General features: G+C 52.3%; 2 protein-coding genes and 1 pseudogene across 7 annotated transcripts; 1 reads left to right on the top strand and 2 right to left on the bottom strand.

The window, feature by feature from the left end:
- Positions 1–807: 807 nt before the first annotated feature.
- LOC127690266 (uncharacterized) lies at positions 808–899 on the bottom strand (annotated as a pseudogene).
- A 6,108-nt stretch (positions 900–7,007) lies between these two features.
- Positions 7,008–35,847, top strand: Bcl9l (BCL9 like). Of its 6 annotated transcripts, XM_052188522.1 has the most exons (11): positions 7,008–7,695; positions 10,798–10,861; positions 13,583–13,639; positions 23,664–23,765; positions 24,966–25,351; positions 25,971–26,090; positions 28,972–29,182; positions 29,346–29,430; positions 29,514–31,797; positions 32,106–32,387; positions 32,641–35,847. In XM_052188522.1, exons 2-11 carry the CDS (start codon positions 10,854–10,856, stop codon positions 33,726–33,728), a joined length of 4,623 nt encoding a protein of 1,540 aa, XP_052044482.1. In that variant the 5' UTR covers positions 7,008–7,695; positions 10,798–10,853; the 3' UTR covers positions 33,729–35,847. The 6 variants fall into 6 exon arrangements, with proteins under 6 accessions (XP_052044482.1, XP_052044484.1, XP_052044483.1 ...); XM_052188524.1 differs by lacking the exon at positions 10,798–10,861; XM_052188523.1 differs by lacking the exon at positions 23,664–23,765.
- On the bottom strand, positions 35,715–51,806 carry Cxcr5 (C-X-C motif chemokine receptor 5). Its single transcript, XM_052188528.1, has 2 exons — positions 51,593–51,806; positions 35,715–38,265 (listed from the first exon to the last, which is right to left on the bottom strand). The coding sequence occupies exons 1-2, from the start codon at positions 51,647–51,649 to the stop codon at positions 37,198–37,200; spliced, it is 1,125 nt and encodes a 374-aa protein (XP_052044488.1). The 5' UTR covers positions 51,650–51,806; the 3' UTR covers positions 35,715–37,197.
- Between the last annotated feature and the right edge of the window lie 9,142 nt (positions 51,807–60,948).

The raw sequence follows: 60,948 nt of genomic DNA, 5'->3' as shown, positions 1-60,948 counted from the left end.
CTGAGTTCAATTCCCAGCACCCACATGGTGACTCACAGTCATCTGTAATGGGATCCAATGCCCTCTTCTGGTGTGTCTGAAGACAGCTACAGTGTACTCACATACATTAAATAAATAAATAAATAAATAAATAAATAATAAATGGAAACAGAAAAAAAAAAAAACAGCAACTCTGCAGTCAGGTGTGATGGTGCATGCCAATAACTGCACCACTTTAAGTGCTGAGGTAGAAGGATTGTAGAAAGCTTGAAGCCAGCCTGGGCTCTATAGTGACTACCAGCTCCATTAGGCCTACATAATAACAAGGCCTCTTTCCCCAAAACAACAGATGAAACTATCCAATAGCCAGGTCAACCCAAGCCCATTACTAAATTGTTTTCTTCAGTATGATGAAACACTTATGGACTTGTAGAGATGGCTTAGTGGGCCGTGGGTTTAATTCCTAGCACCCAGGAGGAGGTTTACAATGTAACTCCAGTTCCAGCTGATCTGATGCCCCCTTCTGGTGTCTATGGACACTGCACACAAAGTAGTGTACAGATACATGGAAGCAAAGCACCCATAGGAACAAATATAATCTCAAGATAAATATAAATAATAATAGAGATGCAGAATAGAATTGCAGTTACATTCACCTAATTCTTTTTCTTATTTCTTTAAACGGAATGTCCCAGGCCTATGCCTTTAGTCCCAGCACTCAGACGGTAGAGGCAGGCAAATTTCCAAGTTCAACGACAGCCTGGACTACAAAGTTTCAGGACAGGCAGGCCTATGCAGAAGAACTCTGTCCTGGGGTTTGGGGGAGGGAAATGCTTTAAGAATTTGTCATTCTTTTGCAGGGGCCTTGCTAATCTTCTCTGTAACATTTTTATTTATTCATGGGTAGGCGGGGGTCCTATCTCCCCCCACACACCCCACCTCCGTCTCCACATGCATGTCAGAGAACAGTTTGGGAGGCTTCCCTCCTTCTACCATGCGGGTCCCTGGGATGGAGCTCAGGTGGTCAGGCTTAGCAACTCACACCTTTACCCACTGAGCCATCTCACTGGCCCTCATTTTTTTTTTTTTTTTTTTTAACATTTGAAGAAGCAGGCCTGGGAAGTGATTAGGCCTGGGCCTTTCATGCCAGTCTTTCCTTGGGAGAATTTATTTCCTTGAAGAACATAGGGAGACCTCAGAAATCTCTCTGGTAGAACTCTCCTGCTGTGGTCTCCTTGGGCTTCTAGAAGTTGTGTACTGTCTCCCTGAGGTTCACAGAAGTCTAGATGTCGCTTCCTGGTTATGCCTAGCTTAAGGATCTTTCCCGAGAGCAGCCTGAGCCACCCTCATACTAAACTGTAATTCTCAGCATCCTGTCGGGCCCTAGCTAGACTGTTGGCTGTGTGAAGAGAAAGACCATACCTGTCATATCCCTAACATAAATCTAGTGTCTGGTCCAGTGCTTGGAGCATAGTAGGTCTTCAGTAAATATTTATTGGATGACTAGGAAGGAAAAGTTGGTCAGAAAGGAGTCCTAAAAGACTTAGTTATCAAAACTCACAAGGAGAGCTGGGTATGATGGTGGAGGCCAGAACACAGCTACTTGATAGGCTAAGACAAGAGGATTCCAAGTTCAGGGCCTGCCTGGGCTAGAGTGAGTTCAAGGCTATCTCAGGCAACTTTAGGGAGAATCTGTTTCAATTTTTAGAGAGTAAGAAGAGGGCTAGAGATTTGGTTCAGTGGTAAAGTGTTGCCTAGCACTGAAAGACGCCAGGGCCAGGTTCAGTCCCCAGCAATAAACAACCGGCTCTCAGAATGGTGGGATGGCAGCCCTTGTAGACCCTTGGCTTTGCTGACCCGGGAGGCTTCTGTATAGTCTCAGCCTTGCCAGAAGGCGGAAGTGACAGCGAGCTGCTAGAATCCTTCAAAGTGGAGAGAGCCAGACGACAGACAACTTGGCTAGAGGGAAATGAAGGTGAAGGGAAGCCGAGGAGATTGGAATCTGGTGCTGAATTTGCATTCGATGTAAAGCGAGGGAGGTCAGAAAGAGGAAGCGGCAAAGGGGAAGTTCTTCCTTCAGACCTCGTCTATTAAGTGGAGAGACCTCAGAGGAGAGACCTCCGGGGCTTCTGCTCGGTAGCACTGCACTTGATTCACATCCAGTAAGGTGAATCGTACCATGCAGATCTGGAAGCGGCTGAAACCGAGTGGGGATTGCAGGACAAAGATCGTGGGGACTTCTTTCACATCTCGAGGCGCTCTCTAGCCAGTCTACAACACATCCACCAAGGACACTTTTTTTTTTTTTTTTTTTTTTTTTTTTTTTTTTTTTTTTTTAGCAAGTGGGTGTTAATCCAGATATAACCACTAGGGGACAGTAAAAACAACCCTTAAGGTCAGTATCCTTCCAAGACCCCACCTACTCTCACCTGAGGCCAAGATGGGCGGTGCCTCACCTGGCCCTCACCTAATGCTGTTAACCACTTCCTGCCTAATCTGAAGTATCTCTCTGAGATAGAGTTATTCTTAGTGGAACTGGGGGTCAATTTTAATCGGAGGGAGGGTGTCCAGCCGGGGTTGGGGTGAAGTCAAGGTTTCAGAAACTCAGACCCTTGTCCTTGTCCTAGAGAGGCTTTAGAATGCTTTGCTTCAGATGGGTAGGTCTCTTTTCTAAACAGTGAAAGCCCCGCAGGTCACAAGAGCAAAGTGGGGTGGTCACTGCGCTGGAACCCCTGGGACAAGCTTTAGTGGAGACTGTTCAAGTAGCTTCAAAATTCAGACTTCCTCCTCTCTGCTGCCATTTATCTGTCAAGGGGCTTCAACCAAAGGGAGGGAGGGAGCGAGGGAGGTCGCCCACCGGTGAAGGGAAGACGATAGGATGGGAGCAGGAGGTAGGCAGTTAAGACAGGCTTCGGTAGCGGACGGCTTTCGGCAGCTCTCGGGTACCCGCTTTGCGTGTAGTTCCTCCTGTTACTGGCAGCGGTTCAGGGCTCAGATCTGCCGAAGTTCCGGGATTGCGTTCCGGGCCTTAACGTGTTAAACAGTGGGAGTGGGGTCCGGAGTTCCTTCCTCCCTCCCTCCTTCGCGAATCAAGTGTCACCACCTCCAAGTCCACCAGTCTGGCACGCTAGGAGTTAAGTCTGCCCGCAATCTGCAAGACGGGAGCCGGAGCGGGGGGAGGGGGAAGGGGGAGAGCAAGGAGCTGTGGGGGGGGGGGAGCAGACTGCAGGGAGACAGCGCTTGGAACCCCCTCCCCTGGGACCTGGCCCTGGGCCCCCAGCCCCAAAAGGGGCCCTGCCCTCCCCAGGGTCGCGCTCTCTTCCCCCGCCCTGCCCCCGCCCTCCAGCTTTGTGTCCCCAGGAGGGTGGGCTGCAGGATTTCCAGCCAAGCCTTGGCTGCCTGCTCAGTTTTTCCAAACCCTCTAGTCGGAGAAGGCGGGAGCCTTGTCAGGATAAGAGTCCCTCCCCCTCTGCCCCTGCCGGCCCCCTGGTCCATCTTGGAGTTTCCTGTCCCCGCAGCTTTCCAAACTCCTTTCCCTTTCCGACCCTGGCCCCAGCGCCCCCTAGCCCCACCTCTATTGGTTCCCAAGTTCCAAGTTCAGGTTGGAGGGGGCCAGGTGGACTCCACAGTCTTAGCGAGGCGCTGGTAAAGCCTCGCTCTGCCGGCCAGCCCTGAGACCTGCGGGGCGCCGGCCTGACTCCCAGCCTGGGCCCGCCCCGTTCCAGGACTCGGCCTCTGGCCACCAGGGAAGGTGGCTCTTGGGGTCTACTGCTCCCGGAAGGAGGCGGTGCCGGGGACGTGGGCACAGCCGGGCGGTAAGGTCGGTTCGGCAGATGCCAGGCCCTAAGGCATACTTCGAGGAGGGGCAGTGTTCCCAGCGCTGGCACGGCTCTGTCCGGAGAGTCTATTATATAATAATCACCATCTATCAGGAAGCCAGGCTGCTGGAGAGAGTGGGTAAGCCAGGATGCCCTGATCCGCGCCTCATCCAGGGCCCAGAAAGGTGTCTCCATCAAGATACGCACAGTGTAGGGCAAAGCCCAGTGGTCAAACGACGACGATGGTGATGGTGATGGGAGGGGGGTTCCAGGGGCTAGTGACTGGTGAAGGGCTTTGGGCAATCTCACTGCAGCCTCGAAAACCCCACCCTCAGAACTCTGACAGGCAGTGCCCCGAGCCAATGATTGAAGTTACTGTGGGGCTTGAGGTTAACCCTTTCCTGGGTCTTTATTTGCTTCAGAATATAGAGCCCCTTCTACCTAACGTCACTTGACCGGCGCCCACCTACTCGGGCTAGTGCACTCTAGAGAGGAGTGCCTGCATTATTTGTGCATTCGGATCACTCTAGAAACAGGAAGATGGCTAATCTCTGAAAACAAGCCGTCCCAGTCCTGGGCGCCCTCTCCGCACTGTCCAAAAGTAAATTTTATTACAAGATGCGATGTGGGTACAGCTTCCACGGTTTCGATCAGCGCTGGCACAGCGGCGACGTGTCAGGAACAGGCACCTTCAGACGCTTACGCCCACGCCTCACGTCTACCGGCAAAAGCTGACCTGGACACTCGCCGGCCCACCTGTGACATCCTCCGTGATGCAGAGACACACAGAAACACGACGTCTCTCCTACTTGGCCAGTAGAGGGAGCCGCTCGATCCAGCAAAGGGCCACCCGCTTTCCTTCCCTGCTCTCTGGCTCCGGGGTTCCACCCATAACTCGTAGCTGTCCAAAGCTTGGGCTCTGCATCCAGACCTGGAACCTACGTTGGGGGAATGAGTCACAGCCACACCCAGGGGAGCGCTCCACAGGGCTGCTTTCCGGGACATACCAAACACTCTTGGGTTTTATTCTGTACTACATTAGAAACCCCTGCAACCCAGTCACTCCCACTAGGTTGTGAGCCTAGCCATTTAACGGAGCTGAGCCATCTCTTCAGCCTGACACCGCCATTATACTGATTTCTGGACTTACTATAAACAGGGCTTATGCCAAAAAGAATTAGTAGTACATGCCTTTCATCCTAGCATTCAGGCAAGTGAATCCAGCCTGCCCTACATCTAGAGTTCCAGACCAGCCAGGGCTATATAGTGAGAGCCTGTCACAATGACGCCCAAGTGTCTTGTCATTTGTGAAGGGAGGCTGAGACACATAGAAACTTGGAGTCAATTCGTTTGCTGGCCGTCTGCCTGTGGTGTAACCTAGAGTATACCCCAGAGAGAGAAGAAAATCAAACCCACATTCATGGTCCCACTCTCCAGAGTACGGGGATCCTAGAGATCAGCTTCTCTGGGGTCCGGGCTCTTTTCATTTCAGTGAAGACAGACCTACATCATAGCACGGCAACCTAGCCCGGTGCCTGATACAGTAGTTAGTGCACACTTGCGGATCGTGTGTGAGTGGGTTAAAATGAAGGGCTGGAGAGGCTGGCTCACGGGAAGGAGCACTTGCTGCTCTCTAAGAGGGCCCAGGCCCAGGCCTAGAACCCACATGGCAGCTCACAGCTGTGGACACCAGGCAAACATGGGTGCATAATACACATATGAAGACACACATACATATAAAATAAAGACAAAATAGTTCTATTCAAAACAAAACAAAACATAGTCCCTGGGCATGGCAGTCCATTCCTTTAATCCCAGCACTTGGGAGGCAGAGGCAGGCAGATCTGTGTATTCAAAGCCAGCCTGGTCTACAGAGCGAGTTCTAGGATAGCTGGGGCTACATAGACCCTATCTACAAAGTCAACCCGAAAACATGGTCATCTGGTGATATGAAAGTGCTCTGTAAGTCATATAATCACACACACACACACACACACACACACACAAATTGTAGAGTCATTCTTTCCACTTTCAGGGATTTTGTTTAATATTTATTTTTATTATTTTAGATAGAAACTCATATTTGCCCAGTTTGGGCTCAGGTTCCATATGTAGCTTCTGGGCCTATCCACTTGTTCAGTCAACAATTCACTGAAGCCCTACTGTGAACCTGGCCAATACTTGAGTCACTTGTGTAAGGAACACAGAGACGAATTTATGATCTGAGTCTCCAGGAATCTTATGCCAGCCAGATGTACAGACAGGAGAAACGACAAAAAACGGGAGTCAGTACTCTGGTGGGTGGCACTGATGTGACAGGTGTCGGGGAACAGAAGACACCGTTTGCAGTCAGTGCTAGACACTGGTTGATTTCATTCTAGGTGAGGGGCAGTGGGGTAGGAGGAATGTGTCCTGGGATAAGAAGACTTGAATTCTAGTCCTTAGTTCACAATTCTAGTTGTGCAACTCAGGAATTCCTTAAGTCACACAAGCCTCACCTTTCTCACTTATGTAATGGGGCTATAACCCCTTCCTTGTAAGTCTGTAGCGGTAATCATTGAGATAATATATGCAATGCTTTTAAAAACTGCATAGAATTTTTTTCTTCCATGAGTCTGACATCCCATAGGATGGTGTTTGTGTGTGTGCAGTGAAAGTATGTGTGAAGCCTTTTGAGGTGAGGGAGAGTTTGAGAAGACAAAGGTTTCACTTCCTCAAACATTTTCTTGCCTCCAATTTGCTCTACTTAAGGTTTAATTGAAAAAAATTTAGTTTGTGTCCTCAGTGGGAGGGGAAGGAGTGCTTTTAGTGCAAAATGGATGTAGGTGGGTACAATAAAGAGGGGAGCTAGATGTGTGTGTGTGTGTGTGTGTGTGTGTGTGTCGGTCCCAGTCCAGGCAACTCCCACTCTTTCCAATCCGTGCAGATAGCACGGTAGGTTTGTCAGAGCTCTCCTTAGCCTCTGAAGCTGAGGGTGCTACTCCTCCCTAGTCCTTAGGAAAGGGGGAGGGTGGCTTGAAGGCCCCTTCCCCGCCCAGGGCCAACTGCCTCCTGCTAGCCGGTCGGGCGCCTTACCGAGTCAGACCACTGGGAGGCTGGGGGAGCCGGGTTGGGCGAGGAATCCGGCGAGATGGGGGAGCTCTTATTTTGACAGGGGCCTCTCCCGGCTCTGGTATGAAGGCAGAAGGAGGCAGCCAGAGAGCCCCGATGCTTATTCAGGCTGGGGAGAGGAGCCGAGTGGAGGGGCGAGCGAGGCTCCGGCAGCGCAGGGGATCCCGGGGAGGCGGCGGCGCGCGGCGGAGCCAGTGGCCGGACATGCCCCGGATCCGGGGCCGCTGCAGCACCGCCGCCGCCCGGAGCCAGCCGGCCGGACGCCCGCACGCCTGGGTCCCCTGGCGCCGCGCCGCCCGGGGGCTGCGATCTGGACCCTCGGCATCCGACCAACAATAAGCGCCTAGACAGCCCCCTCCCCGCCCCGCGCCCGCCGTCCCCGCGGGCCTCGGGGAAAGTGAAAGGAGGAGGCGAAGGAAGGAAGGAAGGAAGGAAGGAAGGGAGGAGGAGGAGCAGGAGCGGCAGCAGCCGGAGCCGGGAGGTTTGGGCCGAGACCCCAGCCCGGAGCCCCGGCACGGCTTTGCGCTAGCTTTCCCGCTGCTGCCGGCGCCCAGGACCATGCTTCGCGGTTGGGAGGCAGGAACCCAGGCAACCAGCGCCTCCGGGATACCTGCTCGCGGGCCGGGCTGGTATTAAGATCAAGGCGTCCAGGATCAAAAAGACCACCGCCTGCCCGCCTTCTCCGCGGCTCCACCGTCCTGCTGGAGGATCCCAGTCCACCCAACGACCCTGACCTGGTTATGGCGTCCAGCTCCGGCCTGGCGTGAGGACCCCCGACCAGTCCGAGGTGAGGGTTGGTTTGGGGCAGAGGGCTAAAGTCATGCCAGGCCAGCTGGAGCGCGCCAAGCGAAATCTAGTTTAAATTGGGGAGGGGAAGCTCAGTCTGATTGTCTCTTGCGTTCTAGCTCGCACCCCAAGCTGTTTAGGAAGCGGGGGACTCCTCTAGGGTCATCAGAGGATATTCTTAGGTCCTCAGCCAAGCTGGCACTCTCGGAGCACTACGGGAAGGGCTTAGTGGCAGCCAGGAGACCCTACCACCTTAGCGCAGAGAACAAGGCCGGCCTTGGGCCAGCTGGAGCAGGGAACTCTGCCCTGGGGGCTTCTGGGAGATGTAGTCCCCTTCTCAGACTCACTAACTCTTAGGTCCTAGCACCCCTGCACTCCTCCCCTAATTCGTGGAAGCCTCCTGGGGGAGGAGGGTTGGAACAAGAGTGAGAGGTTGGGTCCTCTGCCCCCAGGCACTGCCTCAGAGCTATAGGAGCCTGAGGAGCCTCCTCTGCCCAGGATTCTGAGTGGTGTGGGCTTGGCTGGGGGTGGGGCAGTCATACAGTTCCTTGGAGGTTTCTCTTCATTGCCAAGGAAAGGTGGCTCCTGTCTTGATATGAAGAAGAGAAGTAAGACTTAGGCCTTCTGCATAGCTGGAGTATGGTCCTACCCCAACGGCTGCTGGTATTTGGTTTCAGAGGATACGGAGGTCCTGTGTGTCCCCCCTCCCCCCCCTTGGAGACAGAGAAATAGAACATCCCTCAAAGTCTGGGAGTCAAGAGTGTCTCTCTGGAGCAATGAAGCAAGGATTAGCTTCTGTCTGTCTGTCCAGCTTCCTTCCTTCCGGGTTTTTCTGACACCACCTTCCTCCCTCCTCCTTCTGTTCTGTCTGCTGCTTGGTGTGTGTGTGTGTGTGTGTGTGTGTGTTCATGTCTTGTCTGGGGGGAACCTCTGCTTTAGGAGAAAGAGTCATTTCTGAGAGAGGAGAGAGCTTGGTGTTTGCCTGAGCCCTAGAAAACGTGTGTGTGTGTGTGTGTGTGTGTGTGTGTGTGTGTGTGTGTCTGCGGCCACCTCTTTCCCTCCCACGGAACTGTGTGGTGTTCAGTTTTCCCTGGGAGTGCTGTCTGTTTCGTAGCTGCTACACCTCCACTAATGCCAATACCTATACTTTCTTCTCCCCTTCTCCTCAGCCTCTCCAGGGGTCTGTCTCTTCCCTAGGACAGTTCCTCTGCTGTTCCTAGCATGGACTTGGCTGCCTTCTCAGGCCAAGATCCTGATCTCCTGCCTCCAAGGGAGGAGTGTGCTCAAAGCCAGCTCACAGGCAGCACTGTTGGGAACCTCGGGATAGGGTGAGAATGGTAGAGGAAGGTGAGAAGCAGGGAGGGAGGCAGTACTCTGGTACCAGGAAGGAAAGCACTTTCAAGTGATCCACCTATCTGGCCTTGAAGGGACCATGGTTTTGGCTGCAGGCATCCCTGCGGGAGTTTCTTTTCTGAGCCATGTCCCTCATGCTTGGGATGGGGTGGAGGGGTTCATGAAGGGAGGAGTGAAGACTAAAGAAGGGCTGGTGGTCACCGAAATCTGGGGTTAAAGCATCTGTGCTAATTGGTGCTTAGTGATCTCTTTTGATCAAAGTACACAGAGCACTCACGACTCTGGTTAGCAGATTCCTGGTACCTGGATTCAACAGAAGCCTTAGACTGGTGGTTTCAGCTTCAATAACCAAGGAGGCCGGGAGGCTGCTGGACAGAGGCCTAGTGGGTGGCAGGGAGGCACCCCCACTCAGCAAGGGCCAGAACGCCTGGCACCTGCTTTAGATGAAAGGAAATGTGTTACAAAGTGGGGGTGGCTGCTTTGGGGGGAGCATCTAGGACGGACTGGGACTGTACTCTACGAAGTCTTAGAGTGAGGTGGGGGTGCAGGCGCCACCAGAATTGCAGGCAGTATAAGCTCTGGTGTAAGTAAGTAAGGGGAGTCAAAAGTCACCCTGCAGCCTCTCTCCTCCAGGGAACCTTAGATGAGTTGCTGAGGGCACCCTCACCCTGCCTCTGGCGCTGCCTCAGGCTGAGGTTTTGTCCCAGAGCCCTGGGGCAGCTCTAGGGAGCCAGAGTGTCTGTGTCCAGTCTTCCCGGGATCAAAGGAAGCCGGTAGGAGGTGGGGGTAGGGGACTGATGGAGCTAGCCCCCGTGCAGTGCATGCAATGTTTACTTTCTCTGAGCTTCTCCAATGCTGATAGCGAGGTACCAGAAGAGCTCAGGCACCCAAGGATAACAGGGAAGTGGCATCCCTTGCTTCCTTGTACCAAAGCCCTGGGCACTGCCCGGGTGCTGACCTGGTGGGGGGAGGGGATAGAGGGGGATGGCACCGTGGGAAAGTGGGCAGACGTGGGAGCAAAGCGGTACAGGCTGGGTGCCCCAGGCAGGGAGCCTTTGCCAGGCCCGCTCTCCCTGGGGTGGGGCTGGCTGTTCCAGGGACTGGCTCAACCTGTTGAACGCCTGGCTGCCGTAGCTTGGCATCTGTGCCCCTGCTTGCCAGCCCCAGCAGCTGCCCACCCATAGCCACACTGTGTATACTGCCCCCAGGGATCTGAGGAAAGAGACTCGGAATAGTTCAAGGAGCTTAGTGAGTGCTCCGTCCAGGACTGGGCATCTCTTCCAGGGATTGCTACATTTCCCCAAGTCTGGACCTCTGAGTTCCAGAGCTGGGGCCGGGAGGGCTGGGTGGCCAGCACCAGGAGCTGAGGGGGAGAGATGGAGATGGCCATAGTCAGCTACTCACAGCGTGTCACTTGGAGGGTGGCCCTGAAGGCAGCCTGGAGTTACAGCCTGGAATTTCCTGCCGGGTGCCAGGGCCAGGCCTCGGCCTCCAGAGCCCCACCCCCAGCCTGGCCTGACCTCCCCTCCCTCCCTCCTTCCCCTCCCTCCTCCCTCTGTCTACTTTCCCTGGAGGTTGGAGGAGGGGCAGTGAGAACATTCTGGCTACCCTGGAAAGGTGACTTCCTGGGTGTCAGGGTACTCAGGGGAAACTGAGGTGATTTCTCATGAAGACTTCTAGGGGAAATGTTCTCTTAGCCAGTCCTGAATGTGGGGACATTTGTCTCTCTCTGTCTCTTGACTCTTCCTAGGTAGGGAAACAGAGCCAAGGCAGTCTTCTGGAGAAAAGGGATTCTCACTTCATTCTATGTGTAGGTAAGGGGTGTGGTGGCTTCTAACTTTTGGTCTTGAAGGGGAATGGAGGCTCCCTTTGCCTCCCCATTTCTCCTCTCAGTGGCAAGAGCCACTGGAGGCCTTCCCTTTGCCCTGCGTCCAGCAGGCAGGGCCCTCCCTTCTTGGTTCTAGGCCAGGTGCTGCTCCTAACTTGGTAGCCCTTTCCGGGCTCCCTTCTCCACTGCCTGAACCACCTCTGTCTGGCCCTTTACTCCTCCTTGTCCTGGTAGCTCCAAATTGGTTTGTGTCCCCACCCCCCACCCCCCAGCTTCAGGAATGGCCCTGAACCTAGCATTTCCAGCATTTCGAAACCAGGATTGTTTTGAAATCCCGAGTGTTCCCCCGCCGTCCCCTTCTGCCTCCCCTCCCCACTCGTGGCTTACTGTCTTTGAATCTGACTTTTCGCTGGGCTGCACTTGAGGTTCTCCATCTGAGTTTGTGTGCTTGCACATGGATACAAACTGTACTACTCTGTATGCGGTGGCTCTGCATGAGTCCTGGAGTGGGTGTGTCTGTGTCAGTATTCTGTGTGACTGGCTGATTCCTGAGCCAATTCTTTGGTTGCCTCTGAATTTGCCACTCTCCCGGGTCTGCAGGAGAGTTCGGGCTATTTTAGGAGGTACCTTGGAAGCGTGTCTGCTTGTCTCTCACTTGTGTGTGTCTAGGGGTGTCCGCGGAGCGCGCTGGGGGTGTGTCTCTCTGATGTGTGCTTCTGCCTGCTTTGCATCTGTTCCGCCTCCTCCTCCACCCTGGGAACAAGTCTGGGGGGTGTAGTCACAGGTCTGCAGCTCCCTGGGACGTGGAGTCCTCTGCCCTTTGATAGGGAGGTTTCCTGGAGTGAGGCCCAAGCTTCTGCCAGCTCTGAGGCCTTGGAGAAAGAGTGGTGGAGTTGGGGAGCCGCCTGGATAAGCTGTTGCCAGGGCCTGGTCCTCTCTTTCTCTGGCCTTGTGTGCTCAGCAGCACCAGGCAACCCCGTGTCCTGAGAGTTTAGTGATGGCTGATAGAAGGAGCCCAGGGACTAAAGGGACTTGTTCCTTTCACCTCTGCAGTCGCCTCCTTCATTGGAGACTGGGAACAGTCCAGTCACAATTCACAGTCTTCTTAGGAGTTTGGTAGTAAGGTTCAGTCAGTTTCAGAAAACTTGACTTTTCCACTTACAGTTAGTTGCTTAACCAAACAAGCTCAAAATTTAATCCCAAGCAAAAGGCAGAGGGGCCTGGACTGCAGACATTTGGGGTGGACCATGGCAGGCCTGGTCCGGGGAAGTCTTACTGATGTCTCTCTCATTTCCTTCCTACTGCTAGTGAGGTTATACATGGGGGCTGGGGGGGGGCAGCTGTGAGTGTTTTAGTTTTTGTTTCTTCTGGCTAAAGCCTGAGCACTGGCAGGCACCTTGCTAGGACTCAGTTTCCTATTTTAGGAGCTTAGGCAGCAACTGAATGCTTTTCTGCAAGTCCGGGCAGAGGTCAGTGAGGAGGAGGATGGGCAGGGGGTGTTTCCGGGAGCGGAGGGCCTGTGGAGACCTTCTTCCCTCAGGAGGTGGGCACAGGCCAAGCTTCTTTCCCTGAAGTGTCCTTTGGTCCCTAGTACAGTGGGAAGAAGGGAATCGTAGAGGCCCATTGGTACAGGGCTCAGCGCCCCAGCACGAGGGGGGCAAGGAATTTTCAGTTTGTTTTTCAATCTCAGTCTCTGAGACATGCACACGGGCACGTCACTGCAGACACCTCTGGGGAGTTGAGTCTCCCAGACTCAACTAGAAAAGTCACCTAGATGGTGGTAAGGCAGGGCTGTGCAGATGGAACCATGGGGAGGCAGCCTCGTTCTGGTGGGCACACTGTGTTTTCTGACTCCTGTCTCTTGAAGCTGGGTGCAGTCAGGGCCCCCTTCTCACAGCCCCATCTTGAGCTAAGAGCAACACAGGCTGCAGAGGGTTAAGTCTGGTTGGCAGGGACACCCCCCCCCCCAACCCCAGTGCAGCAAGAGAGAGGGAGGAGGGGTGGTTAGCAGCTTGCTCTAGTTGGCGTCTCTCCCAGAATTCTTCGGAAAAGAACTCCCCTTTGACCCCCAGTACAAACTGAGCCCAGCCACCAGCCTCCCTCCCTCCTGCTGTGGGAGCTTCACCCAGTGCTGCTAAACTGCTAAACCTTCCTTGCCCCAGGCCCTGGTACACAGACCAGGTGCCCAGGACTCTTTGTCTTTAGGGGACCAGGGTTATAGGCAAGGAGACCACGTGGGTACACAGAACGTAAACCCTTACCCCTGCCTGCCCCAAGTTAACCTGGGAACGACTGGTTCTGGAGGCCGGGTCCTTGGGCTTCAGCCACCCCTCCCCCCAGGTCCTCAGGCCAGGTCGTGGGAGTCCTCCACCCTCCCTCTCTCTGTGGGGCCAGCTCTCAGGGAACTAAGTCTGAGGTCTTCCAGTGCCTCTCCTTCCTGCTTCCAGGACAGGGAGGGGGAGTGGTGTGGTGGGCAGCTGGGTCAGGCCTGGCTCCTGGCCAGTCCACAGAAGTCCGTGGCGGGGGTGGGGTGGGGGTGGGGGTGGAGGGGACGGTGTCTGAGCAACTCTGAGACTTCCTGGGGCTGTAGGTTCTCTGTAAGTTATACACGTTTGTGGCTGGGGAGGGGGCTGGGGTTGGGGTTCTGGGAGGATCAGGGGCATAGATTGCTGGCCAGGGACTTTTAGCTGTGACCATTTCTCCACAGGGAGCCCCCATCCCAGACCACACCCCTGAACCTGAACCTGACACACATTCCTCAGAGGTGAGCGGGTCCATGTGTTTTGTGCTGCTTTTTTGGCCTTCCCATCTTGTCTGCAGTGGCCGCATCTTCTGGCTTAGCCTCCTGCTTGGCTCTTTCTGTCAGCTCCCTCCTCCTGGCTTTCTGCCCCACTTGCATTCTCTCCTCTGGGTGGGCAATACTGCTGGCCGTGTGTGTGTGTGTGTGTGTGTGTGTGTGTGTGTGTGTGTGGTGTGGTATGGTGTGTGTGTGTGCACAAGCACGCGCACTTGTGCCCTGGACAGGAAAGGGTTAAAGCTGGGTGCCACCGAAACTTCTAAGCTTTTCTCTTGGTGGGAGGTGGGAGACTCAGAACTGTGTCCACCTGGAGGGCAAGGTAGATTTTATGCCTGTCCCAATTATTTGTCCTTCCTCCTTGGCTTTGGCTGCTAGAGGTTGAGTCAAATCCAGGGTGCCCACTGGCCGGCCCACTGGCTACCAGCCACCACTGTAAGTTTGGTTTCTGCTGCCCTGGTTCCATAGGTGTACACACACACACACACACACACACACACACCCCACAGAGGCAAGCACACAGCTTCCCTCCTCCCTCTCTCCTTACTTAGCAACAACTCTACATTCACAACAAACACTCCTGTAGGCTCCTGTCTGACTAGGGCAAGCCTGAGGAAGGGAAGCAGGGGGTGGGGGAGGTGCTTCTCTTTCCTGGATGGTCCTCTGGAGGGATAGAGAACTTCTAGCTCCTTCACCTAATCCCCCCACCCTCCCCAACTTTCCCTGGTGGAGGCCATTATCTTCCCAGAGGAAGCTGGCCTGCTTCTGACTCCAGGGGAAAAGTGGAAGGGAAGAGGAGGGACAGGTGGGTGGGCAGCAGGGCTAGGACTCCTGCCTTCTCTGGAAAGTCTCACTTGACCTTTGACTCCCACCTGGGGCTTGGAGGGAGGGCAGCAGGTCTTCTCTTACCCTGGGCATCTCAGCAGGGGCCTGTGCTAGAACACTGGAAACCGTGTCCAGGGACCATGCTGACTTGTTAGGGACCTGGATAGGGGAGGAGGTAACGGACTGGGGGTGGGTGGAGCTAGGGAGGCCCTAGAACTTTGCTCTTTGAGATCTCAGGCCTGGCCCAGCAGGGCACCTGTAAAGGGGCCACAGGGTTCAGGGCTCTCTTTGATCGCTTCCCAGGCTGGAACTGTGTGGCCTTTGGTGCAGGGCCTGGTACCCATCAGGCCTAGAAGGAGGGTGGAAAGGGGTGTGGGAGAAAGGCCAGGCCTGAACGCCGTGAGGGCTGACACCATGCTGCACCTGCACAAGGCAGTGGCTAAGAACCCAGTACTGGAGTGTTGAGCCTCCAACCCTGATCATATGGTTGGTGGGCTATATGTATTTTGGGCAAGCTACTTAACTCTTCCTACTTGCAAAGAGGGAGTAATAAAAGGACTTTCTAGGCCAGGCATGGCAATTCTAGCAACTGAGAAGTAGAGGCAGGAGGATCACTTCAAGTTTGAGGCCATTCTGGATTACAGAGTAATATCCAGTCTCAAATAGACAAACAAACCAGCAAACCCCAAACACCCCTAGAATATAAAAATAAAGTCTTTTCTAAGACTGGCTGTGGTGGCAGGAGCCTGCCTATAGTAGTTCCAACTATTTTAGTGGCCCTGTCCTCAGGAGTTCAAGGCCAGCTTAAGTAACACGGCAAGACCTTATCTCAAAAAATAATACTGAAAGGCTATCCTCAGGCTGTAGTTCAGTTGATAGGATGCTTGCGCTCATGCACAAAACTCCACGTTCAAGCCTAGGATGACATAAGCTGGGCGGAAACCAGGCGTGGAGGGACGTGCCTGGAACCCCAGCTCTCTGAAGGTAGAAACAGGAAGAGCGTGGGTCCAAGGCCATTCTTAGCTGCACAGTAAACTGGAAGACCAGCCTGAGATATAGGAGGCCCTGAAAAAAAGCTGAGGACCTTGGTGCTTACCTAGACTGCTGCACATTTGAGGCCAGTCTTCACAGTGAGAGCCTGTCTCAGGCAGAAAACTTTTTAAGATAGTGATGTCGTTTGCCTAGCAGACTCAAGGCCCTGGGTTCCATCCAGGGGTAGGGGGGTAGAGATGGGGGTGGGAGACACCCCAACTTATTACAGAATTGTTCTGAAAGTTAGATTAGGTAAAACATATGAGTTTGCAGATGTTTGTTAGACATTAGAGGTGCTTGACTTTCTTATTGATCGGAGCTCCTTGCAGGAGCCTTATCCTGGGGCCTCAGGGAGAGAGAGAAAGTTTAGGGCTTAGAGGAAGAACCCGCCCAGGTCTTTAGACTCTAATGCCCTTCCACAACCACCTTGTTTTTGTATTTTGAGGCAAGATCTCACTATGCAGACCAGGTTGGCCTTGAACTCACAGAACTCTGCTTGCCTCTGTGTTTTGGGATTAAAGTCGTGAGGTACCACAGCTGGCAAGACAAACCTTGTTGCCTCAGTTTCCCCACTGTTGGTGCTGGCTGATACTGTGATTTCAAGTTTTGTAGTTGACTTGAGTTTTCAAGAACCCACAGCCCCACCCAATTCCTTTGTCCTTACTCTCCATTTCTGGACCCAGCCTTACTACACACACACACACACACACACACACACACACACACACACGGCCTGCTTGCTTGCTTTAGTTTTGGAGCCTACCTACCATCTGACTCCCACTGCTCTGTTCTGTCACCAGACTGGAGGACATACTCTGTCCTCCAATGACTCCAATGGCCTCCTTCTTTCCTTACTGGTCTAAGAGTCAGGGACCTTCTTTTGGGAAAAAATAAGGCAGTGTGGAGCGGTGAGGTGGATGGGTATGGTTACCTGCCCCCGGTTGTTGGGTACCATCTTGAACACCTTCTGAATATGGAGGGGCGGTGCCCGAGAGATGAGTCAAGCATGCCCAGCATCTTGCAAAGGCGGGGGGGGGGGGGGGGGGGGAGGGGCTTTCAAGTCTACAAGGAGAGCAGGGGTGTGTCAGCACCCCTGGTACCCAGAAGAGTACCCCTGAGATCCTTCCCTAAGAGCATTGAAGAAAATCCGGTGTGTCTCAGGGCAGGTGTGGGGGAGGATGTGAATTCCGGTGGGCAACCAGAACTCACAAAGGTCCTGAGCTAGGACTGGGATGGTCAGGATGGAGCTTGGGGACTTGTGGGTGGGGACCCATGGAGGAGATGGCAGGGCTGGGTTGCCCACAGGACAAAGACTCTATGTCGACAGGTGGTTAGGATCTTCTGTGGATTAAGGAATAACAGGGTTGCTGGGTCTGAGGCCTGGGCTCGGCTACCAGGTACCTTCCATGGTCTTGGACCAGGAGGGACAAACTACAGCCCCATGCTGTGCTGCCCACCACCTGCTGCTGGGACAGATGGAAGAGAACTTCCCCTTTTCTATGGGCTCAGGAGGTAAGACTCATCTGCCTGCACTGCAGTGCTGGACTGTTGAGCTGGCCGGGCCTCCTGTACCCGGCCTCTGGGCTGCCTGTGCCCAGCCCTGGGCCTGTTCCTTGGGCAGGCTGGGGCTATTTTTGGGATTGGGCTGGGGCTCTGGGGCCGGTTTCAGATGTTCCAACGTGAACAGAAGAAAGCGGGGACAGATGGCTGGAGGGTTCTGATCAGTGGGTCCTGCTGGGAACAGGTTTATTTTTAGGACCTTGTTAACCCTTTGGGGGCTTTGTGGGGCCACCCTGAGAGGTATTGCCCTTTCTGGTTGAGAAGAGAATGAGCTTCTTCCTTGGGCCGCCTGTCCTCTAGGACTGCTTATCAGCTGCCCATTCTGTCTAAGACCTTCTCTTTAGAGAAAACCATGGCTCCATATTGCATGTATTTTCCAAAGGGGTCAGATTGGGGGGGCTGCAGATCACTGGAAGAGAAGTCTCCTTCACTTACCCACACCCCATCCCACCCCACCCCCAGGTAAGACCTGAGGCTGAGGGAGCTTTGGATGGTTGTTCTCTACATTCACATTCTGGGTTGGAGAAAGTCAGAGAACTTTGATCAGGGATGCCTGTTGGTAGAGTGAACAAGCTTCTTCACAGAGTACAGAGAAAGCCACGCCTTTGTGTAACACAGTATGATATCCATGGGCCCTGCTTGCCTGAATACTCACAAGGCAACTATCTGTAGATGGTTCTTTCTCGTTACAAATGTACCTTCGTGACATGCCACATTCTTGGGTCCTGTGTTAGGAGAGAGAGAGTGCCCGAGTGACTCGGCTGAGGGCTGATGTGTCGTAGACATTTTTAGGTAGTTTCTGGTAATGACCTCACTCTGTGATTTTTGCCTGTGAGTAAACTGAGGGTCAGAGTGATGAAGAGATGGACAGGGGTCTGCAGTTTAGAAGAGGCACGATGGGATTGGCATCTACCTGCCCAAGTATACGTACTTCTGTTGTAACTGTGGCAGGATGCATGGTCAAGGCTACAGTAGACACTGAAACGTGTCTTGTGTTTATGGTGTGCTTGTGAGAAAGGAGGCCTTAGGTCAGAGGACCCTGCCTGTCACTGCTTTCACGGTGCTGGTCCTCTAAGCCCTTCTTGCCTGAGGGTGCCAGGACTGACACTAGAAACCCAGTTTGGCCTTCCTGTCTGCCCTGCTGGAGATCACAGGCACACATCCTGTCTCGTCACCCCACCCCCACTAGCCCAGGCCCACAAGCCCCTGCTTCCTGGAGGGTCATAGCTGTCAGCATGTCAACGTAGACAGAGCTACATGGCTACTCAGGTGTTGCTGGTGCCAAGAGCTTGGGCCAGGCAGGCCAGGCAAGGGATGGAAGATGTGTCCTCTCCGCCTCTGGCAGTACCTGAGGAAGAGAGCAGAGTGCCGCAGGCCTGCCGGCTCTGGCTCTGGGCGAGGTCCCGCCCATGCCCGCGGTGTGCTGGCTGTGCCAGTAGCCTGCCCGCACTCTGCTCCTCCCACAATGGCCCCATTGTTTCTAGTAGCCAGGCAGTTTGGAGGACGTTCCTCGGTCACCCATACCCTCCTAAATAGGGGCCAGATTAACCCCTTGGGAGACTCGGACCAGGTGAAGACTCCCAGGAAGCTACCTGGCTCAGGTTTTTTCCCTTCCTGTTTTAGGAGTGCAGCTTGAGAAGTCACTCGTCACCCACATGCATAGAGCAACAGGCCACCCCTGATATGGGGTCTTCTATCAGGTAGAGGTAGCACCTTGACCCTCCCCCGCCCCCACTCTGGTACAGGTGCCAGGGGGCAGGAAGTGCCAGTAGGGTGGCAGTGGAGTCCAGATATATTTGGGCGGTGGGGCTAATTCCAGCCACCACCGTCTCGGCTTTGCTGGCTCCTGTACTCCTTTCCTTCCTGTGAAACCAGAGCTGGGTTGGGCCTAGCTCAGGATTTCGGTGGATTTAAAGAGGCAGCCCATCTCTGCCAGCCTAGCTTCCTCTCCCCCTCCTCAGGTGGGGTCTGAGGCCGAGAGAGGCCTGGAGGCCTTTGAGCACCTCCTTTGCCCTGGGCTAACCCCTGGCCCGGGCCTCAGTCTGGGTACTAGGCACTCCTCTCTCCCAGAGCCTTGGGCGGGTGGGGTGGGCGGGGGTGGGCTGTGGTTTCCTGTGTTGGCTGTTTGTGCCTGGCCCAGAGTGCCCGCTGCCTGCCTGGGCTTCCTGCCCTGTCTTGTTTCCTAGTGCTCTCCCCCCCTCTACCCATCTCCCTAGGGGGAGGGAGTAACTAGGGATTGGGCATCAGTCTTTTGGGGGCACCCTACTGCCAGGACATGATTGCCTCCTGAGGTCTGGACTCACTGGTAATGGCTGAAAGAGCCAAAAGAAGAGAGGTGAACTTAGGCCTGTCCTGACAAGGCCATTTGTCCCCGTGGGCTCCACCGGGACAGTGGTCCAGCAAGAGTAGAACTAATCTCCCACAGGCATTCTGTTTAAAGATCCCGCATTGCAAAGATCTAGAATCTGCAGACTTCGCTGGTCCTGCAGGCTTAGGATTGTATGACCTTACCCTGGGGCTATAGGTGGGGCAAGCTGGAAACTCCCAGGTGAAGCCTCCCAAGCAAAACTGGTTTATTTGCATGGACTCCTGGGAGGGGAGTCGTTGCTAGGAACCAGGGCAGGAGGGGACCCCACACCCCAAGCTTGGAAGTCCCCACCTAGAGGGTCCCTACTAAAATAACACCTTGGGTCCTTGAGAAGATCTCTTTGAGCTAGGTTCTGAAACCCAGACCTCCTAGCTGAGTCACCACCTCAGGGAAACAATTTGAGTACTACAAGGGACCAGGGGACACCAGGAGAAAGTGGAATTGGGACATTATCTTGGGAACTGAATCTCCCTCGGCCACAGGCCAAGGACCCTGTCCCTATGCACCAAACATTTTTTTCCCAGAAGTCTCTGTCCACTGCATGTGGGAGACATGGCCTCTATAAGCATTTCTCACTGTTCTGGGTTTCCTTGGTCTGGCTGAGATTGTACATAGGTCCTCTGATGAAGTATTTGGTTTCCTGATGATGTCATTGGCCCTGAAGTGCAATGTACTTTGGTTGTTGTCGTCATCATAGTTGTTGTATGTGCGCATCTGCATGTGCGTGCGTGTGTGCTATAGCATCTCACTACATAGCCCTAGATGGCCTGGGATCTGGTAGATAGTCTGGGATAGCCTTCAAATCAGAAAGCCAGCCTATTTCTACCTCCCGAGTTGATGGGACTGAAGGTCTAAGGCACCACACCTAAGTAAAAGCATTCGTTTTGTAGAAAGTCTTCTGGAACCCACTGTGTAGCTTGTGCTGATCTTGAATCCACAGAAATCTTCCTGTCTCAGCTTCCCGAGTGCTGGCACTCTAGACCTGAGCCACAGTTCCCTGCTCTAGACCCGAGCCACAGCTCCCAGCTTCCCTGAGACAGTTGTGAGACTAGAGAGCTGGCTGGTCTTGGTCGCGCAGACTCCCAGCTTGGAAACAGGAAGATTGCATGGATATATGGATCCTTGCCCAACTGAGGAGTCGTTGTGTTGAACAGGACTGACACAGACCGCCTGGAGGCTGTGGTCATGGAGCCTTCCTTGTCTCCCTCCTCCCACAGGGACCATTCTCACTAACCCTTAACCTGTGGCCTCTCCTTATTTTACACAGTGGAGGCCAGCACCCACCCCCTCCACACACACACACACACTTCAGGCTTCTTGTTTCAAAAGCTCATTAAGTACCCCAAAGCTGTCCTGGGTCCTGTCTCAGCCTCCCAAGTGCTGGGGTCGCAGACCTGTGCCCACGAGGCCTGGCTCTGGCCTCTTTGTCTCCTTCCTCTCAGCTCCTTTGCTCCAGGCACATTCTCCTGGGTTTGCTCCTGGCCTTTCTCTCACTCAGGTGACTTGCACCTGCTCCCTATTTGTGAGCACATGTCACCCTTCCCCAGTCGAAGAGCAGAGCGTGGAGTTCCCAAAGCCCAGCCTCCCCTGACAAGCTAGATCTCCAGGGGCTTCCAGTGCTAGGGAGGCGCCTTACTCAGTCAGTGCCTAAGCATTTCACTGCCAACCATTGGTCTCTCAAGGCTTCACATTTCAGGTGTCGTCTGGGACTGAGCATGGGAGGAAGAGGGGTCTCTGGGAGCTGGGGCCAGTCGGGGAGATGCTAGACAGGATAGCCCTGACACACCCGCACTTACCTCTGCTCACCTTGCAGCTGGGTGAGAGGAGGAGGCAGCGTCCTGGGGTGGGGTGGGGGGCACTTTTCAGAATCACTGGAACTGCTGAAGAGGACCAGTTTCTTAACAGCCCTTCCCTGGGTTATTACAGTTGTGGCCCGTCCCCTCTCACCCATAGCTTTTTCAGGGAAGGTTTTGAGACAAAATCTTGTTATAGGTGGTTTAGGCTGTTCTGGAACTCACAGGTTGGGCTTGAATTTGTGATCGATCTCCTGCTTTAACCTCCCAAGGGCTAGGATTACAGCCATGAGTCACTATGCCAAGACTAGGTCTCCAGTTTTTGAGACCCCCCCCTCCCTTAACAGAAAGTACTAGATGGCCCATCCCCAATCCCCTGTAACAGGTGATAAGTTCTGGGGGCTCAAATGTGAAAAGCCCACTGATTTGATTTAGACTGACTGCGATGAATAGTCAGGGTCCCAAGGTACCTGGAATGGGGGTCCTGGGTAGCCCATGCTGTCATGTGACCCAAGAGCACACAGCTTTTCCCACACCTCAGTTCCTCCTTGTGAAATTGGGGAGATGGCTTTGAGAATCAACCAGGGCCAGGCGGTGGTGGCGCACGCCTGTGATCCCAGCACTCTGGGAGGCAGAGGCAGGTGGATTTCTGAGTTAGAGGCCAGCCTGGTCTACAGAGTGAGTTCCAGGACAGCCAGGGCTACACAGAGAAACCTGTCTCGACAAAACCAAATCCAAAAAAAAAAAAAAAAGAGAGAGAGAGAGAGAATCAACCAGAGATGGAGGTGAGAACTCAAATATGATGTCCTCCATTGACCAGGGTGATTTCCCCAGGAGTCCTCAGTGACTTCTGCCTCACTGTTCTTCCCTGGTTGTGTTTTGTGGGGGGTGTGGGGGGTGGTGGAGGGGGCAGGTGCTGCAAACTAGGTCCTGGACTTTGGAACCTTTTTCAGAGACAGAGTTGCAACAGGGAAGCCCAGGATTCTACAGGGGTTAAGGGTTAGATGCCCACAAACTACCTGGTAGCGCCCCGCTTACTTGGCGGTCCCAGCCCAGCTTCCAGCAGCTGAGCAGGGAACAGGAGTGTGTACGGGTGTGTCTAGCTGGACCTGTCACGGGAAGAGGCTCCAGGACTCAAGACTCCTCCCCTTCCCTCCCCCACCTTTTACCGGGATCTCTGCTGGGGGCCGGTAAAGGGGACAGAGCAGGGGGCGGTTGCGTGAGGTGTCTGTTTGTGTAAGCCAGCTTGTTGGTGTATGGCCCTCTGTGTATTCTTTGTGACTGTCGGGCTCAACTTTCTATGGCTCCCTTGTGTCTGGGTCTCAGTCTTCACATCTGTTTAATGAGTCCGCCGGCTATCCCTCCGCTGGGTGGCGGGAATGTCTGTGTGCCCCGGGCTGCCTGGAGGCTCCGGATGGTTCGTGCTGCCCAGTCCCTCGGGCACACCTCCGCTGGCTGGCCGTGAGCGTCTCTAGTTTCCTGGGCTCCGTGCGTGTCTTTGTCTCCCTGTCCACGTGTGAGCTGTAAGTGTGCGTGTGAGTCAGAGTTCTGGTGCTTGTGGGTCTCTCAAGTCCCAGCTCTGTGCTCCCAGTCTGCCCGCCCGGCTAGCGCCCAGGCAGTCCCTGGAGGACTTGTCCATCTGTCTGTCTGCGCGCCCTCCAGTGGACCCAGGAGATCCACGCTGCAGCCCTGTCTGCCTCCCTCGACCTCGCTCGCTGCCTCCCCGCTCTCTGACTCCTAGCTCGCTCTGTCTCCGCACTCGGGCTTTGCCGAAGGGGGCGGGGTAGGGGGGTGTGAGGGAGGGGGGAGGGGAGGCTCCTGCATTCTTGCGGTCGGGGAGGAATCTGAGCCAGCGTTACTGGTCTCCAAAAGAGCCCAGCTGCAGCCCCGGGGCCCCGCCAGGCCTCTCGCTGCCCGCCCGGGCCTGCCGGGATGGGCACGGGCTAGGCCTGGAGCTGGGGGCGGGGCAGGGCAGTGCGCCCACCCCGGCCCCTGGAAGGCTGCAGCGCCCGGGGACAGGGCGCAGTGCTGGGGCGGGGCATGAGGGATTCCCGAATCCTGGGTGAGGGGTGTGTCTCGGAGCGGGAGTCCCCCCAGTGGGCCAGAGCAGTCCTCGCAGCCGCCCCACGCGTCACTTTTGCGACCAAGCCTATTAGTGAATTCTGACTCTACAGTCCTTGGAGGGGGGGGTTCTAGGGTGGGGGGCTTGCTCGATACTGCAAGCTCCCTGAGGACAAGGTGTGGAAGGGATGGCGACTGGATTGGTCTTTAGGATTGAGAAGTCCCCTCTTTGCAATCCTACCCTACCTATCCTATCCAGTCCCTTAGTCCCGGGGCTTTGGGTCCTCCCCTTCCCTCCCCTTCAGACACCCCCTTCCTAAGTCACAAGTTTTCTCTTTGGGGCTTGTTGCTGCAGTCCCTGCTCCAGTACCGAGTACCTGGCTGGGCCCCGAGCACGCACAGGGGTCGTAGCCCCACTGTGTGTGGGAGCCATGAGGATCCTGGCTAACAAGACAAGGTGTGTGGGTGTCACGGAGGGTGGGATATGGGCCCATAGTGATGGGGCCAAGCTATAGAGATGTGCTGCTTTGGAAAGGAGCCCCTCGGGCACCTGGCTTCCTGGCCACCAGTGGGTTGGAAGTAGAGTGGTGAAGTCTGGCCCCAGGCAGGAGCTGGCAGCCAGCCTTAGCGCCTGGGCCCAGGGGCAGAGGAGACTGGCAGCTAGCTTTGCCTGCCTCTGGTCCCTTCTTCCCTCCTTAAACCGTTAGAACAGACCCCCATCCTACCCTAGTGTTGGGGGTGTGATGGGTAGCCCTCCAGCCTCAGTTTAGTGGGGGGGGGGAAGTAGGAGCTGGAGTGGGGGTGGTGCCTGCCTCCCTCCTCCCCAGGAGAAGCGGGCAGACAGGGCCAGGCGGCAGCAGCAGGACAGCAGGGCTGAAATAAATCTGAGCTGGTGTGGAATGAGGGGGGATAAATATCCTCTCCCGTGATGTGATCTTTCCAGCGGCTATTAATAGGTCTCCGGGGAGGGGGAGGCGGTGGGGGGAGCGGGCTGGAGCTTAAAGGGCCCGCAGCCTAGGCTGCAGGAATCCTTGGCTTCAAGCTGTACTCTTGTCTGTTTGACATACTGCTGCCCCCCCACCCCATCCCTGCCTGCTGCCAGGGCCTACTGGCCCACCCTCTCAGGCCTTCCCCTTTGGGCTCTGGGGAGTCTTCTGGACCTGTGGGTACCACTCTCGGTTGTGTTTTCCCTAGTCCCCTCGGGAATAGGTCTCGGGCTTGAGCAGTGACTCACAGGTCCTGTGGCCCTTCTCAGCTAGTTGTTAGGGCACAGCATAGTTGAGGTCTGGGGCATTGGAATGGAGTCTCAAACCCTAGAAGGTGCTAAGAATTCATCAAATGCTAGGGAGAAAGGGCTGCTAGGAATCTGGGAGATCCTGGGCCTGAAGGTAGAGAGATTCTGCCAGGTCAGAGCCCTTGGTTTCCATTTGAATTGAGCCTAGAAGATAAAGAAGGAACTCTGCTACATCTCCACTCCCCTGGGTGGACAGAGCCCTGCTCTTATCTGAGGAACCACACAGAGGTAGGGAGTAGCAGGTGGTCTCAAGATAGCACCTAACCACCCCTTGCATTGTTAGGTGAGGCTAGAGAGCTAAAGTCCAGGCATGCCTAATTCCTCGCAGGATTAATCTTTCCTGTTTCTCCTCCTTTTCCCCAGGCTACCCCACCCCAGGAGGAGAGAGGCTCCAGGGAGTCCACCGCTGTCCCCTCGAGGCCACTGCCCCCCTGCCCCAGCCAAGCCAATGCACCCAGAAAATAAATTGACCAATCATGGCAAGACAGGGAACGGAGGGGCCCAATCTCAGCACCAGAATGTGAACCAAGGACCCACCTGCAACCTGGGCTCCAAGGGCGTGGGGGCGGGGAGCCATGGGGCCAAAGCCAACCAGATCTCACCTGGCAACTCAAGTCTGAAGAACCCCCAGGCAGGAGTGTCTCCTTTCAGCTCACTCAAGGGCAAGGTGAAGCGGGAGCGGAGTGTGTCTGTGGACTCTGGAGAGCAGCGGGAGGCAGGAACTCCATCCCTTGATTCAGAGGCCAAAGGTACTGTATTCCCTCACCCTCAGACTTCATCATCTACAGCCTGAGACCCGAACTGGTCGGAGGCCATCCTTTCCGTAGTTCTCAACCTGTTGTGCCGTCCAACATGTATTGTTTGTAGTAACTTTCTCTGACCTCTACCCATCAGTCAACCATTCATTCCAGAGTGGGGCTGGTTAGGGTACCAGAGCGATAGTACTTCTATAGCCCCCACTATAGAGGGAGGTGTCGGGTGAAGACCAACCCCCCATCCCATCACCCCTGAAGTCTCCTGATGTCCTGGCTGGTGGGAGCCTTTTGGGAACAGGCACTGGGGCCTGGAAGAGTCACAGTGGCTCCTCCCTGCACCCCCCCAAGCCCTAATTAGAACCAGTTGTGGTTGGGATTATGCTGTACTGGGTGGGGGGAAGGGGAGACAGGCATCCAGGGTTGGAGAAAGAAATCAGAAACAAATGGTGGTGTGGTGGGGGCCAGGGACTGGCAACGTGCCCACCGTGGTCTGGGCAGTGCCCTTTAGGGTGGGGCACTCTGGAGAATGGTCCGGGAGGGCCTTTGTATGTGGAAGGACTGGGCCTCGCTGCCACACTTTTTTACTCTTCCTGCCTGTATCCTGCCTGGGCAGAGGTGGCACCCCGGAGTAAACGGAGGTGTGTGCTGGAAAGGAAGCAGCCGTACAGTGGGGACGAATGGTGCTCTGGACCAGACAGCGAGGAGGAGGACAAGCCCATTGGGGCCGCCCACAGTGAGTGCCCATTGATTCTGTGCCTTTCCCTGGTGTGTGTGTGTGTGTGTGTGTGTGTGTGTGTCCTAAGGGAGCATCCTTTCCTAGGGCTCTAGGGGATTGTTCAAGAAATGGCAAGGACCAGGAGCCCAGGCTCTCCTTCAGCCCTGCTTTTGACTTTTTCCTTATCTATGGTGTGTGTACAGCTCAGGTTCTCACCCTCCCTCCCTCCCTCTTTCCCTCCCCCTCTCCCTCCCTCTCTCTAAGGTCTCAGGTAATCCCTTTTCTGGACAACTCACCTACTTGTCTAACAGATTTCACGGCCTATGCTGCCACCTACCGGTCAGTGGAGGATGGGCAGGAAAGGCCCAGCTTCTCTGGGAATCTGGCTTGGCTTTGCAAAGCCTCACTAAGCCTAGGTGTGAACTGGCACTTAATTGTGTCCCTGGTTCCTTTCTCCAGTCTCTAAATGACACTCAGAAAATGCTCGTGATGCAGTTCTAGGAGGGGATGTGAGTGTCGGTTAATGGGCGTCCCTTTCATTCTTCTCCATCCTTCTGAGCCTGAGACCTGAGACGTCCTTGGTGCTTCCAAGTTATGCACACAAGGAACTTGCCAGAGGAGCTTAAATTGTGGACTGTTGTTGTTGTCATTGGAGACAGTATCTCACTGTGTAGCCCTGGAAAGTCTGGAACTCACTCTGTAGACCAGGCTAGCCTTGCAGCTCAGAGGTCCATTTGCCTCTGCTTCTCCGGTGCTAGGGTTAAAGATGTCTGCCATTGTGTCTGGTTAAATTGTGTGCTGCTTACAGGCAGGAATTAAAGAAAGGAGAAAGAAAAGTACACTCACTACTGAGTTTAGTCCTCCCAGCTGCTCATGAAGAATGTGTAATGATGATTGCCACAGCGGAGGGGACAGCCAGTGAGTAGGGGGGATGAGTGGACCCCGCTGAGCAGTGTCCACAACTGCCTGGGGCCAAGGCCCCATGTGGCGAACTACTGCTGTCTGAGCTATGTTCAGTTTCTATGGATGCTCGAGCAGTAGAATCTGTCACTGCTTCCTGAGACAGGCACCCTACAGTCTCCCCGAGTTGAAGCAAGTGACGTGCTTTGACAGTGTTAGCTTGCATTGCTGTTATGGTACTAAAAAGCGCCTTCTCGTGATAAACTCCGCTTCCCTCTCTGTAGCGTGTAGGAACCTGCTGTGTGTTCTGATTTATACTCTAGGCCTCTGGTGCCTGTCGCCTTGGCCAAGTCCTTGTGATTTCTGAAGTTTCTGAAACTTGTGGTTTGTAGTGGGGAGGCTTTAGCTTGTTTTTCTCTGTTCGAGCGTGGATTTCCGCATCACCTACTGGATGACCAGTCGTGGATCTTATCTATGTGAGAATGGAGTGCCAGGCTTGTGAGCATGGAAGGAGTTTTGTCTTGCTGCTGAGGAATGTTCTGGGAATGTTCTGAGTATGTCAGTCTGTGATATGTGAAATATATTTTCGGTCTTCTCTTGTTTCTTGGCCTACTATTCTAAAACCCTAGGAATCTCCAAAGGGATATGTGTTTTGTTGTTGTTGTTGTTGTTGTTGTTCTGTTTTGTTTAATGCTATATTGACTGGTGTATGTGGCAGCCCTGAGGTGGCTTCTAGATGGAGCATGGCGACTGGGAAGATCAAAGCAGAACAGAGGTTTGGGGCTTTCAGTCCCACACGCCAACCTCGTCAGGGGGGAGGGGCTGAAAGTTGAATTGATCACCTGAAGCCAATGGTTTAATTAAATATGACTAATGATTAATCTATAAAATCCAAAAAAGGGGGCTGTATACGTGGCTCAGTTGGGGGAAAACTTGCCTTGCAAGATTTCAGATTCCCAGAAGCCACACAGGAAGCTGGGTCCAGTGGTATCTGCCTATAGTAAGCTCAGCAACAAGAACACTCAAGGTGGAACAGGCGGGTCCCATGGAAGCTCACTGCCAGCTAACATGGTGTGCATGATAAAGTCTGAGGGCCAGCACTCAGTGTTTCTGTTGACCTCCATGTGTGCCCTGTGCCCTTAAAGTGTGTGTGTGTGTGTGTGTGTGTGTGTGTGTGTGTGTATGCTTGCCCTTCCCCTGCAAAATCCAAAAGGACGGTTTCGTGCTCAGAGAGGACACAGAAGCAAATGCCCTTTCTCACATGCCCTGCAAACTGTGTTCATCTCACCTGTATCCATCTGTGTGTATGCGTGTCGTTGATGGGGACACCTCCATACGATGCTTGCAGATCAGTGGTGACCAAAGTCTTGTGCTGATCATTTGCTGAAAGCCTTTCTGACCCTTCCTGAGACTGGTGCTTTGCTTTGTGGCATAGTAACCATGTTTGTTTGTTTTTTTAAGACTTGTCCTCAGGCAGGGCACATGGGAGCTGAGTAGTGTTTGTAGGTGAAGAAACTGAGGCTTAGACAAATGCTATGTTTTGTAAAATCACAGTTAGTGAATTGTGGGGTAGGATGAAAATCTGTCTGTGGTTTGAATCATCAATCACTACTCACTACTCCGTCCTCCCTGGCTTCTCCTTGGCTGGCTCATTAGATTCTATATTCACACACACACACACACACACACACACACATGCACGCGCGAGCACATAGTAGGACTGCGGGAGTAATCTAGAGAAGAGCAGGGCTTTGGAGTCTCTGCCACATTTTCTCTCTCCTCTCTACATGGTCATCATTCTGCATTCCGGCCATCTTGGGCAAAGGTTAGTATAGGGCAAGTGACCTGGAGAGCCAGGCTGGTAAACACACAGCTGTGGGGACAAATGACCCTCGGGGCCTGGGCTTGAGGCAGTGAGCCTCCCAGGCTGGCACACCAGCTGGTTCTCCTTCCCACGCAGGGGCTGCTCACCTGCTCTTCTTGCTCTCTCCTCTTGCAGATTGTAATGTAGCAGACCCAGCCATGGTGGCCCCACAGCTGGGTCCTGGCCAAACTGCCCAACTACCCCTCAGTGAGAGCAGTGCACCAGGCCCCCAACATGGCCCCCAGACAGGCCTTCGGCCAGACGTCCCTGGGGGTGGGGGTGGGGGCGTCCCAGGAAAGCCTCCGTCACAGTTCGTCTATGTCTTCACCACCCATCTGGCCAACACGTAAGTCTTTGGGAGAGATGAGGGATGAGGGGTTTTGTCTACCCACGCCCAGCCTGAGCACATGGGGGGTGGGACGCACATATGGGAGGCGGCGCAAGGTTGGCGGGGAGGGCGGGCTTGCTTCTGCCCCTCTCTGAGCTGCCTGTGACTGCTCCCCCTGCAGGGCGGCAGAGGCAGTGCTGCAGGGCCGGGCAGAGTCCATCCTCGCCTACCATCAGCAGAATGTGCCCCGCGCCAAGCTGGATCAGGTGAGTGTGGTGGCCTGCCTGGCTCTAAGATACTTTAGGGTGTCCCCTCGTCTGTCTTATTCTTTACCTTTGTCCTCCCGCAGGCCCCTAAAGTGCCACCCACCCCAGAACCACTACCCCTGAATACGCCATCAGCAGGTACACCACAGTCCCAGCCACCTCCGTTGCCACCGCCACCCCCAGCCCCTGGCAGTGCCCCTCCTGCTCTGCCCCCGGAGGGGCCTCCTGAAGACACCAGTCAGGACCTGGCCCCCAACTCAGTGGGAGCTGCCAGCACAGGTGGTGGGACTGGGGGCACCCACCCTAACACCCCAACGGCTGCCACTGCTAACAACCCCCTGCCTCCTGGAGGAGACCCTGGCAATGCTCCTGGCTCCGCCCTGCTGGGGGAGGCCACGCCCACAGGAAACGGGCAGAGGAACCTGGTGGGCTCAGAGGGCCTGTCCAAAGAGCAGCTGGAGCACCGCGAGCGCTCCCTCCAGACGCTGCGAGACATCGAGAGGCTGCTGCTCCGCAGTGGGGAGACTGAACCCTTCCTCAAGGGCCCCACTGGGGGAGCTGGTGAGGGAGGCCCACCGGCACAAGCGCCCGCCGCTGCCCAGCCCCCTCCCTCCGCCCCTCCTGGGGGCCTGAAGAAGTACGAGGAGCCTCTGCAGTCAATGATTTCACAGACACAGAGCCTGGGAGGCCCCCCACTGGAGCATGACGTGCCGGGGCACCCTCAGGGTGGAGACATGGGACAGCAAATGAACATGATGATGCAGAGGCTGGGCCAGGACAGTCTGACACCTGAGCAGGTGGCCTGGCGCAAACTGCAGGAAGAGTACTATGAGGAGAAGCGCCGGAAAGAGGAGCAGATTGGATTGCACGGAGGCCGCCCTCTGCAGGACATGGTGGGAATGGGGGGCATGATGGGGAGGGGGCCCCCACCTCCTTACCACAGCAAACCTGGAGATCAGTGGCCACCTGGAATGGGTGCACAACTCCGAGGACCTATGGATGTCCAGGATCCCATGCAGCTCCGACCTGGACCTCCCTTCCCCGGCCCCCGTTTCCCAGGCAACCAGATGCAAAGGGTACCTGGATTTGGAGGTATGCAGAGTATGCCCATGGAAGTACCCATGAATGCCATGCAGAGACCTGTAAGGCCCGGCATGGCTTGGAACGAAGACTTGCCCCCTATCGGGGGACCCAGCAATTTTGCCCAGAATGCCGTGCCCTACCCCGGTGGGCAGGGTGAGGCAGAGCGCTTCATGACGCCCCGTGTCCGGGAGGAACTGCTGAGGCACCAGCTGCTGGAGAAGCGGTCAATGGGCATGCAGCGTCCCCTGGGCATGGCAGGCGGTGGCATGGGACAGAGCATGGAGATGGAACGGATGATACAGGCGCACCGACAGATGGACCCTGCCATGTTCTCGGGACAGATGACCGGAGGAGATGGTCTGGCCGGCACTCCCATGGGCATAGAGTTTGGTGGAGGCCGGGGCCTGCTGAGCCCTCCGATGGGACAGTCTGGGCTGAGGGAGGTGGACCCACCGATGGGGCCAGGCAACCTCAACATGAACATGAATGTGAACATGAACATGAACATGAACCTGAATGTGCAGATGACGCCACAGCAGCAGATGCTGATGTCACAGAAGATGCGAGGCCCCGGAGACATGATGGGTCCTCAGGGCCTCAGTCCTGAAGAGATGGCTCGGGTTCGGGCCCAGAACAGTAGTGGCATGATGGGGGGTCCGCAGAAGATGCTCATGCCTTCACAGTTTCCCAACCAGGGCCAGCAGGGGTTCTCTGGGGGCCAGGGACCCTACCAAGCCATGCCCCAGGACATGGGCAACACTCCAGACATGTTCAGCCCTGACCAGAGCTCCGTGCCCATGGGCACTGTGGGCACTGCCCGGCTCAGCCATATGCCTCTGCCCCCTGCCTCCAATCCACCCGGGTCTGTGCACTCTGCCAACAGGGGGCTGGGCAGGCGGCCTTCAGATCTCACCATCAGTATTAATCAGATGGGCTCACCAGGCATGGGGCATCTGAAGTCACCCACCCTTAGCCAGGTGCACTCGCCCCTGGTCACCTCACCCTCTGCCAACCTCAAGTCACCCCAGACTCCCTCCCAGATGGTACCCTTGCCTTCTGCCAACCCACCAGGACCTCTCAAGTCACCCCAGGTTCTCAGCTCTTCCCTCAGTGTGCGTTCACCCACTGGCTCACCCAGCAGGCTCAAGTCTCCCTCCATGGCGGTGCCTTCTCCAGGCTGGGTCGCCTCTCCCAAGACAGCTATGCCTAGTCCTGGGGTCTCCCAGAATAAGCAGCCGCCTCTCAACATAAACTCTTCCTCTTCCCTGGGCAACATGGAACAGGGTGAGTGATCTGGGTGGGCTTGGGTGGGGTCCTCGGTGGCGGGTAGGTTCCTGCAGGGGCGTGGTGGCAGCTATGCTGGACGGAGCCTCTTAAACAGAGCTCCAGGTACATCTAGGCATCTTGAAGGGTGCCACTTGGAATTTGGACTTTCCCCGCTGCAGAAGCTGCTTGGAGATGCTATGGGCCGTAGGGACCACAGGGAGCCTGTGGTCAGTGGGCTATGGGGGTGTCTGGAGTGAGGTGGAGATTTGAGAGACGTTAACCTCACCAGTGACCACTGCTCTCTTTCTGTCTCTCCACTTCTGTAGGTGCGCTCCCACCCAGTGGCCCCCGGAACAGCTCCTCAGCTCCTCCCGCCAACCCTTCCAGCGGCCTCATGAACCCCAGCCTACCATTCACATCCTCCCCAGACCCCACACCTTCCCAGAACCCTCTGTCGCTGATGATGTCTCAGATGTCCAAGTATGCCATGCCCAGCTCTACCCCGCTCTACCACAATGCCATCAAGACCATCGCCACCTCAGACGACGAGCTGCTGCCGGACCGGCCCCTGCTGCCCCCACCCCCACCACCACAGGGCTCTGGGCCAGGTGCGAGGGGGGCACAGCTCTCTCTGGGAGTGGCAACAGCAGGTTGGAACTGCCCCTGCGGACGCGCTGGCTTCTTCTGCGTGCTTCTGCAGCCTCTGGTCATGGGGGTGGTGTGAGCTCTGAGACCCTGTTTGAATTTCTACCATCGCCTAGTGAAACCTAGCCCAGGGCTCTTTAGTGGGCTGGGGGAAGGGCTGGGAGGCTAAATTGGAGTGGGCATAGCCTCTAGTAACCCCGTTCTTTCCCCCCACAGGTATCAGCAATAACCAGTCCAACCAGATGCACATGAACCCCGCTGCTGCCCAGAGCCCCATGGGCATGAACATGCCAGGCCAGCAGCCCCTGTCCCATGAGCCTCCCCCTACTATGTTGCCCTCCCCCACCCCTCTGGGGTCCAACATTCCATTGCACCCCAATGCACAGGGGACTGGGGGCCCTTCTCAAAACTCAATGATGATGGCCCCAGGAGGCCCAGACTCCCTAAATACCCCCTGTGGGCCTGTGCCCAGCTCCTCCCAGATGATGTCCTTTCCTCCTCGTCTGCAGCAACCCCATGGTACCATGGCCCCCGCCGGGGGTGGGGGGCCTGGCCTGCAGCAGCACTACCCTTCGGGCATGGCCCTGCCTCCTGAGGACCTGCCCAATCAGCCACCTGGTCCCATACCTCCCCAGCAGCACCTCATGGGCAAAGGCATGGCTGGCCGCATGGGCGACGCGTATCCACCCGGGGTGCTCCCCGGGGTGGCATCGGTACTGAATGACCCAGAGCTGAGTGAGGTGATCCGGCCCACCCCTACCGGCATTCCTGAGTTCGACTTGTCCAGGATCATCCCCTCTGAGAAACCAAGCAGCACCCTCCAGTACTTCCCCAAGAGCGAGAACCAGCCCCCCAAGGCCCAACCCCCCAATCTGCATCTCATGAACCTGCAGAACATGATGGCGGAGCAGACCCCGTCTCGGCCCCCGAACCTCCCAGGCCAACAGGGGGTCCAGCGGGGGCTCAGCATGTCCATGTGCCACCCTGGACAGATGTCCTTGCTGGGCAGGACAGGTGTGCCCCCACAACAGGGCATGGTGCCCCATGGCCTGCACCAGGGGGTCATGTCCCCTCCACAAGGCCTCATGACCCAGCAGAATTTTATGCTGATGAAGCAGAGGGGTGTGGGGGGTGAGGTCTACACCCAGCCTCCCCACATGCTCTCCCCACAGGGCTCCCTCATGGGCCCCCCACCCCAGCAGAACCTCATGGTGTCCCACCCTCTGCGGCAGCGCAGTGTGTCTCTGGACAGCCCAATGGGCTACCTCCCGACGCCGGGCAGCATGGCCAATCTGCCCTTCTAGCAGGCCCCTCGGCCCGGGGCTGGGGATACTGAAAATATGTTAACTTTAAAACGTTTTGTTTTTTCCTCCAGTGTTGGGATGGATGGCCTGGGTCCAGGGTAGGGTGGAGGGGTGGGAAAGGGCTTGTGTGGGGAGTGGTGTTTGTGGAAACCTGATGTGCTGGCAGCTTAGGGGGAAGCAAGTGTTGGGCGAGGAGTTGGGGTTTGCCCCATTTCTGCCACCAGGACTGCTCCTCCCCGCCCCCACCCCCTCCCCGGCTTCCTACGGAGCTTCTATTTTCCCTTGTCTTTGCCCTTCTTCGCTTTCAGCTATGTTTTGGGCGTCCTTGGGGAGAGAGGTCTTCCATCCTCAGACCCGGTGTGGACTGTCTCCTCGCCCATGCTTCAGGTCCGCTTCTCCCCTCCCGGTCGTCTCTCTGCTTTTACCCTGTTTTTCTTCTGCCTCATTTCCTCTCCCGACTGACGTGGCCGACCTCCTCTCCCACGCCCCCTGCAGGCAACTGGCCAGGTGGGCAGGTGCCAGCCGGGCTGTAAATAGAGCTGGCCTTCGTGCCGGTTTGTGCGTGTGCCGTATTTGTGTGTTTTGATAGAAGTCACACACAAGAAAAAAAAAAAAGATTGAGAAAAGAAAAAAAAAAACTTCCCCCTTTCAAATGATCACACCCTCCATTCCCCTGGACCCAGAGACATACAGTCCTCCGCATCCCCATTCGCCCCACCTATAAAATGAGGTCAGACCGTCTAGGCTTCTATTCGGTGAGCCCCCGAGGACTGGGAATCACCCCCTTCCCTCTACGGTGGCCGCCTGTCTGCTGCTGAGTGATTTCCGGAGAGCAGGTGTGCGCACAAGCATGTGTTTACCCACACCAGTGACATAGGCCCCAGCCTGGGTGCCTCTGCTGCTACATCTTAGCCAGAACTTGAAGCCCTTCGTCCCCGTTCTAGGATAAGGGAGAGAAGGAAGGGGCAGTGCTCCCCTTGGAATGGAGCTATGAAGGGGTTAGGATGCCGGGACCCTGGCTGCAGTAGCCTCGGGCCAGGAAACCCCTCAGGGCATGGACCCTTCTAGAAACCACCACTCGCTTCTCACCAAAGAAGGAAGGAACAGAGTTGGCCCTCCAGCCTCCACCTCTAGTGGAGTGAGGGAAGGCAGTGTGGGGGAGAACGCCCTGCTGCCTCCCCCGCCTGCCTACTCTCTGGCAAGGTCCTTCTGTCCAGGGCTCAGGGCCATGTACCAGATCTGTCTATGCCCACCAGGCACAGCCACTGCCTCCCTCTGACTTCCCAGGAGAGCCCCTCACCCGCCGCTGGTCAGACTGAAGCCATACAAGAATGGGTGTTTTGTCTCCTTTGGCCCCAGGAGTAAACTACTTCTGCTTTTCTCACGTCCTTGCCTGCCTTGTAAGGTGGCGGGCAGCTCCCTGGCTAAGGCCTTTCCTGTCCTGCCTCCAGGGCCAAGGGCCATTCTAGACAGGGTGTCTTTTACCAGGGCCCTGTCCCCAGCCTTTCTGACCTGCAGGGCCTGGTTTTGCCTTGGCAGCTGTAATACAAAGGGAATTCGTGGCCACTTCTCCCAGTCTGGTGCTGCCCACCATCAGTCAGGTCAGGCACCAAGCCCCTCCAGAGCTGGCTGCAGGCCCCTGGCTTCCCCTGCCCCTCCCAGGGACCATAGCCAATGTCTCTTGTGTTGAGAGGTGGCTGGAAGCCTGTCCTTCCTGCCAGACACTGCCCTCCCTGCTTCCATCTGGGCCTTGTGCCCCGCCCACATCCCCACCCTGCCCAAACTGTCTAGCCTGCCCTGCTCCAAGGCTCAGGCCATGAAGGGCCCAATGGCCCCTTCTGGTGCCCTTGTCTCCCACCTCCCACCTAGCTTCCCAAGGTGATCTCCACAGGCCAGCCTTCTCCCCTCCATCCATGGCCATACCCCAGCCATTTTGTACCATTATATAAATATATATATAAAATATAAATATATAAATACAATATGTGAAGACATCTTCCTGGTTTTTATTTTGAAACACTTTTTAGGCTTGTTCCGGGGGGGTCTCTGTGCTGCCTGTACTGTATTGACCTGTTTTATAGGTGCCTTTTTATTAAAAAGAGAAAATTCAAAAATGCCATCTCTTGCATTTTTTTATTTCTGTATCTGGTTTGCTTCTTCCCAGCTGGCTGTCGGATGTCGGGAGCAGAAAAGGGGACTCCCAGGTGTCCCCACCATTCTGCAATGAGGATACAGTCTCTGAAGCTATAGCATTGGTTTCCCCGGTGGGGTCCCCCAGGGAGCTTTGTATGGTTGGCCGGAGTGGTCCCGGGCAACTCTGCTCAGCGCCCGCCCCCGCCCCCCATCAGTGGCTGGGAGGAGGCGGAGCTCAGGCTTCCCCTAAGCACAGGCATGGAGCAGTTTCCTCTGGTTCCGGTCCCATCTGAGTAGTACCTCCCAGGGGAAAGGCACTGCCTGCCTGGGGCTTGGGGACTTGCCTGCCCAGGTTGGCTTCTCACATTGTCTCTACCTAATGAAGACAGGGACCTCTGTCTTCATTCTCTTAGTAGGTGTCCCCTCTCCTGAGGCTAGGACCATTTTGCTCTCTTACTTTTCCCCAGGCAAGTTGGCTTCCCTCCCTGTCAGTGCCCAGAATCCACTAGCACCCTGGATCTCTTTTCCCTGCCTGTCGGGAAGCTTTGGTCCATGGGTGGAGAAGAGGGCTGGGTTTGATTCGTACTTGTTCTTCTTTGGAGCCTGGAAAAGGTGTCTTTCCATTTTTCCACTGGGCCTCTTTCCTGCTGGCTTGCCCTTTACTCTTCTTAGGATACTGGCTAACTTCCAGGACCTTCTGGAACTTGCCCTCGGTCTGTAATCCAAGATCCAGTAACATGGGGCTGACCCAGCGCTGGTTTGGTTGGAGCCAGACAGCTACCTAAAGTAGATCAGGTTCAGCTTTCTGCTTGGTTAAGAGAAAGGTGCGGTTGAGGGTCTGGCACGAAGTCTGTATTTAGGAGACAGGCACATTAAGGCCATAGTATGCGGCCAGCTGGCTAGTCCTCGGTGGAATAGGCGTGGTGCGTAGCCTTGAAGACGATGAATACATTCTGGGAGGAGAGTCTGGGCTCATAATCAGGAGGAAGATGAGACTGTGGGCCACAGGCAGAGGTGGTTTTCCCTATGGCCAGGAAGAAATGAAGCTGAGTCTTAGCTTTAGCTCGTTAGGGTGGGAGGCATGTGGAATTCTCTCCGTCTAAGGTGACACAGGCGGTCTGGAGACTGCTCGCTTTGCCTTTGGGCTGCTTTCTCCTCCTGGGGCTCTAATCTAGCCCGAGGGCTGGCAGAAGAGTTTTAGGGACATTCTAGAGAGATTCCGTCTAGCTGTCCCATCTGGGGACACTGGCCCCAGCTCGTGTCGGCCAGGTTTCCACTACCACTTTATCCTCCCAAGGAAACCGGAAACAGAGGTGGGTGCTGAGACTTCCGGGACCTAGAAGGTGGTGAGTGAAGTAGCGTTCTCCGACTCGGAGAGACTACTCTTACGCCAGCTGGGGAAAAGTTGGCAAAGGGAGGCCGGGCCAGCACAGCCCAGCTTGGTCAGAAGCCGAGACAGGTCGCTGCGGAACTTTACGCCTGCGAAGGTGTAGAGCATGGGATTGAGACAGCAGTGGGCCAGGCCCAGGAATTCACATAAGGTGATGGCCACAGAGAGATAGCCACTCAGCTCGCAGCTGCTGTGCACGGCCTTCAGCCTCTCCAGCGTATCCAGGAAGATGACGATGTGGTAGGGCGACCAGCAGAGAAAGAAAATGCTTGTCACTAGGATGGCCACCCTGACTGCCTTCTGCCGCTGAGGGCGCCGCTGGGCTTGCAGTAGCCTGTGTACCACCCCCACGTAACACCAGCCCATGACGAGCATTGGCAGTAGGAAGCCCCCGATGTGGTAGAGGAAACGGGAGGTGAACCAGGCCCTAGCTTCTGTTTCGTTTTCCTGGGAGAAGGTGCACTGTGGTAAGGAGTCATTGTTACGAGGCTGGCCAACCTTGGCAAAGAGGAGTTCCGGCAAGGCGAACAGGAAGCCGGCCAGCCAAATGGCGGTGCAGGTGACATGGATGGAGAGGAGGCGGCGGCGGCGGTAGGCGTGGACGGCATGGACGATGGCCAGGTAACGGTCTACGGCTATGCAGGCCAGCAGCAGGCTGCTGCAGTAGAAATTGATCTTGTGCAGAGCGATCACAGTTTTGCAGAGGAAGGTCCCTAGGACCCAACCCACGGAGCCCTCAGCCACTGCAAATGGCAGGATGAAGACTAAGAGAAGGTCGGCCACAGCCAGGTGGAACAGGAAAGTCTCAGTTGAGCTCCGAGTGTGCCGGTGCCTCTCCAGGATCACCAGCACCAGGATGTTTCCCATCATACCCAGGAGGAAGATGAGGCTGTAGGCCACAGGCATGAACACCGCCTTAAAGGAAGCCAGTAGGGGTCCCTCTTCCGTAGAGCAGAAGTTACTATCCTGTCCCGGGATCTCCGTGCTGTTACTGTAGAAGGCCAGTTCCTTGAACTGCAAGGACAAAAAGAAAGAAAAATGATAACAATAGCCACATCTTTTTTTTTTTCTCTGAAAGGAAGCTGCCTGTGAGATTTCCAGTTGGTTTCCTGTTGGGAGACCAACAGTTAGCTTCCAGGCTGTTGGTCTGCAGTATTGTTTCCTCCTGGCCTGTCCTTAAAGCATGTCATCTTTCCTTCCTTCCTTCCTTCCTTCCTTCCTTCCTTCCTTCCTTCCTTCCTTCCTTCCTTCTACATATTTACTTTAGACAGGATCTCCCTCTATAGCCCTGGCTAGCCTGGAATTTAATATGTAGACCAGGTTGACCTCAGATTTGGGTGGTCTGTGCTTGCTGGGTGCTGGGATTAAAGGCATATGCCCTCATGCCCTGTTTCTTTTCTTTTTCTTTTTTTTTGGATTTGGTTTTTTTCCCCGAGACAGGGTTTCTCTGTATAGCCCTGGCTGTCCTGGAGCTCATGCTGTAGACCAGGCTGACCTTGAACTCAGAAATCTGCCTCTGCCTTCCAGAGTGCTGGGATTACAGGCGTGCACCACCACCACCCGGCTTCATGCCCTGTTTAAATTTCATTTTTTATTCTAAATTTTGGTAGTCCTGAGCAGAGTCACATCCCTGGCCTGAAACGTCAGTTTTTTTTTTTTTGTTTTGTTTTGTTTTTTTTTTGTTTTTTTTGGTTTTGTTTGTTTGTATGTAACTGGACCAGTTTACAGTGACCAGTAGTCACTGACAAAGCTGTAGGGTGTTCTTAGAGGTGGAAGGCTGCGGGCTTAGGGACTGCAGTCGGTACTGACATTTGGAGTAGGACCTGATCGTAACAAGAAGTCAATATTCCAGTTCTGTAAGGATAGTGAGTAGTGGGGCTAGAGAGATGGCTCAGCGGTTAAGAGCACCGACTGCTCTTCCGAAGGTCCTGAGTTCAAGTCCCAGAAACCACGTGGTGGCTCACAGCCATCCGTAATGAGATCTGATGCCCTCTTCTGGGGTGTCTGAAGACAGCTTCCGTGTACTTAAATAAATAAATCTTAAAAATCCGGCTGGGGTGGGCATGATTGGGTGCTGGTGTGGCTTACTTCTTAATTTCTCCCCTTCTTCCTGCCTTGATTATTGCTGAAACGGAGGAAATGGCCTCCTATTTGGTTTACTCCACACAAGCTTGAGGCATGTAATCGTACTTATTTTACAGACGTGCCTTGCTCAAAGAGGAGGTTTGCTTAAAGTCACGTTTGCCTGTCCTCAGAGTCAATCAATAACTCTATATTGAGAGTGGCTTGGAACTCCCCTCCAAAGGCTGCTGGGAAAGGGGAGGAGCCTAAGTTTCCAGCTACTTCCCAAGCAGAGAGTAAACTCCCTGGGCACAGGAACCCCAGGGCAGAGGCAAATATGAGTCACGCCCAGGAAGACCAGGCTCAGGGAAGGGAGGAAGCGCGTTCTAAGTGGAAAAGAAGGGGCGTGTCTGTCATATCTCCGGAAGTTCCTACCTCCGCACCCTCCTCCCCCTCTGTCACTGCCCTCCATCACCCCAGCTCTCAGGTTGTTTGCCTGCTAACCACAGAGGAAGGCAGGGTGCCTGTTTTCATACCTTTCACTCACAGCTGCCCTGCACCTGCGTTTCCTCAGCTCCCAACTCTGTTCTTCCTGCCCTGCCCTGGTCAACCTTCCTGGGCAATACAAAACCAATTATACCCAACCGACTATGGGTTCGAAAGACAGTGATATAAATGGTGGGCCCCAGAGAGGTGAGAGAGAGCGGGGTGTTCTGTCCTCTCAGCTCTGGCGATCTAGTCTCTGTGCTGATCCTCTTTGAGGAGAGTAAGGGTCTCCTACCAGCAGAGGTTGGTTAACTGGTTACCTTAAATCTTTCTTGCCACCAGGCACACTGGTTGTAGATGACACACTCACTTCCCCTGATGGGTAAACTGATTCCCCATCTCGGTCTTTTTTTTTTTTAAAGATTTATTTATTTATGTATGAGTGTTCAATTTGCATGTATGCCTGCATGACAGAAGAGGGCATCAAATCTCATCACAGGTGCTTGTGAACCACCGTGTAGTTGCTGGAAATTGAATTCAGGACCTCTGAAAGAGCAGCCAAGTGCTCTTAACCGCTGAGCCATCTCTCCAGCCCAAAGATTTAGTTATTTATTTCATGTATGTGGGTACACTGCTGCTATCTTCAGACACACCAGAAGAGGGCATTGGATCCCCATTACAGATGGCTATGAGCCACCATGTGGTTGCTGGGAATTGAACTCAGCACTTCTGGAAGAGCAGTCAGTGCTCTTAACCGCTGAGCCATCTCTGCAGCCCCCCTCCCCCCATCTTGGTCTTTTGGTCCCTAGAGCAGGTGTCTCTTTCAGAGGGGATGGGGACACTGGTATAATGGCAGCATTATCTACCACCTCTCCAGTGTTCCTTCTGATGCCACCTCATCCTGTCCCTCATCTTGTCTCTCTCTCTGCCTTTTTCTGCCTCCACTATCCTCTTAACTCCCCTCCCCATGCCCTAAATAAACTCTATACTAAAAAAATTTAGACTTTAAAATGTTTTATTTTGAGTGTTTTGCCTGCATGTGTATGTGTGCATGTGGTCGCCTAGTGCCATGGGGGTCAGAAAAAGACTCCGGATCCCTTGGAACTGAAGTTACAGATGGTGCAAGTCACCATGGGGGGCTAGGATCTGAACCCCAGTCCTCTGCAAGAGTAGCAAGTGCTCTTAACTGCGGAGCCTTCACCTTAACCTTATGGGTCCTTTATTTACTATCTTTTCTGTTCTTTTCTGCTTCCTACCCAGTGGACAGGGTGAGTTTCCTCATACTCAGATCCAGCCCCGCACTTCTCAGAAGTATGAGGGAGGAGGATGGCATAAGCCCACGATTTGAGTTCCATTGTCACTATAGCCAGACCCTGTCACGAAAACAAACAAACCAAATCTACACCTACACAGGTCAAATAACCATAACTACACAGGTCCTATAGATCTAGTGTCCTGCTTAGAGTACTTTAATAGTTCCCCATCACCTGTAAGAAATAGGTGTCTTTTGTTTTTCTGATATCATATACAATAGTAAAACTATTTATGAAAAGCCATTTTTGATGATAATGCCCACCAGCAGAAAAATGGGTCTAGTCAAATTTCACACATCCTTGGAAGGAAATGAAGTTTATGGTGTCTGTCCTCTCAGGGAAAGACATTTAAGTCATACAGCTTGATTTCAGAACCAACAGCAGGGTGTTCATACAACATAAAGGCCCAAGGTGTAGGCAAGAGTTGCTATGAAATATAATGGGGGTAGGTGTGTACCTGCTGGGCCCAGGCCAAGGTGTCCCCTGAGAAATCACACCATGCAACAGATCTGGTATGAAGGGGGTTTAGTGGTAGAAGGGAGGGGAGTGAGTGTCAGGAGGAAGGGTAGAGGCAGGCAGACAGGAGCAGAGCCATGAGGGGAGGGCAGAGAAGGACAGAAAAGGGGGGAGAGAGAGGGAGGTCAGCTGGAACAGGAGGGAACAGAGAAAGAGAGCCAACTGGGGTGGCACCAATCCTTTTATATGCCGCCCACACCCTGGTGGCAGGCAATGGCAGCAGCAGATGGTGTAAGCCGTTGCCGGGTCCTGGGGTTGAGCCAAGTCGAGCTAACAGGAGTCCCTAAGTTAGAGCTCGCAGCTCCTCTTCTTGCCTTTAAACTAGGGTTCTTCACTTTCGATAATATGGTAAAAACAAACAAACAAGCAAGCTAGCAAACAAGCAAACGCAGGTATGGGTAGGCATGGTGGCTCAGGCTGCTATCCTAGCCCTGGAGAGAAGGGCCAGACAATCAAGGGATCAAAGACAGTTTCATCTACGTGAGTTCCAGGCTGGCCTGTGCTGCTTGGGTCTCTGTAACAAACAAATGAAAAAAAGGGGGCTGTACATTTTTGGGGTGGAGCCCTTGCCTAGTGTGTACAAAAACAGAACCTGTGTGTGAAAGAACGGCCCTACAACTCGTTTGAAAATAATAGACCTGTTGGATAGGGGTCTCAATGCCCCAGATAGAAGGCCTTTACATTTTCTCTAAAGTAGGGCTGGAGGTGCATCTCAGCAGATAGATGCTTGTCTGGCATATACAGGGCCCAGAGTTTGAGCCTCAGCCCTGCAAAAATAAAAAGAAATAAATTTCTCCTAAGTGCACACTCCTTTGTGTGTCAGACCCCACCTATGACTTCATTGCACCAGACATGATATGCCTCAGGTAAGCACGCTACCAGCCACCTGTCGCCAGCAACCCAGGCAACTTCCTGTCACCTTTGCTCAAGCTCTTCCTTTATTAAAGTCCGTGTCTCTAGACTCCTGCCTTCCTTCAAGTCCCCCAAGTCAACTCCATCTTCCTGTATCCTACTTAGCTCCTTCTGCTTGGAATTCCGTGCCATCTGGGGATCGGCAGGGATTACAACTTTGCCTCTGTCTGTAAATTCTGCCCCTGGGGCCTAACTTGGATTCTCTAGCCCTTTAGGGAGTTGTTCCCAGTAGAAGTGAGTAGAGCTATTTGACTCTGACTCTGTAGTAGGAGGTAGAGGGGAAGCTGTGGGGTGAACTGTCCTTGTGCAGAGCAGAGGCGTCAAACAGATGGTGGAGATGTGATGACTCACCTTGGTAACAGTTGAACTGGTCCAAGGTAGCATGTGAGTCTAGCCAGCCCTTCATGATAACTAATGGCTCAAGTTTTTATCCTACAAAGAATCTAGGCCGACAGGCTTCTTTTCCATTTCAAATTCAATCAGGGTGACATTCCCAAATTTCAATCAATGCAACATTCCCACGGGGATAGGTAAGGGGGTGAGGGTCTGTCTCTTCTTCCATGCCAACAGGTATTGTTTTGGCAAAGTCCTCCGAGGAGGGGAAGATGGGAGGAAGCTAGTCTGGTATGTATCAACAGAAGGTGTCAAACAAACATTTTTTGGAGCTCAGCAGTGTTAAAGCCACTTCCCATATGCAGGAGCTTGGGTACCCCTCTCCATCAAGCCATAGAGAGAAGCCTTAGGTAAGGTTGGCTCCAGCCTGGTGCAAAGATGCATTCAAAGGGAGCTGGCCTAGCTACTGCACTGGGAAAAGTGCATCGTCAGTAACGGGATGGATGGCCCACTCCTCGGCTATAAAGGACAGCAGAAGCCCTCATGTGTGCCCCCACTGGGGGTGGGCAACACACATCCTATATAGACATCGACACGCATCCAGATGAGACCACACTGCCATGCTGCACAGACATGGGCACTCAAACAGCACAGACAGCTTATAAGCAAGCTATAGGGATACATGGCCCATGGGAAAGTGTGCTGCCCGAAACGATGCCAGACATGAGCTAGGAATGTATTTAGAAAGCGCTGTGAGCTCTGGGGCAGGAGGGTAGGACGCTGATCCTGCTATTGGAGGTAGGCGGGGAGAAGAGGTAACCGATGCAAGGTGCTCTTGCTATGATGGGATCCACACTGGCTCCTCTTCATTCTACACAAGACTGGGGTTTCTGCCTGGACAGGTGAAGTCTCTAACCCCATGGGTTTTTTCCCCCTTCTAAGTAACGAAGCTGCTTTGTTGCCCCGAACTGTCTAGCGGGCAGTCTGCTAGGGTTTGCCGACTGGATTTCTCTGGGAGCAGGCTGGGGAGCATTCCTCAAGGATGCAGTCAGGATTTCCTTCTAGCACTCATGCTGCTTTGGATGGAGTGCGGCTGGGGAACACTAACAATGCAGAGTTCTCCATAAGCAGAGACCAGGGCCCCAAATTCATCAAGTAGAATTATTGCAGGGGGCAAGTTAGAGAGAGCTGGGTTGGGGTGTAGCCGGTGGTCTCCGTCAGCAGGGAAGCTGAGTTGGACTAGTCATTTGAGCCCATGAGTTTGAAACCAGCCTAGGTAGCATACGTAGACCCTGACTCCTCAAACACCACACACATACACAGAGCCACGGCAGACAGACAGACAGACACACGCACACACACACACACACACACACACACACACACACACACATTTTGGGCGTTCAGGCTGTCATTGTCTTTTTCTAGACGAGGTGAACTAGTTAGCAGATCTGTCAGCTCTGTTGAACGGTTTAGAAAATCCTGCCCTGGACAGGTATTTCCAGGTACTATGAATGTAGCAAATAGGAAAAAGAAGCGTGAAGCCCATGGGAACAGTGTTCAAGGGTTGGGAAGGGCCTTTGGTTAGGAGGAGACAGCTGGACTCTGATGTCAGCCTCAGGTATAGACCAGGAGAAATGGGCAGAAGCTACCAAGTGACTCCAGTCGATGGAAGGACAACTTTCTAACAGGCGTGGCTGTCCAGCAGTGGGACATCTTTGAGCTGAAGTGCAAGGGAAGAGTTCCTGTTTCGGGAAAGCTGACCCTGCCTCCCGATTCTGCTGTTCACTGATGTCCTGGTTGTCTGTCATGCCCTGTGTGTACAGGTTTGAGCTGCTTCCTAGCATAGTCTTGTTTCCCTGCCACAGCAGTCTTGGCTTCTCTAGCCCGCAGGCCCAGCCTAATCCCCTGCCCCGCGGAGCCTACAGGATTTCTTGCCCAGTGCGTGTTCTCTCAGGCTCCTCCCCGTAGAGCCATATTGTGAGCTGGACAAGTGCTCTTCACTGAGCTACTGTGATTGTGTGATGAGTGTGTGTGTGTGTGTGTGTGTGTGTGTGTTTATGGAGGCCAGAGGTAGATATCGGGTGTCTTCTCCCATTGTTCTCCACCTTGTCCTTTGAGACAAGCTCATGGAACCTTACGCTCACTGATTATTTAGGCTTGCTGTCCAGTAAGTGCTAGTACCCACCCCCTTTAAAAGAACTTCTTTATTTTATTATCACGTTATGTGTACAGGTGTTTTGCCTGCATATGTGTTTGTGCCCACATGCATAAGCCTGCACATTCCAGAAGGGAGTGTTGGACCCCATGGAACTGGAGTTATATAAGGTCGTGCCATGTGGGTGCTAGGAGTTGAACTCAGGACCTCCGGAAGAGCATCCAGTGCTCTTAATCACTGAGCCATTCCTCCAGCCCTCCTGGGATCCTCCTGTATCTGAACTTGAATCTTTATACTTTTGGGGTTTTTTTGTTTGTTTGTTTGTTTTTGGATTTTGGTTTTTTTCGAGACAGGGTTTCTCTGTATAGCCCTGGCTGTCCTGGAACTCACTCTGTAGACCAGGCTGGCCTTGAACTCAGAGATCCACCTGCCTCTTCCTCCCTGAGTGCTGAGACTACAGGCGTGCGCCACCACTGCCCAGCTTATCTTTATACTTTCGTAGCAAGAAAAAAAAAGCGTAACTACTTATTTAGTTTTGTTTTGTGGATTCTTAAAATAGATGTAGAATTTTTTAAAAAAATTATTTATTTTATGCATATGAGTACACTGTCACTGTCTTCAGACACACCAAACCACCATGTGGTATCTGGGAATTGAACTCAGGAGCACTGGAAGTGCAGCAAGTGCTCTTAACAGCTGAGCCATCTCTCCAGGCCTTATTTTGTGTTTTCAAGATAGAGTTTTTCCATGTATCCCTAGCTGTCCTGAAACTCACTCTGTAGACCAGCCTGGCCTGGAACTCAGAGATCTGCCTGCCTCTGCCTCTTAAGTGCTGGAATTAAAGGTGTGCACAGGCACCACCTGGCCCTTACTCATTGTTTTAAGACAATGCCATGTCACTAAGTTGCCCAGACTGCCTTTGAACTAACTCTGTAGGCAATGCCTTGGATTCTCAACCCTCCTGTCTTAGCCTCCTGAGTGGCTGGGACCCCAGGCTTGTGCTTCCAGCCCCTGCTGAGCTTATGTCTCTTCTTATGTGAGACACAACCCTGTGTGCGTATTTCCACACACCAGTTGGGATCTGGGAGTAGTGTGCAGTGTTTCTCTTATTTGAGTCTTCAGTAGATTGCAGGACACAGTCTACAAGAATGAGGCTGGGATATGGGTGTGTAGATCTGTTCTTCTCAACACACCCTTCCTTCAGAATTCCCCAATGACAATTGAGGACTCTGGTTTGTCATGTGCCTTGTGTCCTTCTTTTCCCCCAAAGGAGTGAGCCTATGGGATCCTCTTCCATCTCTGCCTGAGGGTTTTGTCCATTAGGAATATGTAGTGCTTTTGATTTTTTAGTATTTTTTTCAAAAGATTTCTTTTTATTTTACTTATGTTTTTGTGTGCATATATTGTGCATGTGAGCATGTGTGTGAGCATATGTGTGTGTGTCTGCCATATATATGTGTGTGTGTTCTTGGGGGATAGAAGAGAACATCAGACTAGATGTGGGTGTTAGAAACCGAGCCATCTCTCCAGTTCCAGTGTTTAGTTTTTTAAAACAGGATATCACTGTGTAGCCCAGGGTAGCCTTGAGCTCAAGCTACCCCTGAACATTATACTCTTCCCTGTTTCAATCTCTTAAATGCTTAGGTTATTGCTGGCTCTGGGGGAAACGTGGAAGAACTACTACCTCTTTGCCACATCTTTAGGTTTAAAGTGAGTTCAGCATGAGAACAAATGTCTGTCTAGACTGTGAACATGGTGGGGTTATATAGTCAGGGTACGTGCACACGCATCTCCCAGTAACCTCTTAAAACTGCCTCCTGAGATAATATTTGCTTTAAATAAAAAAGAAGCATATTTATCTCTGTGTGCAGATTTAAAAAGGTCGGTGGACAGCTTTGGAGTTGGTTCTCTCTTTTCACCATATGAGGTGCAAGATTGAACTCAGTTTCGTCAGGCTTGGCAACAAGCACCTTTGCCCACTGGACTGTCTGGCTGGACCTTCTGGATAGTGTAGATTTGAAATACTTTGCATTCCATTCCCAAAAGAAACTCATTCCTGTACTCTGACTTTGTATCCCAAATACCTGTTGCTTTTTATGTGTCTGTCAAAGGAATGGGACCAGGCACAATAATAAAGTCTTATTATGTTCCTAATGCAGCCTGTGGGATCTGACTGAGAGATTCCCCGAAATGCAGCCCCTGAAGGTTGGCTTCAGGTTTCCCCTCATTTCGGGTCCTTCTAGTCACCCTCAGTTGAGGCTTCCTCTACCGGGGCTTCTGTGGGGACTTTTCACGTGGTTAGAACGGGAGGACCCTCCGCTTCACCCAGGTAAAGCCCAGAAACAGCTTGAGCGAGTTTTAGTTCCTCTTTTTCACCCCCTTGCTGAACGGAGACAGTTGTTGTGTGGACAGACTGTGGCCTGTGATGCTCTGGTCATGCTGAATTCGTGGCTTCTAGTGATCATCTGTGAGAAAGGGTCTGGGAAGCTGTTCTGTGGCAGCTCACCTCCTGAGGACTGGAGATTTACTTCAGACCTAGCCTGCGTGGGTTCTAGACATGCCCCGATGGGGACCTCTGATTTGAGGTGTGACATGAAACAACTCATGATGCTTCTCCTGGGCAGGATCTCCTCTAGGTCCACCCACACCGCGCCAGAGTGGAGTGCCTTCTGGGCATACCTACTCTAGGCACCAGGGTTCCTCTTCCTGGCTCCTAGCCATTGAGAAGTTTTGTTCAGATCTTGTACTCATAAGGATTAGCTGCCCACTGTAAGCCAGCAGGTGTGCGAGAGGTCAAAGGTGATCGTTGAGTTCAAGGGACAAAAAGGGCCTCTGTGGGGAAAGGTGCTCTTTATACAAGCCTGACAACTGACGACCTGAGCTTGTTCCTTGGAAACCATGGTAGAAGGAGAGAAGGAATTCTCAACCCTTGTTCTCTGACCTCCACACAAAGGTCTTAGGACATGAACACATACAAATAATAGTAACAATTAAAAATTCACTGATAAAAATGATGGGCAGGGTATAGTAGAGCATACCTTTAATCTCGGCATTTGAGAATCAGAGGCAGACAGATCTCTATGAGTTCAAGGCTAGCCTGATATACATAGAAAGCTCCTGGACAGGCAGGACTACTCAGAAAGATCCTGTCTCAGATGGCAGTGGTGGTGCACACCATTAATCCCAGCACTTGGGAGGTAGAGGCAGGTGGATCTCTTAAGTTTCAGGCCAAACTAGTCTACAGAGTGAGTTCCAGGACAGCCAGGGCTATACAGAGAAACCCTGTCTCGAAAAAAGCAAAGGGGAAAAAAAAATCCTGTCTCAAAATTAATTAATTCATTAAAAGTAATAAAAATAGTAGCTGGTGAGGCACTTAATGGGCACCTGCCATCAAGCCTAAAAACCTGAGTTTAGACCCTGGAACACACATGCTGGAAAGAAAGAACTGAACCCCACAAGTTATCCTCTGTTGACTATAAACAAACAAATGTAAAAAAAAATCATTAAAATGAGAACAAAGGGATGGTTGAGTTATCAAGACCATTGTTTCAGAACTCAAAAGTTGGGAGTGTTAAACCGATTGATCTGGAGAAGTGGGCCAGTAATCAGCGGGGTCAAAGACAAGGGATGAGGGGCAGGAGATAAAGTCAACGGGAGAAGCTCAGCAGTCTCCTAAGAAAAATGTCAAGCCAAGACCTCAGAGATTTATAATGCCAGGACCCAAAAGGCTCAGGCAAGACGACTATGAGTTCAAAGCAGATTTAGGCTACATAGAAACTCTTGTTTCGAACAAACAAGCCTACGAGCAACCCCACCCCCCATTTTTTCCAAGACATCAACAGAAAGCATTGAGCCAAGCCTGCAGTCCTACTAAGTGTCTTCCACAAGGCAGGAAGTGCTCCTTGGGAGAGCTGGGGATACAGGAGGCCTTGGTTTCCAATTCCAGTATGACAGACAGACAGACAGACAGACCAAAACAGAAACCCATGATTTTATTGAGAAGCCACTAAATGCTAAACTTTTCTGTCAGTTCTGTCTTCCCAGGACATGTTCACTGTGACAGAATAGGGCAGCGTGCTAACGTCAGTCACAGCCTTTTGGAAGTGAGCAGAGCCAAAGAGGAGGATCTGTGTTTCAGAGTGACAACCACCCTTGAAGAGCGTGGGAGGTAGGTGAAGGAAGAGCCTGATTGAAGGACTCCAGGGACAGGGTTGTCTTAGAACCCCACCTCGACTCCTAGCTAGATCCTAACTGATGTCTGGGCACATAGCTCGGGGCCTTGGGTTTGATATGTGTCATGAAAGAAGTTACCATGCTTCTCTCCTTGGAATGTAGGTTTGCTTCATGTCATGAGGACGCTCCACTGTCCCTCTGGCCCCCACTACCACCTGTCTCTAGTAGGTCACACCATGATGTGAGACGTGCAGTTAGAGGAAACTCTTGAGGTTTCTCAGAAGCCAGGAACAGCCAGGTCTCCAGGTGGTTACAAAGGCATCCAAGTGGGTCAGAGCTGATGGTCAGCTTGAGGGCAGAAGATGCCACCTAACCATATCAGGGGCAGCCGGGGTAGGGCTGAGGGCAAGCGTGGAGCACACTCCCTTGTTAGGTTTTAAAGGGGTCTGGTCTAGATCTTCATCAGGTTCAGATGGCCATCATGGGATGCCACCTGGGCAGTCACGGGGATTCTGCACTTAAAAGGACCTCAGGTTTGTTTCAATGCTTTCTATTGTTGTCTTGAAAAAAATTTGGGGGGCTTTGTTTGTTGGCTTGTTTGTTTAAAACAGAGCCTCTATGTAGCCTAAATCTACTTCAAACTCATAGTCCTATTGCCTGAGTCTTTTGGGTACTGGCATTATAAATCTCTGAGATTTAAAAAATTTTTTCAATATGAGGTCCTAACTTTTGATCTTGCTTTGGACCTGCAAACAACAGCAGGAGTCCTGGAGTTAGACCGTGGAGGCTGCACCTGCTGTGATGAGCCCCGGCTCTGCAGGCCACAGACACTTCTCAGTTTGAGACCCGGAGAAAGGAGTTTCTCTCAGCAAGCCCAGAGACGAAGTGGAAAGCATTATAAAGCAGAGCACGGATGCTGGCGAGCTGAGGGAGCTGGGGAACACCTCAAGGCGTGCTTAGGACAGGAGAGCTGATAGGGCCAGGGCTTGGAGCGTTCGTGACCTAGCCCAGAAAGCAACTCATAGAGAATAAGGCCATGATGAAGGTTCCGAGTCCTCCGCTGCCCATAACCCACAGCCCTGGGGTTTCCCCTTGAACTGCTCCTGACAACATCCTTTGGTAGTTCAATAGCAACCGAGTCTAATGAACCACTTTGTTACACTGGAAGGCAGGTGGCAGAGAGGGTGCCGGGCACCGCTTCCTTTCTTTTCTTTTTTAGCTCCCACCTAAAAAATTCTTCCAAGAATACCTTATCTCTAGAGATGACAGTCCCTTCCAGGATAAAACAGCATGCTCCATGATATTCGTAGGAGTAAAACAGTTTGGCCCTCCCCGCTGCATGACTTTGGCCACTGGGATCTTCTTCCTTGTAGCCCATCTGGGCTCATACTTTGTTCATCTATACCAAATCACTGTTTAAATGCTTCTAACCAGGGTTCCCTCGTGTCTAGACCATCAGCTATTTGAGGGCAAAGATTAGATTCTCAGTCTCTCCATCCAACACAGATGGACGTTGTGTTGTGCCTTAATGATGAAGTCATACAACAAGATGAACTAATTATGTATACTTTTTTGAGACAAGATCAATGTGTTCTAGGCGACCTGAGAATGAGCCTGAACTCCTGGGTCTCTTGCTCCCACCTCTCTCACGCCAGGATTATAGGCATGTACCACCATACTGAGTGTGTGTGCTGAGGGTGATCCTGCTGTCATGCACATTAGGCAAGCACTGAGTACTGAGTACTGAGCACTCTACCAATTCCCCCTCTCCCAGCTCACACCTACATACACTGACTGACTGACTAGCATCACCAGCAAACTGACTTGAAGAAAACTTCCAGCCAGGCAGTGGTGGTGGTGGTGACGGCACACACGTTTAATCTTAGCACTTGGCAGGTAGAAGCAGGTAAACTGGAGGCCAGCCTGGTCTACAGAGTTCTAAGACAGCCAAGGCTTCACAGAGAAACCCAGTCTCAAACAAACAAACAAACAAACAAAAAACAAAAAACAAAAACAACCCCCCCAAAAAAAAACTCCCAGGAAACAAACAGACAAACATACAAAAAACCCCTTCCAAAAGGCTTGCCGTTCTAACTCAAGGACACAAAGAATCTTCTCTATTAAAGAACCAGGAGGCAGAGCTGTGTACCCAGTCACACAACAGGGGATGCAAAACCTGATCCTATGTCTCCCACCATCTCCCTTTGGCCTCTATTAAAGGCAACAGATATGGTAGACAATAAGAGTCTAATAGTGCAGGGCCCATGTACTGGCCTATAGTCTATAATCCTTGTGGCGGGATTCCCAAGCTGTCCCCTCTTCCCTGACATAGTATATTTAAAACTCCAAGCAGGACCCAGGCAACAGGGAGCCACACGACTCTACTCACCAGATCATCCATGTTATAGGTGATAGAATCCATGTCCAAGGTTAGAGGGTAGTTCATAGCGGCAGTTCTGCGTCACCAGGCTGGTCACTGTCTGATGCTGAGAAGGTCTGTGCCGGTACCTATGGAGAGGTGGCGGGTGTCAGCTGCGAGCTTAAACAAATGAGGCATGTGCGGTCTCCTGGGGCCAGGGAGGGCTTGCTGCTTGACACTCGCCTCTCAACTCATCTCTCTCTCTTTTTTTTTCCACTAGGTCTCTTCTGGTATGTGTGTGTGTGTGTGTGTGTGTGTGTATGTGTGTGTGTGTTTGCGCGCGCGCACGGGTGTGTTTTCCCCTTTCTTTTCTTTTTTTTTTTAAAGAAAAAGGGAAACTCCCCCCCACAGAATCAGTACTAGTCAAGCATTTCAGCATCTTTCCTGGCACTCATGGTCTGAACTGGGACAGAGGTCTGCTGTGAAGGGGGCCCCTTCCTTCTGCTCACTGGATCTCTATGAGGGATGCATACAGACTTAGGAAACTCTTCATAGAAAGGGATAAGAAAAGAGTACTTCCCAGCCTCCTCTAAATACTCACTTTCCTCATCACTAGGGTGACCAACCATCCCAGTTTGCCCAGAAAGAAAGTCCCCTGCCCTGGGAAACCCCTCTGTCCCGGGTGAGCCAGGGCACTTGATCACCCTGTGACTGCCACCCTTTTGTCCAGCCAGGGAGGGGGAACCCTGTCCCCTTCCTCTTTTCTGCTCAAGTTTGAAAGAGTTAAGCTAGAATTTTTCAAAGGGTACAACCCTAAGATAATACTAGAAGAAAAAAAAAACGTGAAATGAAATTACCAGACAAGAGCGCAATATAAACACCACCACAGAATCATCTCTGACTCAGAAAAAAAGGTGTTCTACCACAAATAAACTTGCAGACATCTGGCTTGAAAGGACATGGGTGGCCACCTAGGCCTGCCCTCCCACCTCCAATTTTACACAAGAGGATCCCAAAGACCTGAGACTGACTTATCCAGGATTCTGTAACGCACCGATAGCAGCTACCTTGCACCCAAGGGTCCTGGCTCCACGTTTGTCATCCTCTGCTCCCAAGCTGCTCTGCAAGCTCTCCGCCCCTGCTCTCCTCCGCCCCTGCTCTGTGCCGTCCTGAGAGCCGCTTCTTTCATGGAGACCCGTGGTGGACATTGATCCATTTTCCCTCCAAGTCTTGTTCTGGTAGGTTTTCTTCCGTGGGAGGGCATTTTCTGACTTAGTCCACAAGAGTGTAAGATTGTGCCCAAAGACACGACATATAGTGCACTGTGTGTGTGTGTGTGTGTGTGTGTGTGAGAGAGAGAGAGAGAGAGAGAGAGAGAGACAGAGAGAGACAGAGACAGAGACAGAGAGAAAAGAGAGAGGAGAGAGACAGACAGACAGAGAGACAGAGAGACAGAGAGAGACAGAAAAAGCACTCCAATGGAGGTCAGAGAACATCTTGTGGGAATTGGTTCTCTCCCTCTACAATGTGGGAATGTGGGGTCTGGGGATCAAACTCAGATGGTCAGGCTTAGTGGTGAGTGTCTCTCCTTGTTGAGCCATCTTGCTGGCCCCCAAAACTGCTCTTAAGGAGGAAGAAGGCCAGGGCAAGGGGTTGGAGCCCCTCTCTAGCTCTCCTAGTCCTGTACTGCTCAGGGATACGCTGCCTTGGCTTCCGGGGTCTGCGGCTGACTGAGCCCTGTTCATCCTTCCAAGCCTATGCCACGTGGTCCTGCCCCTCCTGCCCAGCAACAGACACAAGTCAACTTTTGCCGCTCTGAGTACACTGCTCAGAAAAGACAAAGTATGAGAATCTCCTAGGAATGGAAAGGGACTTTGAAAGACAACCAGCCACGCCTCACTCTGCCCACACCTCCTCCCCAGGGAAAGTAAGAAAAGAGACCAGAGCATCCTCATCAAGCAGCCTCTCAAGGGGGAAAAAGTTGCCTCATGAAATCATGTTTCCTTCAGATGTGAGAGTGAATGTCTGTCACCCAAGCACTTGGGAGGGTGACTGGGGAAGATTCTGAGTTTAAGGCTAAAGAGGTCTACATGATGAGATGCAGCCATGAAATAAAATGCAAAGGGGAAGGGTAGGTCATGTTTCAGAGTAGGGTGATTTAGTGTTTAGAATTAGAAACTGAGTCAAAAGGTATCTTCTCTGATATCCCCAGCAGTCCCAGCTGGGCCTCAGACCCATGTAGCATGTCTCCCAAGTGACCTCTGGGCACAGACATCATGTGCCTGTGAGTCTTGTGTGTCCCAACCCACCTCCTAATGTCTTCAACTATTTTTCAAAGAACTGGTTTCTCGGTACTTCATCAGCCTGTGCTTTGACCTTGGGTGATTTCCTGTCAGTGGTCCAGAAAGCCTGTGACAAGGACACACCATGGGAAAGTGAGTTACCTTGTTGGGGACTCCAGACACATTTAGTTGCAGTCAGCGTGACCTTTCCTGGGGACGCCTTCTACTCTTGGCAGCACACATAATGGATGTCATGTTGATGGTTCTAACCCACTGCTGGATTTTATGAAGGGAAACTTGTCATCTGTGGATGTGATGACAACCTGAAAAAGCCATCCCTAGGTCTAGCCAAGTCTTGATAGGACAACTCTTGGCAGGATAAAATCAAAACCAACACCTTACTTCATATAGCTAGACACTTCACAGGTCGGGGGAGACTTCGTGGAAGTGGGACCTAAACTTGGCACTGGGCATTAGGGAGGTGTGTGATGGTGGTGGTGGTGGTGGTGGTGGTGGTGGTGGTGTGTGTGTGTGAGAGAGAGAGAGAGAGAGAGGAGGAGGAGGATGGAGGCAGCATTGGGTGTGGTGATGCTGATGGCAATGGGAGGTGGGTGGGGCCTGGAATTGATCTGGGGCTGTCTCCTCCTTGATTCTCAATCACTGTACTTTGATCAGGTTATGTTGTAGACTCAGAGCTCCCCTCCCCTCCCTTCTCCTCCCCTCCCCCCTCTCCCTTTCCTTACTCTCCCTTCTCTTCCCTTCCCTCCCTTCCCTCCTCTCCCTTCCCTCCCTTCCCTTTCCTTCCCTTCCCCTTCTTTCTGCCTCAGGAAACACATGGTAGGAGAGAGCCAACTCCCATAAATTGTCCTCTGACATCCATATAAGTGCTGTTTCACACACACACACACACACACACACACACACACACACACACACTGAATGTAATTGTGATAACTAATCTTGGTTGTCAACTTGACAGAACTTGGAAGAAAGAACCTCAGTTGAATTATCTCCATCAGATGGACCTGTAAGCAAGTCTGTGGATCTTTCTTTCTTTCTTTCTTTCTTTCTTTCTTTCTTTCTTTCTTTCTTTCTTTCTTTCTTTCTTTCTTTCTCCTTCCTTCCTTCTTTTCTTCCCTCCTTTCCTTTTGTCTTTTCTTTCTTTCTTTTTTTCAGATTTATTTTTATTATTTTATGTGTATGAGTGCTTTGCCTAAATGTTAGTCTGTGCACCACGCATGTGCCTGATGCCCGAAGAAGTGGGTAGTGAGCCTGCATGTGGGTGTTTGGGAAGCAAACCTAGGTTGTTTGCAAGAAAAAGTGCTTTTTAAAAATATTTATTTATTTATTTATTTATGAATTTGGTTTTTTTGAGACAGGGTTTCTCTGTATAGCCCTGGCTGTCCTGGAACTCACTCTGTAGACCAGGCTAGCCTCGAACTCAGAAATCCGCCTGCCTCTGCCTCCCAGAGTGCTGGGATTACAGGTGTGCGCCACCACCGCCTGGCTTAAACTTTTTATTTTATTTTTTATTTTTTAAAGATTTTATTTATTTCTTTTATGAGTACACTGTATGTAGCTGTCTTCAGACACACCAGAAGAGGGCATCAGATCCCATTACAGATGATTGTGAGCCACCATGTGGTTGCTGGGAATTGAACTCAGGACCTCCGGAAGAGCAGTCAATGCTCTTAACCTCTGAGCCATCTCTCCAGCCCTTCTATCTGTAATCTTAACACAGATAATAGAGTACTGAGGCAGGAGGATTTCTGTGAGTTTAGGGCCATCTTGGATGACCTGAATATTCAGGGCAAGACACTGCCTCAGAAGCCCAACTCCCAAAACAAAAGCAGAAGTGGAGCAGGGGGAAGTTTAGGCTACAGTGACCCCCTCTCCAAGCACCCACACCATCACACAGATGGCCTCCTCTGCCACATGGTTCTGCCATAAACTGCTACCACAGGCCCAAAGCAGTGGCGTTGGCTGGTGATGAACTGATACCTCAAAAAACATGAGCCAAAATAGGCTTTTGCAAGCTGATGATTGCAGACAGTTGCCATGGTAACTGACGTCTTCAAACCCATAGAACCAGGGTAAGCTTCTCCAGGATGGAGAAGGTGATGCCTGTGCTGTGGTCCCTGACTTTCAAGATGTGAAGGCAGAGGTTTCAACTACATGTTATAGTCAACCAGGGTGCTTCTAGGTAAGACAGCCAAGATTACATTTCAACTTGCAGTTTGTGTGTGATTCCCAATTTCTGCCCCACGGACAGCTTTCCTTAGGCTGAATTACTCTACTCCAGGTCACTGAAATGACCAGTGGTGGCTTTGCCAGAGCTGGATTTGTGTCTGACTTAGGTGCAGTTGGGTGCTTAAGGCCCAGCTCAGGTGGATTTTTCTCAGTAATTATGCCTTGCTGTTAATAGGTTATATTAAATTTTCATTTGTTCCAGCTGCTAGATATAATCACTTGTATCCACAGAAAAATTAACTTGTTCCACAGAGGCTTAGAGTGTTGCTGGAGGGAATGGGTCCCCTCTGCCTCTGCCATTTACTAACAGGGAGTGTTCTCCTCTGTTCCTGGGTAGAGTCCTCTTGTTTGTCCTTTGGATCTCTTTCAATGGTGAGCAGTAACACTTCACAGCTCATTAGCCTCAGAAAGAGCAGGGTCCCCTCTAAGTCCTTGCAAAAAAAAAAATCAATGTAAGATTTTTACAGCATTCGACAGTTACACAGCCCTGTGGCTCTCAAATTTAGCTTCTCCCAATCTTTATACTTCACTGAATCTTTCTGTCTTTCTTCTTTATTTTCATTTTTGTTTTCCAGATAGGCCCTCATTACATAAAGGAGACTGGTTTTGAACTCACAGAGATCCACCTGCCTCTGACTCTGAAGTGCTGGAATAATAGGTATGTGCCACCGTACCCAATTCACTCTTTTCCCCCCTAGTACTGGGGGAGGGGAGTCAAACCAAGCACCTCCCATAGCTAGGCCAGTACATGGGCGGATGCCTGAGCCTTTAACATTCACTCTTCATACAAAACTGTCAAAACATCTGTGTAGAAGTTGTTGGCATGGTCCCTGCCATATTTAGGGGCTGGAATGTAGAGAAACAATCCCTTTTCTTCCTCCTCCTTCTCTTCCTTTTCCTCCAATGCCTCTTCTTCTTCTCATGATTATAGTGAGAAAGGTTTAGAGGGCCGGAGTCTAAAGGCAGTTCCAAAGGCATCAAACCTGACTCAGCACAAGTTCACACAATGGGAGGTTTTGCAAAGGAATTGTACTTTCCTGACTGTCTCAGGGGGAAACTATGGCTGACCGCTCCAGGGGCTGTTTCTTAGTGCTGTGTTCCATGCATGGAGCTAAATTCTTCACACTCTCGCTTCCTTTCATCCTCTGAACAGCCTTTAGGTGTAATAATGATATCACCACATTACAGACATGGAAACTGAGCTTCAGACAGCAGTAGGAAGCAGTGTGAAGGTTAGCAGCTCACTCAGGCACCAGGACCCAAGAGTACATTACAGTCAACACAGGAAGTGGGTGGTAAAGGTTGTCATTGCTGGGAGCCAACTCCCACACACACAGCTCCTCTGCCTTTAGGTACCAGTAGTAAGCAGTCTGCAGGGAGGAAACAGGTCCAGGGGTTGGGTAGGCACACCAAGGTTACCGTAAGGTTACAGAGACTATGTGTGTATCCAAGCACCTCAGCTCAGAGCGGAGTCAGACACCTGGATCAGGTGTTTATCTGATAAGTACCAAAATGAGTGCTGGCTAGGGAAGAGACAACACTGGGAAAATATGTCTAACAGGGAGAACAGAACAGACATGTAGACGCATTTGTATATGTCTCTATACATGTGTTGAGAATGTTTTCAAAGGTACCATGTTAAAGTAACATGGCTAAGTGGAGCAGGGTAGACGGTGCTTGGGATGAAGGCCCAAGCAGCCATCTCTCACAGGAGAGCTGGGTGTGAACGCGCTGTATAAGGCTGAGAGACTGAGGGGAAGATTGTAGGTAGAGCACCTAAAGGCCCAGATGGAGGTCCCAGCACTTCTGCTTTTCATAAAAGATCAGGCTTTGCCCAATGTTCTAAGATGCTCTAAACACCAGACAGATATCCCTCAGACAGAGGTTCTTGAACTTGATACAGTGGCCTGAAGGACTTGGTAAACATGATGTCTGGGCCCATGCTGAGTGTCTGCCTCTGGCCTTAGAATCACGGGTCTAGCATATGTCCAACTGATCTGTTGTCCTGGAACACTCGGAAAGCCGATGCTCTAGACCACAAGGATCTCTTTACTTAGATACACCAGTCGGTCTCCTGTTCCAACACAGCTAGTTGGAACTCGCAACTAGAGCTCGCAGCCTGTTCGCACAAAGAGCACCTTATATAATGGAGACCTTTCTGGAACAAGGACAGCACCTCCTTTCCCCAGGGCCCCCTCTGGAACAGCTGAGATTTCCACCATGCCTCGCAAACTTGGCTGCCTCTGCCTCTGATACTTTACTTCAACAACCACTCTATTTTGTGATTGTTGCCATATGAATGCATGTATGTATATGCGCATGTATGTGTATGTGTATATATGCGTATACATATATATGTGTGTATGCATGCATGTATGTGTATGTGTATATATGCGTATGCATATATATGTGTGTATGCATGCACGTAGTATGCATGTATATGTGTATATGCATGCATATAGTATGTATGTATATTTGTTTGCATGCATGTATTTGTGTGTGCATATATGAGCTTGTGCATGCTGCATACATGTGTGAAGGTCAGAGGACAACTTGCAGGAGTCAGTTCTTTCCTTCCTTATGTGGGTCCTGAGGATTGAACTTGGGTCCTCAGGCTTGGCAGGGAGTTACCTGTCAAGCCATCTCCCTGCCTTGTCTAGTGATTCTGGTTTGTTTGACAAGATCTCATGCTGGCCTGTTACCTGGGCTGGCCTCAAACGCACGGCATCCCTCCTGCCTCCGCTTTCTGCATGCTGAGGTTACAAGTGTCTGCCACCATCATCAGCTTCAGCCGCTGCCCTAATTGAGGGTTTAGTCCCTGCTAGACACACCATGCATCCTGTCGCTTTGACTGTGGCCCACAGTGAGGAATGCTTTCGAGGTTTGGCAGGCATACACTTATGTCTTAGTTAGGGTCACCATTGCTGTGGTGAAGTGCCATCAGCAAAAGCAGTGTGAGCAGGAAAGGCTTTGTTCAGCTTACATATCCTGAGTCCTAGTCTACTGAGAGAAGCCAAGGCGGGGACTCAAACCAGGCAGGAGCACGAATGGGTGCTGCTTACTGGCTTAATCCTCATGGCTTCTTCAGCCTGCCTTGCTGTAGAACTACTAGCCCAGAGGTGCCTCCCCCATCATTAAATAAGAAAATGCCCTACAAGGCTGTCTACAGCCCAGTCCTATGGAAATATTTTCTAAATTGAGGTTCCCTTTTCTCAAATGAGTCTAGATTGTGTCATCAACATGAAACTATCCAGCACAACATATAATAAACATTGTAAAGAATACTTAGTGCTTGGTTTATTTTTTAAAGATTATTTATTTATTTATTTAATATATATGAGTGCTCTGTCTGGAATACTTAGTAAATATATACCACTTGTATTTTCTTCCTTCTTACTCCCCCATCTCACTCTTTTGCTGTCTGTCTGTCTGTCTGTCTTAAGTCAGAGTTTTACTATGTAGCCTGGAACTCACTTGTAGATAAACTGGCCTCAGACTCACAGGATCTCCCTGCCTCTGCTTCCTAAGTGATAGGACTAAAGGCACATCCTCACTGAAACCATACCTTTCCAAAACTGATGGCCACTCAGATCAATTCCTTTTATGGATTCACATATAAGATACATTGGGGTTAAAAATGAGAAATACGAATTCTCTAGCTCTTGTTTGTAGTAGATGATGGTTGATTTGGAGACCTCATGCTGGTGGAAGTGTCCCTAAAGGAAACGCCAGCATCACCAGCATCATCCACCACCTCCAAGACTCAGGGAACGTCTCAGAAGAAAGGATGGCTAGGATGTAAGGTGTGGGGAGGCATTCTATGAGTGCTGTGTCTTCTGCCCATGACCTGGTTATGGGACTCATGAGCTCACTGTAGATGTGTACAAGGTTGGGCCCATCAAATCCTGTCATGTATGATATGAATAGTGTCACCTGGTGAGGCCTCTCCCTCTCTGAGGTGCTATAGGCAGTTGATGGTTGCTGGAGGAGGAGGAGTTATAGTCCTCAGTGCTGACTTAGACACTTCTAAGTTGCCTTTGCTTAAGTAAATAACTCCTCACCCACACTCATGACAGAAACCACAACTAAACATGCTCACACATGCGTGCATGTGCAGTCACACACAGACACACGTGAAAGCAGAAAAGGGATTCACTGGGAAGGGGCTTGGAGAGAAGGGAGGGGATACAGGAGGCTCATGGGGGAAATAGAATCAAAGGAGATTGCATATGTCTCAAATTGTGGAAAAATAACATTTAAAATACAGATGTATTCAGGAGGCAGAGGCAGGTGGATCTCTGCGTGTTCCAGGCCAGCATGCTCTACATAGAGAACTCCGGGACAACCAGGGCTACATAAAGAGACCTTGTCTCAGTAATAATAACAATACAGTTATTATTGTATTGTTATATACAATACAATAATATATATTATATTATTGTATTATATATTATATAATTATATAATAATAGTTATTATAATAACAACAGTAACAATACAGGTATGTGTATACAACCTGGGAGCCTTAGTTTACTGGTTTATAATGTTTTTGAGTGATACATATTAGTATTGTTTGTGTAAATATCATGTATATGAGTCTTTGTTAAATAGAAATTCTCCATAGGTACAATTGCTTTACATACACATATTTATACATACCACACATACATCCTTACACACTCACACACATATACACACACATACAGAGAGACAGAGATGGAGAGAGACTATGTGTTAAAAGGGAGATTGGTCCAGGCATGGTGGCTCACACCTGTAATCCTAGAACTAAAGAGACTGAGGCAGGGGGGTTGCCATGAATACGAGGTCACCTTGGGCTACAGAATGAGGCTCTTA

The sequence above is a fragment of the Apodemus sylvaticus genome, chromosome 7 (genome assembly GCF_947179515.1).
Source record: "Apodemus sylvaticus chromosome 7, mApoSyl1.1, whole genome shotgun sequence".
Lineage (NCBI taxonomy): Eukaryota > Metazoa > Chordata > Mammalia > Rodentia > Muridae > Apodemus > Apodemus sylvaticus.
The sequence above is the reverse complement of the archived record's forward strand: the minus strand, read 5'-3'. Positions and strand labels throughout refer to the sequence as shown.

What these genes read in the sequence shown, in the direction of transcription:
- Cxcr5 (XM_052188528.1), bottom strand. Translation starts at nt 51,649, where the DNA reads ATGAACTACCCTCTAACCTTGGACATGGATTCTATCACCTATAACATG. An exon ending in CCTATAACATGGATGATCTG is followed by an intron (nt 38,266 to 51,592) that starts GTGAGTAGAGTC and finishes TTGTCCTTGCAG; the next exon opens with TTCAAGGAACTGGCCTTCTA.
- Bcl9l (XM_052188522.1), top strand. An exon ending in GCCCATTGGGGCCGCCCACA is followed by an intron (nt 26,091 to 28,971) that starts GTGAGTGCCCAT and finishes CTCCTCTTGCAG; the next exon opens with ATTGTAATGTAGCAGACCCA. An exon ending in CCTGGGCAACATGGAACAGG is followed by an intron (nt 31,798 to 32,105) that starts GTGAGTGATCTG and finishes CCACTTCTGTAG; the next exon opens with GTGCGCTCCCACCCAGTGGC.